This window comes from Camellia sinensis, chromosome 7, assembly GCF_055761805.1.
Source record: "Camellia sinensis isolate YWXY chromosome 7, ASM5576180v1, whole genome shotgun sequence".
NCBI lineage: Eukaryota > Viridiplantae > Streptophyta > Magnoliopsida > Ericales > Theaceae > Camellia > Camellia sinensis.
The window spans coordinates 195,854,198-195,923,291 of record NC_138967.1 but is presented as its reverse complement, the minus strand read 5'-3'; the positions used below and the strand labels follow the sequence as shown (position 1 = coordinate 195,923,291).

Genomic DNA, 69,094 nt, shown 5'->3' with positions numbered 1-69,094 from the left:
GATATAATTAACCAGTTTTACAGATATCTTAATACATACCCTATTCTTGTCAATTTAACCACATACCTAGTATACATACATACCCTATCTTTAAACCCCAAAGTCTGACTCTGCCTAAATCGAAGGACTTACAGAAGACTGGGAAGAAGTGGGTGACTTAAACTAGGTGGATAGAACAGACTGATCTTTCGGGTGATTAAGATGAACTGAAAACAGGATTAATTAAACAAACAAGGAAGACGATTGAACAGAAGTAGCTAAACAGTTAGAAACAGGATACAACATTACTTGACTCTGATACCAAAAGGTATATTATGAAGGAGATGGATTACGAAATCAAAACCAGACCAATATTATGAAGGAGATGGATTACGAAATCAAAAACAGGATACAATATTATGAAGGAGATGGATTACGAAATCAAAACCAGACCAAACAAACAACAGAAATATTGGAATAACACACATTAAAACATTTATTAAAACATTAAAATATAAATATTTGACTTGAAACATTTAAATTAAAACATTAACATAACTTACAATTGTATTAGTAGCAACTGCAAGGATCTTAAATAGGTACAACGGGGAAACTGGTAAGGCTCTCAAAACACTCTGGTTTTTCTTACAACAAGGATAGGGAAGAAAATTGAAGAATGCCTGAATGCTTACAATTGATTACAATATAAGGAAATAAAAAGTAAAACAGTAAACATGTGATTTCTGAAAGCAGCTGGCCGAGCATGTGAAAAGCAGATGCTGTCGGGTGCTTTCGGTGGATTCATTGAATATTTGAACAGCTTTCAACAAAAGTTGACTGGGTGAATAGTGACAGTGAACAGTAAAAGTGAACAGTAACTTTTACTATTCATCACTTTCGGTGAATTATGGAATCAATATAAATACAAATTGGCAGCTTTTCTCAAAAGAGTATTGATTGAAGCTAATTTGTATCTATATGGAATCCAAGGTTGATTAAACAAATGGATCCTGAGCATCTTGAAATTCGGGTCCTGAATACTGATTGGTTGATTCTTCAGAGGAATGGATCTGGGCTGAACCGTCTGAACTGTCTGAATCGGTGGATTGAGCTTTAGCTTGATTCAACAGTTGATGGGCTAACTGGATCATGTCTTCTTTGGATGATTGGGCTTTTCCTTTGGATTTGCCTTTGAGCTGAACAGGAGGTGGAATGGGCTTTGTTTTGACTTTGGATTTTGATTTGGGCTTTGGTTGAACTGGCTGAGCAGCAATGGCTTTGGGCTTTGATTTGGATGATTTGGGCTTGGAGCCACTAGATGAGGGGCTTCCAAGATTGACTGGAGGAAGACTGGGCTGACTTTCTTGAGTAAATGCAGCAGTTGGGTTCTGCTGGGCTTGAGCAAGAGCAGGATTTGGAGCACATTGATCAGGTGGAAATTCTTCTTGAACAATCTCAAGAATTCTGGGAACATTGAACTTAACCCACCATTTAACTGTGTGTTGGCGGATGATGATATTATCATCAATCCCATAATGCCATTTGAATATCCATGGAATCTTGTAATTGGCAATGAATATGAGTAATAAGGGAAATTGCTTCTGGTGAGTAGAAAATGGGTACACAGAGTTGAAATAATGAATTATATGTTTGAGATCATCAGGAAGGATAGCTGAAATGGCGCCATAGTGAGACCACCATCTCAGAAACCAAGTTGGTAACTCAGATTTGAATTTTTGATCAAATGAGATGAACCAGGAATGACTAAAAGTTTCATTTTGGTACAAGAAAATCTTGAACCAAGCATCAACGTAATCATGATAATTATATGGAATAGAATGGCCGGGTAGATCACAAAGCTGATTAGGATTACCCCATTCAGCCATGGAAACAATGTTGTGAATATAAAGTGAATGGTATAGGACCTTATAGGCATAGGTGCGGTCTTGAATGGGTTTAATCAAAATGGAATGGTGATTGATTAGAATATCTTTGTAGTAGGCTAAGGTTTTCTCTGGATGAGAAAGGGTGAAATGGCATCCAGAGCCAAAATGGAATTTAGCAATGTCATTGATGGTTTGATTCCTGGGGTGACTGGGTTCTTTATAGAACAGGTTGGTAACATGTGAATTGGTATATTCAGACCGAGATGATTTAACAGGGTTAACTGGGAATGGAGTAACTGAAACTGATTGGCTAGATACAAAAGGATCAGAGGCCAATGCAGATGAATAATCAGGGCGTTGAATAGTACCAAGGGTTTGGTAACGGTTAATGAGGTCAAGTGAATAAGAGGGGGTAACTAACTCCAAAGGAGGAGGGACAATGAGTTGATTTGGTTTAGCGGAAGAGGAGGCCAAAGCCTTGGAAGGAGGCCTTGGACGAGACATCTGTGAAATAATAAACAGTAATTAGCAACCAGAAAGGAGATCAAGATAATCTTGATGACGATGTAAACAATTGTAGTTGTGAGCAAGTAAATTGCGGCGAGCTAGAATTTGGTGGTAATTGATGTATTGGGCTCTTTTGGTAGTGGGTCTAGCTGATTTGAGGCGGTGAATGCGATGGGTAAGCTGTTTAATAAGGGTTTTGAAATAAGTAATGCGGGATTTATGGTAAGCAGTAAATGGTGTTGTCATCCCTTACCCCCCTGTAAAAATTCCCGGGTAAGAAAATCAGGCAGGGAATTTTGACAGCCAGGTATATAGGTAATATCAAAATCAAAAATACTTAAAATAGCTTGCCAACGGGCAAAAATTTGTTTACTAGCAAGATTTTGAACATCTTTTTCTAAAATAAATTTGGCAGATTTGCAATCAACACGAAGTAAGAATTTTTGATTTAAAACATCATCTTGAAATTTTTGAATACATAAAACAGTAGATAAAATTTCTTTTTTAATAGTACTATAATTAAATTGTGCTTTATTCCAGACACCAGAATGATAGCGAACAATTTGTTCAGATGATTGAGGAGTAAGTTGCTGAAGGAGAATGCCACCATAACCAATATCGGAGGCATCAGTTTGAATAATTTTGAAGGAATTTTCAGTGGGAATACCAAGACAAGGAAGAGACTTAACATATTGTTTGACCTGTTTAACAATAGAAGTATGAACAGAAGACCAAGGAGGAGGATTATCTTTTAACCTATCAAATAGAGGTTAACAAGTTTTCCTAAGGTCTTTATAAAACTCAGCAATGTAATTGAGGGAACCTAAGAACCTTTGTAATTGAGTTTTATCAAGGATTTCATCAGGAAATTTGGAAGCAAATTCAATAGATCGACTAATGGGTAGGATAGTATTATGATGAATATCATAGCCTAAAAAGCGAACTTTAGTTTGAAATAATTTAATTTTAGGAGCAGAAATAACAAGACCATGACTTTTAATGGTGTAAAAGAATGCAGCTAAATGTTTCCAATATTCACTAATTGATTTTGAAAAAATTAAAATGTCATCAATGTAAACAATTGAAAAATGACTAAATGGGTTAAATATGTCATTCATAATATGTTGAAATTCACTAGGAGCATTTTTCAAACCAAATGGCATGACATTCCATTCATATTGACCAAAGGGTGTATTAAATGCAGTTTTATACCTATCTTTTGGATGAATTTGAATTTGCCAAAAACCACCTTTTAAATCGAATTTACTGAAAATAACAGCTTGACTAAGTCGTTTAATTAAATCTTTTTTATTAGGAATAGGATATCTAATCCATTCTAACACAGAATTTAATGATTTGTAATTAATAACAAGTCGAGGGACACCTCGTTCTAATTCAGCATTTTTATTAACATAGAAAGCAGGACAAGACCAAGGCGATTTACTAGGGCTAATTATACGATTTCGTAATAATTCATTAATTTCTTTTTTGCATAGTTCAAGTAATTCATGATTCATTTGAATAGGTCGAGATTTAGTAGGAATTTGTGATTCATGAAAATTTTTAATATATGGTAGAGTAACAACATGTTTTTTCCTATGCCAGAAAGCAGTAGGTAAAGTAGAACAAACAGTTGATTCAAGTTTTAATTGAAAATCATGGATTTGGGAAATAAGAATTGGATCAGTCAATTGTTGGTCAATACGTTTATGATTTATTTCTTCTTTAAGAAATTTTAAATGTCGAGTCAGGCGACTGATTTGGTGAGAAATGGAACAGTCTTTTAATTGGTTTAAGTGTAATAGTTCAGGAGGAGATAAGAATTTGAACGTGACAGGTTGTCCTAAAACCTGTGTAGTTATTCCTGTACTAGATGTAGTAAAGGGATACAATAAATAGATAAATGGAGATCCTAAAATGATTTTATCAGTCATATTGGTAACTAAGACAAAAGAAGTTTTAAAACATACTTTGTCTTGGCAAACATGTACTTTTGGTAATTTATATTTGATATGCATTTTAGTACCATTAGCAGAAGTTAATTTTTCTTGACATTTTTCATAATATGTAGTAGGAAGTAATCCTTCTTGTATACAATTTAAATCAGCACCAGTATCAATTAAGGCAATTAATTCCAATTCAAAATCATTAACAATTATTTTGATTTTAGAATACCATTTTTGAATGTAAAGTTTGTTGATTAAACTTAATCGTTTTTCTTCAGGATTATTGGATTGAGAGTGGTGTGATCGGTTATCAAATATCAAATGATCAGGATTAGTAGGATCAGATTCATGTTCAGATTCTTGTGGGGACTCATGTGCATTAGTTTGAAAATTATCTAAACTTTTATCAAGTTTGAGGGCAATAATTTCATCCTCAAGGTTCTTATCTTTATGTTGTAATTCTTTGATTGTTTGCTTAATCTGATTGATCTCCTGTTGTAAATCTTGTAATGTAACTTCTTTTTGTTTATTTTTAAATCTTTCTAGAGTTTTTGATAGACTGATTATTGGTTTATCAAACTTTGGTTTGGAATCTGAATGGATTAATAAGGATTTTAATTTATCTGTATATTTTTGTTTTAACTTGGGATCGTCTAATTTACTAATGAGGTCGATTAGAGCAGATTCTTCTTGAGTAGTTTTGGTAAGAACGGTAATTTATTTTACTGGTTTACAACAAACATCATTACATCCTAAATTAATATTATCATCAGAATCATCACTCGGGGATTGGTAGTCAGATGAAGTATTAGGATGATCAGAAGAAGAAGTACTGCTGATAGTGTGATTTAATTGAAAGATTTCATATAATTGATTTTTGGAGGTATCATCAATTTGGAGTTGATTAACCTTGTCTTTTAATTTTTGTTTTTCTTTACATTTATTAGAATAATGACCTTTTTGACCACAGTTATAACAAGTAACATCTTTGGTAGATTTAGATTTTGGATGTGATTTAGATTTATAATATTTCTTTTTAGGTTTGGTATAAAATTTATCATTGGATTTGGAAGGTGAATAATTCTTCTTATATTTATATTTATTGGAATGTTTGTATGAGGATTTATGTTTGGAGTATTTGTGTGATTTCCTACGAGAGGGTGCAACAGGAGGTAAACCATATTGTTCACAGAAATTTCCTAATTCATACTTAGCTTTATGTTTATCTTTATTAGCTTTTTGAGTAAGTTTGAGGTCAATACACATTTTTAAACCTTCTTTTTGAATAGTGCTAATGATATCACCATACGTGAGATTATCATATTCAATAACACCAGTGGGTTGACTAAGAACATCTCTAATTTTATGGGCAAATAAGCTAGGTAATCCTTTAATAAATTTTTCTTTCCAAAATGATTTAGTACAATCTTCGTGTAACATGACACGAGAGGTAAATACATCTTTATACCATCTAAAATCACTTAAGGTTGGACAGTTAAGATTACTTAATTGATCATGGATTCGAGAATAAATATTTGTTGGGGTACCAATAAAATGTCGAACTATGGTATATATTAGTTGATTAATACCATCAGGGTGACAACATCCTATAGATTCATCAAAAAGAGGGAGACCATTTTCATCAGTTTGATTGGCATAAATAACAGAGTCACGGTCTGTTTCAGTGAGATATTTTTCCCACCAAGATTTGAGCATACCAGTAAAACCAGAAGTAAGTAAAGAAACAATTTCAGGTTGAGAGTATTGGGGATAATTACTGAGATAACTATTGGCGACCATAGATAAATGATTTAATTTTTGAAGGATTTGATCTTCACTGAGACCATCAATATTCCATTCGTATAATTTTTTAGCAGAAACAGAAAATTGATTACTAATATTTGTGTCTTCAAATTGGAGGTCGACAGGAGTTGGTTTGGAATACCAGTTTTTGGTATTGTGAGGATTAACTTTGGGATAGTGGATTTTGTTAAGAATAGAAGGTTGCAACTGCTGAACTAATTGATTTAATTCATTATCAGTAGTGTCAGTTTCAGATTGATCAGATACAGTATTAGTTAGAGGTTGTTGATTTAAAACAGTAAGACCTTTATCTTTAGATGTAGAAGTATCATTGGGAGTTAATTTAGTAAATAATTGTTCAATAGCTTTGACAGTAGATTGATCATTAGTAACTAGGCTAGTTCGTTTAGAACGATGACTAGGTAGATTAAGTAACGGTTGATCTAGAGATTTAGTTGATTTGGCAGATTGGTCATCTAAATTAGTTTCTAATTTATCTAATTGTTTACCAATTGTTTTTAGACATTGATTAGTATAATTATTTTGTTCAATAACTTTTTTGATCTCAGGGTCGGTGCCAGGTAATTTAAAAGGAGAGGCTGGGACTTCAGAACCTTGGTGATCAATAATTATATTTTCTAATGGAGGATGATTAGAACTGACAGAAGTATTTGGAAAAGTTTTCCATTTATGTTTTGTGATTGTATTAATCTTTTTGTAATATTGATCCATATAATCAAAGAAAGATAATTCAAAACCATATTGAACCATAAAATTATACCATTCTCTAGTTATTCGGGATTGTTGAACAGAATTATATTTAGCACTATAAGCATGTCGTTTAGTTTTATTTTCTTTGGATCGGAATTCAATAAGTAATTTATCTAAATCAGGAGTAAAATCTTTTTTGATTGTCATTAGCTGGGGATTCACAGGTTGTATAAATTCTTCGAAATCAGTTTGAGTTGGGGAATTATTTGAAGCAATGTCTTCTTCGGGTAACTGTGTTTGAGTAGTGTAAACAGGTTTACTAATTTGAGAAGTTGTAGAATTATCAATTCCTTATAATTTATTTTTAGAAGTTGGATTAGTTGGGCCAAGATGGATTTGACTATTTTTCCTAAATAGAGGAGTGTTAAATATTTCATCTTCAGTTGATATTTCGGAAGGGACACTAGATGTACTATGTCGAGAAGATTGACTTCGATTAAATTTAATATGAACTGATCCATCATTGTTTTGCTGGATATGTTGAATGTCTTGGATTGAAGATTGTTGTGGATTATGTTTGTAATTTTCATTGACAGTAACCCATTGATCAGGTAAATTAATATCTTTCCATTCAATCATGTGAGGAATATTAATGTTTGATTCATTAGTACTACTGCTTTGGATTAATAAGGTTTTATCTTTGGGACTTTTATGTAGAGCATGAACATTTAAATTAGTTTGCATACATTTATAATGAACACGATAAATTAAAGCAATATTATGAGAAGAATCTAACATTTCAGTATATTCACCATGTAATTGAATGTTCAGTGTTAATGCCTTGAGAATATATGGATCTCTTAAACTTAATGTAAAATCAGGAAAACAGTTAAAATGTACGGGACCTTTATTAAGACCAGTTTCCATCATGCCCATTAAACTAGCATTGTAATTAAGAAAACGAGCATCTCTTAAACAGAGTAAAACAGAAGTATTTTGTCCTATCATTGTTAATGGATTGACACCAATTTGTATTAAACCAATATGCATAAAATTGTAACCACGATCCAGATGTCGTTTGATTAATTTTTTATCAAATAACTGACAAGTTTCTCTTGGTTTTTCTAAAGCATAAACTTGTTCAATAGTTTTAACATGGAGAGTAACTTTAAAAACATCCTGTATAAACGAAGTTTTATAAATTTCTTCAATTTTCTTCCCTATCCTTGTTGTAAGAAAAACCAGAGTGTTTTGAGAGCCTTACCAGTTTCCCCGTTGTACCTATTTAAGATCCTTGCAGTTGCTACTAATACAATTGTAAGTTATGTTAATGTTTTAATTTAAATGTTTCAAGTCAAATATTTATATTTTAATGTTTTAATAAATGTTTTACTGTGTGTTATTCCAATATTTCTGTTGTTTGTTTGGTCTGGTTTTGATTTGACACTTTACACCCTACCCCTTACAAAAAAAAATAAAAGTGGCATTTTGCACTGTACATTACTAGTGTTCAGCCCGTGTTATACATAGCTTGTGTTTATAATTGTGTGTGTGTGTGTGTGAATTGTGATTTTTAATTTTTAATTTTTTTTTGAATACAGGAAAAAAATATAAAAAATGTAGCATATTTTCAATCAATTATTTTATGTTTGCTTTTACTCAAAATTTAAAAATAATGTATGGGTAAAATTTATAACTAAATTAAGGAAAATTTTATTCCTAACGACACTTTTTTATTTCTATATAAATACTTAAAAAAAATAAACCTGAAAATGGTTGTCAATATAAATATTATACATTAAGTAAAAAAATGTGGTTAGCAATTATGCTTACATAAATTTACTATAGTTTTAATTTCAAATTTTTATCCCAAAAAAAACTATTTTAAAAGCATTTTATTTAGTTAGTAACAAATAGAACTTTCTTAGCAAAAATGAAAGTTATAAAATTTTGTTGCAAATTTTCAAATGTCTGTTGTTAAGCAATCTATTTTACTTTTTTATTTATTTACTTGCTTGCTTCGAGAGTTTTAATCTTTGATCTTTGCTCCACATTCATCATATTGTTTTATTTATTTTTTTCTTCTTACTTAATTTTTGTATGATATTTCTTTCATAGTGCATCTTCAAGTGTATTAGTGAAAACATCATACACTTAGAATGTACAAAATTACAATATATAGAAAAAAAAAGAAAAGAAAAAGAAAGTAAGTAATTGCCCAAAACTAAAACTACTTTAAGAAAAAATAAAAAATAAAAACAAAAATGAATTTGTTTGAAATAGAAAATGATTCATTTATTTATTTATTAATTTTTAAAAATAAACTTTTAAAGAAAATAAAGAAAACTATATAAAAAAAGTACAGAAACTAAATATAAAATATTATACAAACAATAAATGAATTATATGATTTTCAAGAAGTGAGACTCACAAATAAATTTTGTAAAATTTTGTCTATTCATATATTTTTTGTGTATGTTTTTTGTACTTTTAATCCCGAGAATAACATTAAATAGTTTGAACTTATTGCATTAGGTCCATCTAATAACTTTAACAAACATAGATATAATACATTTTATAACACAAAACACAAACAATTGTGAGACAAAATATCTTAAAAAATAAAAGTAACGTTCAATGATGAAATAGAAGCACACCTGACATTTTAATTAGAGATATAACCAGATAAATCGACATAGAAGAGTAAAACAATATTTATTTTTCATCACAACGATCACATAACTCAATATATAATTTTAATGTCTCTCGCTCTTCTATATGTCCAATTCTCTGTCAATATTAGAATGAATGTATGAACAAAAAAAAAAATATTTGAGAAGATAAAGAGATGTGGTTTGAGACATTTCAATTGTTGAATTATATTAATTAATAATTATTAGGCTTCAATGGTCGGACTTCTAATATTTGATAGTCATTCAAACTGAGTTCTTTGGTTTCATCTATATTTACTTGATAATTTGAGAGTGGACATATGTCCAGTTTTAACATAAATACTTGGTATATTTTTTAGCATTATTAATGAAATGCACAGTATAATTTTTTTTTTTTTCGCAATTGCAACATGTTATTTTTTAATAAGGATTTATATTTGTTTTAAATATTTTTTTAATATACAAATTATTTTTTACAATATATATTTTTTTTTCCCGCAATTGTAACCTGTTATTTTTTAATAAGAATTTATATATTTTTTAGATATTTTTAATATAGAAATTATATTTTTTAGATTTTAATAAAATGCATAGTGTAATTTTTTTCTCTCTTTTTTTCATAATTATAACATGTTATTTTTTAATAAGAATTTGCATTTGTTTTAGATATTTTTTTAATATACAAATTATTATTATTTTTAGATTTTAATGAAATACACAGTGTAGTTTTTTAATAAAACTATTTAAATAAAAATTGAGATATTTTTTTAGCTATTTTTTAATAAAATTTATATTTGTTTTAGATATTTTTTAATATACAAATTATTTTTTACAGTGTATTTGTTTTCTTCCGTTTTTCGCAATTATAACTTATTATATTTATTGTAAATATTTTTTTAATATACAAATTAAAAAATAATTTAACAATCCCATCATTAACCATAGTGTATGAAAAAAGTTGAAAATGATGCGACAGTAGGTATGGAAGAAGTCAAAAAGGCTTGTGGGTTGAGAGAAGTCAATAAATACTGAGTTTTTTTTCTAAATCAAAAAATTAAAAAAATTAAGATTAAGATATTAGAGCTCCCATAAGCCTTATGGATTAAAAACCCTCTTTTCTTTATATAATATTAGTGGTAAACTTATGCTATGCACGAGACTGATTTAATAGTGTATAAATTTTTTAATAATGTATTAAGTTCTAAGTTTTGTCATAAAATTATAATCATAATGAATAAAGCTCATCTTCTCAAATTTCATAAGTAAAGACAATAATTCAAAAAGCAGATATTCACAAAATGTTATTATCATTCAACTGATCTATTTTTCTTGAAATAATAAACTTGATTTTTAACTAATGAAATAATACTAGGGGCACTTACCTATCAGTTCTATTAACTAGAGTTATTTACCTACAGGTCCTAACTGATAAATTTATCACAATAAAAATAAGAGACTAATAAATTTATTACTATAAATTTATTCTTAAAAACAAAAAAAAAATTGATAAATTTATCATTATAAATTCATTCATTATCACTTGACAAATTTATCAATAGGACTTAATGGATAATAAGTCTCAAAAGTAGGACCTATTGATTTTCTTATAATATAACTAACAATAAATAAGATGTTTCTCAATGTCCCTAATATCTAAAACATATATATGCTAAAGAGAATTAATAATAAACTGAATGTCATAAATCTAATCTATTTATATTTGCTATGGGTTTATATATATTTTTAATTTATATATATGGTTATAAATATGGGTAAATTACACTTTGCCCCCTAAAGTTTCACTAATTTCTCACTTTGGCCTTTTAAGTTTGATTTTTCTCACTTTGGCTCTTTATGTTTACAATCATTCCCACTTTAGTCCTTCATGTTTGCAATCCTTTCCACTTTGGCCCTTCATGTTTGTAATCATTCCCACTTTGGCCCTTCAAATTTGCAATTCTTCTCACTTTACTCCTAGACTCACTTCCATCCAAAAAAAATAACAAAATTTGTCACATCACTAACACATCAGCTCCATATGTGATGCAAAAAATAAAAAACAAAAAAATTAGAATTTTTTTTTTAGTCTTTAGTGATTTATTTTTTTTAATTTATTCATAAACATTATTACATTGGTGGTGTTTGGGAAGAGTTTTTTTTTTTGGTTAGTTTTTTGCTAAAAGACAAAATACGTTAAAAAACCAAAAAAAAAAAAATCCAAACAAAATATCACATCAAACCCATAATTATTTCACTTTTTCTCTCACAAACATCACATCCAACTACAAAAAAATCAACTATCTTCCCAAACACAAAAAAAACTTCCTCCAAAAATAATCAAAAACTAAAAAAACCTACTAAAATAACTTCCCAAACACCCACATTATTGATACATCTAGATTAGATGCAGCTAAAAAAATAAAAGCAAATTTAACTAAAAAAAAAAGTTCACTAAAAATGAAAAAAAAAACGATAATAAATTTTTCATTTCAGAATTGACAATACAGGTATTTGAGTCAATATATTTTCATTTTTTTCGTCTTTAATAAACTTTTTTTCTTTTTTTAATTAAATTTGTTTTTATTTTTTTAGCTGCATCTAATCTAGATGCATCTATAATGTAATAATGTTTATGAATAAATTTGAAAAAAAAAAGTTCACTAAAGACAAAAAAAAAAATCTAATTTTTTGGTTCTCTATTTTTTATTTTTTGCATCTTTAGTGAATTTTTTACATCACATATGGAGCTGATGTGTTAGTAATGTGGTAGATTCTGTTAGTTTTTTGGATAGAAGTTAGTCTAGGAATAAAGTGGGAAGGATTGCAAATATGAAGGGCCAAAGTGGGATAGATTGCAAACATGAAGGGCCAAAGTGGGAAGGATTACAAATATGAAGGGTCAAAATGAGAAAAATTAAACTTAAAGGGCTAAAGTGTGAAATGGGTGAAACTTTAGGGAAACAAAGTGTAATTTACCTTTATAAATATTTGTGGGTTTCTAATTTTTTTATCACTTTATGCCAAATATATTTTTTATTTTAAAAAATTTTAAAATTGAAAATTTCTATTTAATGTTTGAAGCTCTTGCAAAAAATAAAAATTCAAATAAAAAAATCAAAATTTCAAATTAGATTTGTTCAGATAGACTTTAAAAAGAATTAAAATTTAAAATTAAATATTGAGAGATAAAAGAAAGATTTTAACTGAATAGATATGATCAAATTTGTTAATTAAGAAAGATTTTAACAAAAGTGATATAGATCAAATTTGTTAACTTTATATGTTCGTATATCAGATTTTTTTTGGTTACGTTTATTTAAAAAAATTAGAAATTATGAAAATTAGTAAATGAGACTTGAGAAAATACCGGCAAGAAAGAAAGTAAATAAGAGTTTAGTATTAAAGGTTAGAAGGTTTTTCATGTTTCACACTACATTCTTATAATATATAAGATAAAAGAAAAGGGAGGGACTGAACATCTTATAAATATTTTATTTTTATTTTTTCATATGTACAAAAATCACACATGAATTTTGCCTTTCTTATTTGGTCTTTATTTATTTTTTTAATTATTATATTTTATTATCTAAGATTAATCTTCTAACCATGTATCTCACACGACTTCAAGCTAAAACTTTAGCAAGCAAGAAAAAAAAGTGGTGTGCTCATATTTATTGGACTAAGAAAAAATTGTGCCAAAAAAATTAAAGTACAATTAACAACAGTGAACACTCAAATGGAAAAGAGATAGGATAAAAGAGAGAGAGAACACATCGCCAGTACTCTCCATCTCATATACACCATTTTGTATTATCCAAGATTCTAGTTATACACACACAGGATAAAAGAGAAAGAGAACACATCGCCAGTACTCTCCATCTCATATACTCCATTTTGTATTATTCAAGATTCTAGTTATACACACACAAAAAAGGAAAGAAAGAAATGGGCAACAAAAACAAAAGTGTCCTCATTACATAGGAGTCTTTGATAAGTTTCTTGTTGACATATTGTTTTAAGACTTAAGTTGGCCACATTTGCTTCCAAACTAAAATTTCCTTCTCATGGTAAAACTTTCTAATTTCTCTATAAAAAGTCATATATTTGATCATACCAGTAATTCTTGATTATCCTTCTCATTTATTGTTGTTTGTTCTCCTTGTGACTTAGGAGTGTATTGTTTGCACTTCAACAATATTGCAACTTTTAAAATACAAATTTTCTCAAATATAAGAAAAATAAAAACATATACAAAAATACTTGACAAATTGCTTTATTGATATAGAATACAAACACACAAAAATTCTATGTAAAGCAATTGGTTTGTCTATAAAATAAGTGAAACATATATCTTAGAAACTTGGAAAGAGCTTAAAAAATAAATAAAAATAGAGCAATGACAACCTCTGTTGTATCATACATACCAATTTCTAACTTTCTTACAAAATGACCATCTAGGCAATACCAATCTCACTTTCTTATGAAATGACCATGGAGGCGATGGTGACAAAGTAAGTTTTTTGGGAGAGAGATACATTCGTATTTTTATTTTTTTGTGAGAAGCAGTGTGAGATTGAAACAAGAATGTAACTATATATAAGGAGGGAAGAGAGACATGTGAGAAAGGAAGTCATGTAAAAGAAGGGTACTTTAGTTGAGATAAGGGAAAGAGGTTGTGGGGATATATTTTCTGAGTACCAACACGTGGCCAAGGTGACGCCGACGTGTCAGCCGAGGTGCCACGTGTCCTGGTCATGACGCCGAGGTGATCTCGACTAGGCCGAGGTTATTTCCGAAGATATTGGAATTCGAGATAAGCGGATAAGGAACAAGAGTCCTAGAATGAGGAAGGACTTCAGCCTGGATAAGGATAAAGCTTTTAGGGAGTTTATCTTTATCTATTGAAGAGTCCAGGATAAGCACAGAGCTAAAGTCCATTGAAGCAAAGGCTTCTATTGGGACTAGGTTTGTGTTGGCTATAAAAGAGAGGCACTCCCATGGGTCTAAGGTATGTTTTTTATGTTTTGAACAGTGAGTTAAGCACTTGATTTATCTTTGAGAGATAACTGACTTGATCGTCGGAGTGCCCCCGGGTGGACGAACCACTGTCGGAATCTCTTCTTTCTGTTGTAGGTCGTTCGGGCTTAATCTATTCTGCCGGTGTTCTCCAGCTGAGTACTTAGTTGGCAGTGTGGTCGGAAATTGACACACAATTTGGCACTGTCTGTGGGAAGAAAGGAGAATAGATGGCCAGCGACGGACAGAAGGATAAGGTTGGAAATGAAACCCCTGCTAGGAACGATAAACACGTTGATCCTAATATGGAGGAAGATGGTTGCAACGAGGAGACTCAGAACTAGAATCACGGAAAGAAAGACGTCGGCCAGGATGATGACGTGCCAAAGAAACCAGATCGAAGTGGGTATTACAACGAGGACGACCTCCAGGTATGGAAGGATAGATGCCTACGAAGGGACGAAGAGGTGAAAGAGATGGCGAACAAATTAGCAGACCTGCAATCGGTCGTCAATTTTATGATGCAAGACAACGTCATGCAGCCACCGTTCCTGCTGCAGGACACGCCGATTCCAGCGGCCAATGCCCAGAAGGGAGGGCAGAAAACAATCCCTATAGCCCCTCAGCACACTAGGAGTGAAAGACACTCTCACCAGCCTTCAAGGAAGGACGGGCGAGGAGAGTCGAGAAGGGAAAAGTCTCGAAGGACACATCGCACCAAGGAGGCAGACCCCAAAGAACATCGGCATGTTTAAAGACAGGCGTTGTGCTTCGAGACAACTAATGGAGAAAGGTCGAAAAGGGCTCACAACGAAGCCGAAAGTAGTGCACCAAAAAGGTTGAAATCAGGAGATAGCCGAGCTCCTAGGTGGATAAAGGAGGACTTGAGAGATTACCTCAAGAGGAAGCAACAAGATGCCGAGGTAACCTCCCCTGTTAAGCCGAAAACACCATTCTCGGCGGAGTTGGACAAATATGAGGCCCCAAAAAGATTCAGTATGCCGAGGTTCCAGATATACGACGAAAAGTCGGACCCCAACTTTCACGTCGGATTATACCTGAACTCGATGGCACTATACATTGGGAACGAGCCGTTGCTCTGTAAGGTGTTCCCCTCATCCTTCGGGGAGATTGTATCAGATTGGTTTCACAAATTGCCAAAGGGAAGTGTGAAGACCTGGGAAAGCCTGGCCGAGATGTTTGTGGCCAGGTTCGTGACAAACAAACTACAGCCATTAAGGGTAGATGCTTTGATGGCTCTGAGAATCAGCAAGGATGAAGGCCTTAGGGCCTACGCAAAAAGGTACTATGAGGTGTTCAACCGAATACCCGAGTGCAACCAAGAGGTGGCGGTCGTATCTTTCAAGAACGGCCTAAAAGATGATTGTCCACTATGAAAGTCTTTGGCGAAGACATTTCCAAAAAGCATGGAAGAGCTCATGGCCAGAATTGAGAAGTATGCCAGAGCCGAGGAAGATACTTCAGGAACTAAGGAGACAAAGCAAGAGAAAGGAAACGGCTCGCCGAAGTGAGGTCGAGGTAACAACGGATCCAACAAGCAAGAGATAGGACTGAGGGCTGCACAGGCAGTCACAACTGTGTTCTGAATCCCAATTCACAAAGTCTTGGATAAAATTCGATCCCAGCCCTATTTCAGAGCGCCAGCTAGGGTGCCAGGAGAATTCATGGGAAGAAGTCTTGGTAAGCATTGTGCTTACCATAATGAGGATGGGCACCTGACTCAGGGTTGCAGAGCCCTGAAGACACACCTAGAAGACCTGGTGAGGCAAGGCCACTTGAGGGACCTTATAGATGAGGCCAGGACAAGGGAAGAGCAGGCAAGATTGCCTCAAGCACCAGCAACTCCACCCCCCCAGCACAACAATCGTAGACAGGAGGACCTCGGGTAATTAATGTAATTCACTCGAAAGTTAACGAAAACGAAATATGGTGGGAGACTCAGAAGGTAAAGCACTTGCAGCACATGTACCAGGTCAGGGAGAAACGACATCCGGCCGAGGAGTGCCAGGGACCAGTAGTGCCCTTTACTGAAGCTGACCTTGAGATGGTACAACATCTACACAATGATGCTTTGGTAGTATCCCTCCAAGTTGGGGAGTGCCAAGTGAAGCGCATCCTGATTGACCAAGGCAGCTTCTGTGACATCATGTATGTCAGATGTTACAAGGAGCTTGGCCTTTACCCAAACGATATGGAGCAATCTAATGGCCCAATGGCCTAGTTCAATGGAACTCCGACATGGCCACTGGGAGCAGCAAGCTTGGAGGTGCAGGCTGGCACCAGGAAGATAAAGACAGAGTTCACCATAATCGACACACCCTCCCCTTACAATGCTATCCGGGGAAGGCCATGGTTGCATACAATGAGGGTTGTTTCCTCAACATTACATCAACTATTGCGGTTCTCAACAGAGCATGGGATAGAGGAGGTCAGAGGAGATCAGCTGCAGGCAAAGAATTGCTCCATCGCAGCAATGAAATCTACCTGCAGCATACGAGAACCAAAGAGGGCAGAGATCGAAGACGAGGACGTGGAGGTCCTAGAGGACGTCGGCAAGGAGCTAGCCAAGAAGAGTGAAGAAGCACTGAAGAAAATCCTCATCCAGCAGAGAGATGAAGAACACTTCTTTCTTCTTGGCTCGGGCTTAGCCGAAGAAGAGAAAAAAGAGTTGGAGGCTTTCTTGAGAGCGAACATTGAGGTTTTTTCCTGGATGCCTTACGAAATGCCTGGCATTGACCCCGAGGTCACTTGCCACAAACTGAATGTAGACAAGTCGCCAAACCTGTAATCCAACGAGCAAGAAGACCGACATTGATGTACGTTGAAGTAGTGGAAGAGGAAGTAGGCAGGCTACTAGAAGCCAAAGCCATTCGAGAGGTAGATTACCCGACTTGGCTATCAAATACGGTGGTGGTAAAGAAAAAGAATGGTAAATGGAAGATCTGCGTGGACTTTACTAGCCTAAACAAGGCCTGTCCCAAAGACAGTTTTCTTTTACCCAAGATCGACCAACTGGTGGATGCCACTTCAGGGCACGGAAGAATAAGCTTCTTAGATGCCTATAGGGGATACCATCAGATAGGCATGTACTCCCCAGATGAGGAGAAGACTGCGTTTATTACCCCAAAAGGGCTGTATTGCTACAGAGTGATGCCTTTTGGGTTGAAAAACACATGAGTAACTTACCAGAGAATGGTAACCAAAATGTTCAGACACCTGATTGGCCGAACAGTGGAAGTTTACATCGATGACATGGTTGTGAAGACCAAGGAACCTGAAGGTCATTTGGCCAACCTAAAAGCAGTCTTTGACATCCTTAAAACATATCGGCTCTGACTCAATGCGTCAAAGTGTGCATTGGGAGTCGGATCTAGTAAGTTTGTGGGATACCTGGTTACCAGAAGGGGCATTAAGGCCAGCTCAGATCAGATCAAGGCCATCCTAGAGTTAAAGAGCCCAACGTCGGCAAAACAGGTGCAGATGCTGACAGGAAGGGCTGCAGCCCTGAATAGGTTCATAAGCAGAAGCTCAGACAAGTGCAAACCTTTCTTTAATTTAGTAAAGAAAGCCGCAGACTTCTTATAGACCGAAGAGTGCGAAGCCGCTTTGGCCGACTTGAAGAAGTATTTGACAACAGCTCCAGTTCTTTCAAATCCAGAACCTGGAGAGGAACTGTTCCTGTACTTGGCAGTTTCAGAACATGCGGTAAGCGCAGTGGTAATCTGAGAAGAAAAAGGGGAACAAAGGGCTGTTTACTATGTGAGCAAAACCCTGGCTAATACAGAAACCAGGTACTTACCCCTAGAGAAGCTGGCGTTGGCTTTAGTAATGGCTTCAAAGAATTTGAACCATTACTTTCAAGCCCATAAAATTGTGGTGTTAATTGAACACCCTTTGAAGTCCCTGTTACAGCAAGGAGATCTGACAGGCAGAATAGCCAGATGGGTAGTGGCCTTGGGCTAGTATGACCTGGAGTTCAGACCTAGAACATCAATCAAAGGCCAAGTTTTGGCCGACTTCGCGGCCGAGTTCACGCCAGAATCTATCGTACATCGGGCTCCGTTGAGCTGAGGTGAACGATGTCCAAACAAGCAAGGAGGAGCCCAGCCAAGGGCAACGGAACAAAGGAAAAAAAAAAACTAAGACCCTGTAGCATTTACATCGGTGACTCCTTTTAACTGTTTGTCGACAGGAGTTCGAACCGACAAGAGTAGGGACATGAGTAGTACTGGTATCTCCAGATGGACAGATATTAGAACAGTCCATTCATTTGGGGTTCAAGGCCTCAAACAATGAAGCAAAGTATGAAGCAATGACTGCAGGACTAAAACTGACAGTAGCAGTAGAAGCAGATGAGGTGATAGTCTTCTGTGACTCTCAGCTTATAGTCAACCGGACAACAAGCGAGTTCGAACCCGAGATCAACGTATGTCGGCATACGCAAAGGAAGTATTCCTGAAAGAAGGAAAACTGTCAGACGATCACAATGAGGCACACAACATCAGATTGAAGTCAGCAAGATTCAATCTAACAGCAGAGGGACATCTCTACAGAAGATCCTTCACTGGACCCCTTTTGAGGTGCGTACATCCTTCACAAGTCAAAGATTTTTTGTAGGAAATACACAAAGGAGTGTGTGGAAGCCACACTGGGGGCAAATCACTTGCTCATAGGGCCATCACCCAGGGGTACTGGTGGCCCTACATGCAAAAAGATGCAGAAACCTATGTCAAGAAGTGTGAAAAGTGCCAAAGGTTTGCACCACTGATACACCAACTAGCAGCAGACCTGAACCCAGTATCCAATCCTTGGCCGTTTGCCCAATGGGGCATGGATCTTGTTGGAAAATTGCCCCAAGCAACTGGGCAAAGGAAATACCTGCTGGTAGTAACAGATTACTTCACCAAATAGATAGAAGCTGAACCCCTTGCTGAGATCCGAGATGTGGACGTGAAGAACTTCACATGGAAAAACATCATCACCAGATTTGGGATTCTAAGAGCAATAGTTGCCGATAATGGAACACAATTTGACAGTAATCTAATCAAGAACTTCTGTGCAAAATTTAAGATCAAGAATTATTCAACCCCAAGCTTTCCTCAAAGCAATGGACAAGCAGAAGCATCCAACAAAGTTATTTTGGATGGGATAAAAAAGAGGCTGCAGGCAGCAAAAGGAAAGTGGGTAGACGAACCGCCAAGTGTACTCTGGGCATATCAGACTACGCCGAGAAGATCAACTGGGGAATTCCCATTTGCCAGGCTTATGACACAGAAGCAGTCATTCCTCTAGAAGTTGGCATCCTAGGAATCAGAACCCAGGGAGTAGAGAATGGGACTAATGATGTATTATTAGTCCGAGATCTGGATCTGATAGAAGAAAGAAGGGAGAAAGCTGCAATTCAGCTGGCGGCCTACCAGCAGCAACTTGCCAGGGCTTATAATAAGAAGGTCAACCCAAGGGAGTTTCAAGTCAGCGACCTCATCTTGAGAAAGGTTGTCGGCAACAAGAAGGATCCTAGAGAGGGCAAGCTTGGCCCAAATTGGGAGGGACCCTATAGAATCATCTCGGTGTTAGGCAATAGGGCATATCGGTTTGAAGACAACGAGGGCAAAGAGTTGCCAAGGCCCTGGAATACTTGCAATCTGAAATTTTTCTATCATTAGATTTTCTTGTTTTTATTATTTGCCGAAGTAATAAATAAAGTTTTAGCTTGATTTTTCTACATTTATGATTGATAAAGATACCTAACGAGGTTTCTAAAACACACACATAATGAGAACCCAAGTGCAACTTAAGTTCACATTAGGGGGCAAAGAGTTGAAAAATGGTTGCTGGAAAGATAGAATATACAAGTTAAAATTAGTTTAACACTTGTTGAAAGTTGTGAAAAATTTACAAGTTGAAGTTAGACCGAGATCATGTTTAACACTTGTTGAAATTTGTGAAAAATTTACAAGTTGAAGTTAAACTAAGGTTATGTCTAACACTTGTTGAAATTTGAGAAAAATTTATAAGTTGAAGTTAGATCGAGATCATGTTTAACACTTGTTGAAATTTGTGAAAAATTTACAAGTTGAAGTCAAACTAATGTTATGTCTAACATTTGTTGAAATTTGAAAAAAATTTACAAGTTGAAGTTAGACCGAGATCACGTTTAACACTTGTTGAAATTTTACAAGTTGAAGTTAAACTAAGGTTATGTCTAACACTTGTAATTTACAAGTTGAAGTTAGATCGAGATTATGTTTAACACTTGTTGAAATTTGAGAAAAATTTACAAGTTGAAGTTAGATCGAGATTATGTTTAACACTTGTTGAAATTTGAGAAAAATTTACAAGTTGAAGTTAAACCGAGATCATGTCAAACACTTGTTGAAGTTTATGAAAAATTTACAAGTCAAGGCCAAGGTTGTATTAAAGTGAGTACTTATGTACTTGCCGACGTAAACCGTTGGTATGTATAACCGAGGTATTTCACCCCGAGAAAGAATACACAGTTCAGGTGTACATTAAAGATATGCAGAAGCATTCTAAGTATAAGAGCATACTAGCATTGGAAAGAGAAAGTTGTATTTATATTTAAAAGAAGACACATCGGCCACATGAAGAACTTGTATTGTTCCAGAGAAAGAAAAAGTACAAGGTACAGGAAAAAGAAAGAAAAAAGAACATAAAATGAAGATTCTTCAGCACCACTAGCAGGTTGGGTCTGAAGCTCGGAAGACTACTGAGAAGACATGTCAGCCGCCTTTTCAGCTGCTAGCTCGACGTCTATTTCCTAGATGGTTTGGTCGAGGCTCTTATCGGCAATAGGCACATCCGACGTGGCCTTCTCAGGAGTAGCATCTTTGGGAACCTCCTCACCTTCCTCATCTTGAGTCAAGTCTAGGACTTGTTCATTTTGGGCAGGGGACTTGGTCCCAGCAGCTTCCTTTGACTTCGTCACCAAAGCCTCCTCCTCAGACTCAGAATTGTCTTCAGATTGGCTTGGAGTTTGGGGGAATGACAGAGGAAAGACGTCGATGTTCCTGAAGGGGGAGTCATCGGGGATTTCAAGCTTTTTCAGCAAAGTCATCCAACCAAGGGTGAAACCCTTGTTACTGCCTGCTTTATCTGTTTCTCATAATCCACCGTGACATCGGCCACCCCCTCATTGTATCCTTTCTGATTGGCGGCCTTGAGCTCAGCGTCCTTTGTGGCCAAGGCATCCTGCAGCTCTTTCTGGGCCTCGGCCGTCTTTTCCTCGGCCTCTTTTCTCTGGACCTCAAGAACCTTCTTTATGGCATCAGCAGCCTCTGCCTTCTCCTCGGCCACGTCTTTGGCTTTGATAGCAATCTTGGCCTGATCTGCCAGAGTCTTTATTTATTATTGCAAGTTTTTGTTGGTCTTCTGCAGACTAGTGACCTCCCTAGTCTTGTCGGCCAGCGCCTTCCTTGTCTCAAAAGATTGCATTGAGAAGGAGTGGGCGTGCTGGATTGCCTAAAAAAGATGAACAGAGCAGAAGTTATTAGAAAAATTTCTAAGTATAAAAAAGAGAAAGAAAGAAAAAATTATCGAATAAAAAGACTTACTTGAACAGAGCGCTGGAGCATCAGAGCAAAGTTTTCATACTCGCTCATCTCGGCGTTTCGGTCGAGATCGTCGAGAAGAAGCAGAACGGTACTAAGAGCGACGCCGACATTAACGTCATCGGCGTTATCCCCAGCTCTAACTGGCCTGTCCTCCAGTGTGATTTGGAGGGCCTAGGGGGAATCATGCTTTAGAGGCCTCGAGGTGATTGCAGAGGATGACCTTGGCCTCTTTGATCTAGTAGACTCGGATGGTTGGGCCTCGGCAGGCCTCTTCTAGGCGGCAGAATAGGACTTATCGCTCTCAGCCAATTTGGAGATTGGCAAGGTGTCCTCAGTATCAACCTGAGTCATCGTTGCCTTTGGTTGAGCCTTTTTTATCCTTTTTTGTTTTGGCTTTGGTTGGGTTGGTGCTGGTTGAACATCAACTGAGTCAGGAATATTAGCCAAAAGATTCTTAGGGACTGCTTTTCTAGCGGCCCATCTCAGCAGCAAAAGCAGTTCGGCGTCGTCGATGACGTTGAGTTGGAGGGATCAGATATGGAGCCGAGGTTGACGGCTGTTCTGCTGGATCAGAGGTCGATCCTTGATCTGGCCGACATGTGGATGCCGCTTGAGGAGTTGTGGCAGAAGGGGGAGATTGACTCTTCTTCTTCTTCTTTGGAATGTCGGGAAGTACTAATTTGTATGTTGGGATGAAGTTGAGTACCAAAGGGGCTCTCCGCTTGTGGGCTGACAAATCCAATAGTTTCTTCAAGTCTTTGCTGGGGAAGAAAGACTGGCGGAAGCCCTTTGGTAGCTGAGGAAGAGCTGGAAGAAAAACAGACATGAGAAACAAACGAAGTATTGAAGACTTTAAAGACGAAGCAAGTATGAACACAGGGCTCTTACCATTACCGTCTACAAAAACTGTTCGAGTAAGAGGGTAGAGGTGGAGGTCCTCATCTGGAGTGAACTCCCAGTGTCCCGAGGTAATGAAGTAATCATCCCCAGCTCCCTTGTTGGAGTTTGGGAGGTCGGCAACGATTTTGTACTCTGTAGACCTCGGTTTGAGGTAGTAAATATAGCATGTGTCTTTTTTGAGGCCACACATGGTGTAATAGTATTAGATGTCGGCTAAAGTAACCCTAGCGTTTTCTTGTTTGGCTAAGGCAATAATACCATTTATGACTCGGTAGGAATTGATGGCAAGCTGCATTGGGTTCAACTCATAGTAATGGATTATCTCACGGAAAATGATATTGAGTGGGAGCCGAAGTCCGTACTCGATAAAAGCTACAGCAGGGAAGGGTATAGAATCAGTTGTGGGCATGATAGAGTCATCCTTCCTAGCCAACCTCAGATGAACGTCGGTCGGGATGTCAAACTCTCACCTAAAGTGCTTTAACTTGGTCGGGGTGTCTACCCTATGCTTCCATATACCCATGATATCGGCTTAACTATAGCAGTTGGATTTCAGAAGGGAGTGTTTTAGAGGATTTTAGGGACCTCGGCTAAAGCCTAAAAATACACAGAATTTGTGGGGAATCGTTTCAGTTTTTTCTAAAAATTCGTGGGTTCTACAAACAAATCCCAAACCTAGATCTATGGAAACGAAGATTGAAGGCACGAATCTAGAAAAGTCACAAAAAACAGAAAAGCAAGAACGTGTTTCAGAATCAAGAATAGTGATGAACTATCAAGAAAACTGTGACAAAATGTGCACAAGGGCATGAGGCCAAAGACAGTGGCAAAAGTGAGCAAATTTTTGAACAGTGTGTGCGTATTCAAGACATAAATTGGGCAAAAAGAAAATCGTAAGGTAAATGTGCTCGAATACATGATTCATAAATCGAATACTTGAGCAAAACAACAATGGCAACAAATAATGAAGCGAAACTTCTTGAAGAGCAACGAGAAATTGAAATAAGAGGGAACTGTGACTTACCTAAGAAAAATGAAGCCGAAGTAAATTTTCGCCGGGATCAAGCGGTAGCCGGAAACAAGGAAATACGGCAGAAACCTCGCCGGAGGAGAGAGTCAGGCTGGTTATAGAAAGCTTCGTAAAAGCAGCAATGGAGGATTTAGAAGAAAAAGCTAGAGAGAGAAAAAGCTTCAGAAATTACGATGTCAAGTGAAAAGACGAAGAGAGAGGACACAGGTTTTGTCAAAAACGCGAAAAGGCGGCAAAATGGAATTGATGAGCCTAGAACGGCGAATTTGTCAGACGGCACACGCAGGCGTGAGATGACTTACGGGCGTGTATCAGGTACGACCCAGTGAGGGGAAGATGCGTGGCAGAAACGGTTGATTTATTTTGCATAACAGCTCACACACGTGATAAAACTCTTGGAGTTCTTGGTTTAATGAAGCAATGACATCGGCCGATAGGAAATTCTGAAACCTTGATGAGACAAGATTACAAGACCTGATTGTGTGAAGCAGATGTATTGTGACCTCGGTAAAAGGATAATACAGCGAGACGGCCAACATGCTATATGACATAACGATATAGGTTCCATCACCTCAGGATGCCGAGGTAATAGAACCTAGAGGACAGTTGTGGGGATATATTTTCTGAGTACCAACATGTGGCTAAGGTGACGCCGACATGTCAGCCGAGGTGCCACGTGTCCTGGTCATGACGCCGAGGTGATCTCGGCTAGGCCGAGGTTATTTCCGAAGATATCGGAATCTGGGATAAGCGGATAAGGGACAAGAGTCTTAGAATGAGGAAGGACTTCAGCCTGGATAAGATAAAGCTCTTAGGGAGTTTATCTTTATCTATTGAAGAGTCCAGGATAAGCACAGAGCTAAAGTCCATTACAGCAAAGGCTTCTATTGGGACTAGGTTTGTGTTGGCTATAAAAGAGAGGCACCCCCATAGGTCTAAAGTATGTTTTTTATGTTCTGAACAGTGAGTTAAGCACTTGATTTATCTTTGAGAGATAACTAACTTGATCGTCGGAGTACCCCCGGGTGGACGAACCACCGCCGGAATCTCTTCTTACTGTTGCAGGTAGGGGTGTGCACAATACCGCCGAAACCGCCGAAACCGCCAAAACCGCACCGAACCGCACCGCCAAGGCAAATTCGTTATTATTTGTCAATTGAACCGCCGGTTTTTGGTAAGAAAAATGGCAAATTCTAGTGACACTTTTATCAATCCGCCGGTTTCTATTTTTCTTCCAAACCGCACCGACCCGCACCGCTATTAAATCATGTTTTATAGGATTCTAAAAATTCTTTTTTACTTAAGTTTGCTTGTTGTTCTATACCTTAGAATATAGTATTACATTACTGTTCGAGGGGAATTTTATGTATTGTATTTGATCATTGTAGCTTCCATAGATGCTTGTAATGAACTGATGGTATAGTCGTTGATATTATCATGTTGTTGCTACACTTGCTGCATCAGAAGAAAGCTTCACAAGATGCTTAACATTACGATATCTCTCGTCTTTTTTTTACTCTTTGATTTAAGTTTTGTAATTTGAATTATATTTTTTATAAACCGCCAATCCGCCCGAACCGCCAAGGCAAATCCGCCATTATTTGCCAACCGAACCGCCGGTTTTCGATAAGGAAAATGGCAAATTCTAGTGACACTTTTATCAATCCGCCACCCGCCATACGGTTTCTATTTTTCTCTCAAACCGCACCGACCCGCACCGCGCACACCCCTAGTTGCAGGTCGTTCGGGCTTAATCTATTCTGCCGGTGTTCTCCAGCTGAGTACTTAGTTGGCAGTGTGGTCGGAAATTGACACACACAGAGGTGATAAGAGAGTTTTAAAATTTTTAATTTATCTAATGTGATAAATATATATTTTTTCTTATATATTTCATGTGGATTTTTTTTCTCTCCCCTATTTTGGCTAGAAAAAATGAGATGAGAGAGGAAGTAGTGCCACCTCATTTTTTTATCTCTCAAAATTATGAGAAATTAAGATTAAATAATTGAGAGTCTGTGAGCTCCCATTACATTTTCTTATATAGATAGTACTAGCGGTAACTCGTGCGATGCATGGGAAAATAAATTATGTATATTTTGTGTGATAAATAAATCATCTTAATCTTAAATTATGTCTATGCATAAAAAATTATTAATTATAAAAATTGTTGAGAATAATAGTATCGTAATCACTTGATAACATAAATAACTTGTATCAAACTAAACAAAACATTAAAAGAGAGAAATTTTATAAACTCATAAAATTTATCATAAATTTACTTGGACTTTTAAATCAATGGTGTATATTATTATTGTGTGATCAAATTATGAATAAATATCAACTTTTAATTATAATTTATAAGTAGTTTTTTTTTTAAATTTTAATCTAAGTTTGTTGCCTTGCATATAAAAAGAACTTCTCAAACAAATCATTAATTGATTATGTTAGCAACTCTCTATTTTCATTTCCTCTCTCAATGACACACGTATATCATATCAAAGTATAAATCATTCTTCATAGTTTGAATAATACTTGCATAGTTCCTACATCAATTTAAAAAAATTAATCAAGATAAGAATTTTGTATGATTATAAAAATTATATAAGAAAATAGTTTTAATTCATTTTATTTATAAAAAAAATGATGAAAAATTATTTGAATTGTACTTGAAGAAATATAACAAATGATAGCTTTAATCATTATATATCCAAAAAAAAATGATATAGGTTACTCAACAAAAAAATGATCGAATACAAATAAAGTCATGGGCATTGAATTAAATCATATGGGCTCTAAATTGATAGTATAATCTAGCAAATCAACTAATAATAATATAGAGATATTGACAAATATGTAGTACTTCCCTATCATCTTTATATTATATTCATTAATTTCATATATCATATAAAAGTTTTATTCGTTTTGATCCTTCAATAAAATAAGGACCAAGAAAACAAATTTGATAGGAATTTAACTCTAAACTTTATTATTGAAAAAAACAAAAATTTCAAAGAGAGAATTTAGTGATGGGATTGAAGAAATACTATAACGAATGACAGCTTTATAAAAAAAATAAAAAAAATCTAATGCAAACTATTTTTAATAACTATTAGAAAGAATATCAAATTATTACCTTGTATAAATATAGTGACAAAAATTAATTTTGTGAGATTTTTGTTCTGTCTTCTCCCATGCAGCCTTAATTATTTCATTATTAATACTCTTCTCATTCAGAGCCAACCAATTTTATTATTAATACTCTTCTCATTCAGAGCTAATAATTTATTTATTTTTAATCTTTATCACTTGGTAGATAATTTATTTATTTTTAATCTTTATCACTTGGTAGATAATAACGAATAATAAAAATTATCAAGAGAATGGTGAGAATTTATTGGGAGATAAGAAGTTATAGATAAGGACATTTCATTAGATAAAAAATTTAAAATAAAAAAAAGATAATGTGTGATAGAAGGAGAAAAAAATATATATGAGTAAATCAAAATAAAGATTTAGATATTTATGTTTTTGATAAATATATAGATTAACAACTCATATCTTTATCTAAAATTTATTATTTTAATTTTTTGTAAATCAATTATTTAATATTTATCTTTATTTGTAGGCCACAAAATTAATCTTTATAAATTATTTATCAATTTTTATATGTTTGTTTATCTATAAGTCATGAAATTAATTTTTTCAAATAATTTTTTTAAAATTTTTATCTTTATATAGTCATGAAATAAATTTTCATAAATTATTTATGAATTTTTATATGTTTATCTATAATGAAATTAATTAAAGTACAAAATGAAGGGGAAAGGAGTAATTTCATTTTTTTAAAATCAATTATTTAATCTTTATCTTTATTTGTAGGCCATGAAATTAATTTTTATAAGTTATTTATCAACTTTTATATGTTTATTTATGGAAAGAAATTTTAAATTATATATAAGTTATGAAATTATTTTTTTTTAAATTAATTGTTTAATTTTTATCTTTACCTGTAGATTATAAAATTAATTATCAGTTTTTATATGTTTATCTATATGGAGGATTCTCATTCAGAGCCAACTAATTTCATTATTAATACTCTTCTCATTCAGAGCCTATAATTTTTTTTAAATCTTTATCACTTGGTAGATAATAACGAATAATAAAAATTATCAAGAGAAGGTTAAGAATTTGATAGGAGATAAGAAGTTATAGATAAGGGCATTGCATAATATTAAAAAAAAAAAGAAAAAAAAGAAGATAATATGTGATAGAAAGAGAAAAAAATGCGAGTAAATCAAAATAAAGATTTAGATATATATGTTTTTGATAGATATATAAATGTGAAAGTTCCTTTAGAAATAAATGTTGCACTTTGCACTCTTAATTTTTAAGATAATTAGAAAATATAGTGAAAAATAGGTGCAAAGTGGTACTTGTACAAAACTGTAGGGCACAAACTACAAATTTGTATTTGACAGGATTATAAAGTGCAAAGTAAAACTTTTATTTTACAGGGGACAAAGTGTAACTTTTTTAAAATTATAGGGTCAAAGTGCAATTAAACTTTTTTTCTTTTACTTTTTCGGTGCTTTAATAAATGTACACTTGTATAATACTAGTGGGTGGCACATACGATGTGTGTGCAATTTAAATAAGTAGGAATAAAAAAAAATAATAATGAAATTAATATTATAATGTGTACTTAGCTTAAGTGGTATGAGTCCTTATATTTAAACCCATGATGTTTAACCTTTTTTTTTAAAAATAAAAAATATTGTCATATGGCATGAGGAGAGTAAAGTTTCAAAGAGGCGTTCACCTTATAATAATAATAATAGTATAGGTAGATATAATAGAGCCGTGATCCATACACCCACTGGGGGTCGCGCCCCCAGTGACGTGGCGCGCCCCCAATGGCTGAAAACTTAAAAAAAAAAAAAAAAAAACAATTTTTTTTTTGAACCAATCCGGGACCGACACCTCACTGGGGTCGACTGACCCGTAGTGGGGTATGAAGCTTTTCTGGATATAATAATAGTATAGATAGGTAGATATGTGCACCTGTAATTTCACCATCACCGCAGACAAATGTTTTGTAAACTGAGGCGGAAGGAGAAGAAAAAGAGTCGTGTTTGGCTGGGAGGAAAAAGGAAAAGAAAATGTCGAAGAGCGACGTGGAGGAGGAGCAGCATGAGGAACTGCGACGCCGAAAGCTTGAAGAAGCCCTTGAAGTCAAATCTCTTCGACGTATTATCAGCGCATACCTCAAGTATATATATATATATATACATATATTCACACTCTCAATTTATCTTAATCTTATTTGTGATCAATTACTTAGAAGCCTCACTTCAAAGAAGTATTGTATTCTACTAGTGATTTGTGAATGCTTTAATGTTTCAATTATTGATTGCACTTCTGTAATGACTTCAACTTGAGTTGTAGCTTGATTATGGGATTTGGGTATGTTTTTAGTATGTAATGTTTATTCTTTCATTAACCCTACTAGAAGGAGTTTATTTATTTTTTTATAGGGCAAATCCATTTTGTCCTCGTTGTTTAATTTCGGAGCTGTTTCCCTCGGCTTTTTTTAAAAAGGCCAAATACCTGTTTTGATCATTTTGTATTTCCAAATTATTGTTTGAAACACACCAAAATTGAGCGTTGACATGAAAAAAAATTCAATCAAAATTAAAATATAATATAAAAATTTAAATGACAATGTACCCTTATCTTCATCTTATTTCCAAAAACCCTAACCTATTATCTTCTCCCTAAAAACCAAACCCTAACCCTAGCCACCCTCCATCCTCCCCCACCTCTCATGCCACCGCCTCCCTCCTCCCTATTGATTTGCACCCACGGCCACTAATTGCCATCACATTCATGTCCACAGCATTAGCAAGACATGGCACTAGTTCAAAGCTTACCATTTGCACACCATTCATTTATATATATATATATGTATGTATCTTCATTTGGTTTGTTTTCTTGTAAATCTTTTTTTGATATGTTTATTGATGATACAATTGCACATTTTTTTTTTGTTCCTCATGAGATGATTTGGGATGCTATTAGGTCTCTTAAAGTTAAAAGTTTCTGCATGTTATTTGGCTCACAAGGAGCTCAATACCAATGTATGTGTTTGGTTTTAGTTTTTTGGATTAAGTTTTTGAAAACTGAGTTTTCTGTTTTTCGTTTTTCGTTTTTTTTTTTAGTAAATATTTTTAAAATTTTAAGCATTTTTTTCCCTACTTTTTTAGATGCACCTTACTTAGATGTATTTAAAAAGTAAAAAATTTGTAAAAAAATATTTTAAAAATTAATAAATACATAAAATATACTGAATTCTCTTCTCTTTTTTTTTTTGTATTTTTGGTATTTAGTGAATTTTTAAACGATTTTTTTTACAAAAATTATACTTTTTATGTGTAATTATGTTAGGTGTGTCTAAAAATTTTAAAAATTGCTTAAAATATTAAAAAAAATTCAGTAAAAACAAAAAAAAAAAACATGCAAAACAAGAAAGTAGAATTTTCTAAAAAGTGCTTTTGAAAAACCAAAAACAAGCAAAGTGAATAATATGCAATTTAGTTATTAATCTATTCCTTGAATTTGATGCCGGATTATGCTAGGCGTTACTACAATTGTTTTGTCACACTCATTTCAATTTTTGTTTTTGTTTTTGTTTTTGTTGTTGTTGTTGTTATGGGTGGGTGGGTGGGTGGGTGGGGGGGTGGGGGAATAGGGAAGTATGTTGTGTTATGTACACAAAAGAATGATTTACAAGAATTAACTGGGGTTCACACCTCCTTGTACAAGTCAAACAATACAAGCCTGAGCGAATCAGACATAAAAAAACAAACACCCCAAGGCCTTAACACCCAAGAGATCAAGAGGGGTAACCCCCCCGAACCTAATGCCAGAAGAGACCAAGACAGTATGACCACGTTTGTTTGGTGGATTAGGTTAGATGTGATTGTTAGTGAGGAGATGGTTAGTGAAGAGATTGTTAATGTGTGGGTTATTAGTGAGAAGATTAACTGAAAGTGTGTTTGTTTTGATAATATAGTGTGAGAAATGGTTAGTAATGAGATTGTTAAGTTATTTTTATAAAAAATCTAAAAAAAATAATTTATATATTAAAAAAAATATCTAAAATAAATATAAAATTTTCTTTTTTAAAATAACAGGTTGCAATAGCAAAAAAAAAAAAAAAAAAAAGCACTGTTCCGGACATCTGGACGGACGACCGGAAAGACTCAATCCGCTCACTGTTTTCCTAATCTCACACTTTACCCAGCCAAGCTAATCCCCCTACTGAGGAGGATTACTAAGCCACTCGCACTATCAAGCTGCCCTCCCAAATCATCACCAAACACGCTGTGGGGGGAACCCACAGCCATCCTAGTCCAATCCGACTGCTAAAGCGGCGAAACAAACGTGACCTAAAGTTAACAAGATCTCATGACGACTCGCACCCTAGAAAACCTACTTTTGAGACACAAGTCGATCCTGTCTAAATTAGATCATCCTCATTTGGACCATATGAATGGACATGATTCATCCGCAAGAGGCCCTAGCACTATGATAAAGCATAGCAACAACACTAATAGAGCCATGCTCGACATGAATATAGCAACCAATTGCTTCTGTGAATGTTGCACCAATATAACTCTCATAAGTCATAATAGACAGGAAACTGAAAAACGCAAAGTATCACTTGCCCCTCATTCATATTCACATTCTGAACTCTGGACAATTAAGATTCTTCTTAGAACCCTGCAAGGCTGCAAGTTTGGGGAAAAATGAAAAATTCTTCTTCTCAACTATAATTTTTATTAGTAAATTCTCATACTAATCCATTTTGCCATCTGATTTTTTGTATGTTTGGATTTTCCTTCAATGAATCTCAACTTTCTGAAGTTCATTTTTTTTTTCTTTCTATCCTCAATGAGCGAGATTATAAGGACAAAATAGTATTGCTGACCCTATCCCCTGATTTTTTGAAAACTTTTCTTACAGTTATCCAGATGCTGCAGAAGATGATGTAAAAAGATATGAAAGATCTTTTGCAAGGCTTCCACCTGCCCACAAGGTATCCTACTTCTCTACTTGTCTAAGAGAACTTCGTTACCATAAATTATAACCAAAATATTTCATATGAAATAAAATACAATTCTGCCTAACTATTATCAATATAGAGAGGGCTTAATTGGCTGGAATTAAATCTGGCTTCTTTGTAGTTGGCCAGATTTCTTTCGTCCGTATTGTTACCACTATACTCATTTCATGGCCTTTCAGCCTTTTTTAAGGTCTTATTTTGCAAAGTTTTTAAGGGTTTCCACTGTTAACTCTTACGTGGCATTCATCTGTTTCTCTCAATGTCATCAATATTGTTTTCTTTTTTCCTTCTTTTTTTTTTTCTTCTTTTCTTCCAATCCTCTTTTTCTCCAAGAGTTCTATCCTTGGTTTTTTTTCTTTTATTTATTTATTTTTTCCCACTCCACTGCTATACATTAAAGTTGCTATGCACTGTTTTTCTTCTTACCTATGTTTTCATGTGGTGTTGCATAATATTATTTCATCTCTCAAACTATGTATCTAATTCTGAATATTTAATGCAAAAAAAGAAGTGGCTATGGCAAACTACTGTTATATTCCAATTATCAGGCAGGCTTGTTGGCTAAAGAGAAGCTTCTTCTAAAGAATCTCATATAGGGAGTCATTTGCCTCCTTGATGGATAAGTGTGGGCCTATTGTTGTGGTTGGGTGTAGCACTTCTTTTGTCTTGTCTTTTGTTGTTCTTGACATGTATGAAGGCTGTCTTTTTCTTCAATGCTTTGTTGCCCCCTTTTGTTCTATATTATATTCATATATCTCATCTCCATCCCCACCCTTCCGCCTTAAAAACAACACCCAAATAGTACACATTAATGTGTGTTTGGGAGGGGAAAGATTGTCAATATTATATTTTTGGGAATAAGGATTTTTTCTTTTAATATATGTTTTGATATCATATGTAAAATCATGTTAGTGGCCATAATAGTGTTTCTAATGTGCTAAGTGTCTTGAAGAATCCTATACTTGGGTTTTCTTCCATTGGAAACTGATATATTTTACATGCTGTTTTTGCAGGGTCTGCTGTCCCACCTCCCAGTAAAATTTCAAAGACTGAGATGGTATATTTTCCTCAACTTATTTTCTGCTATGAACTGTAGAATATATTGCATACTACATTCACAATAACGCTATGCTAGCCTAATTGGGAGAGAGATTTTCTTCGAATGGTAATAATCATAGGCCATTACCTTAGTGAGATACACATAAATCTTGATAAAAAAAAAAAAAAAGTCTGTTTCCTAGTATTAAAGAAAAATCAGAGTGAATTGTATTTGCCACTAAACAAGCCAAAATAGAAGAAGATAGCCCAAAGTTGAATAGCATTGGATTATATGGGCCCCGTTTGGTGTAGCTGTTAAAACAGCTTATAGATTATAACTTAATAGATTATAGATTATGACTTTAATTAGAAGTTGTTAATCTGTTTGGTGTAACTATTAGATTATAGATTTAAGTTGCTGAGTAGTGTTTGTGCCTGTTTGGCAGAACTTAAAAGTAGCTTATTTCAGCTTTCAGCTTAATTTAAGCTATTTTGATGTGTTTGGTTTAGCTTATAGCTTATAGTGTATAATTTTTTGAAAGTCAGAAATCAACTTATTCTTTGAGTGGGGCAGGAGATGCTTAATTTATAAGTTAGAAATCAGCTTATGTTCATAGTTATAAGCTATAAGCTGTTTAGACATAAGCTATAAGCACTTTCCCACAGCTCTACCAAACAGGTAGCTTTTTCAATTAATTTTTATTTTTTGTTTGCCTATATTTCTCATAAAAAAAAATAATAATAATCTATAGTCCATTTGGGTATTTTTCTATTTTTAAAAAAATAAAAAATAAAAAAATTTATGAGTATAACTATAAATTAAAATGTCCACAGCAGAAGCTGATAATTAGAAGTAAGGGGTGAGCAGTTTCTCAGAATCAGCTTTTTTGAGTTAAAATAAGCTGTTAGAATCAGAAGCTATTTGAAATAAGTTTAACCAAACAGTCCAAAATAACTTTTTCAAAACTAAAAGCCATAAGTTAGTTTTGAAAAGCTGAAACAAACACCCCCATGATGACACGCTTATTATTTCATTGAACATAGAACTTGATCAACAGCATATTTATGTCTTCTTTCACAACCATTCTCATGTAGAACAAATAAGTTTAATTTAAGGGAAAAAATAAGCTACGAAATGCTAAAATTCAGGCAGAAGATGTCATTTCATTTGGGAAGGCAAAGAGACTGAACTAAGCATGGTGCCATATATACATATGTGGCTAACTTTTTAAGGTGCATGAAACATGGGCAATTCTTTTAAAAGAGCATGTCTTGGCAATGAGGCATCTACTTACCTTGCTGACTTAAATACCCTTTCTATTATGGGTTATTGACATGTATTTTATCGCTTTTTTCCGGCTTTCTCCCTTACCTTTTGGGGCTTCATTTCTGTACTCGTATCCGTTTGTATCATATGACATATGATCCCTTCTGCTAATGGTCGATACTATAAAGCTAAGGGGCCCTTATAAAAACATACATATCTTTTAGCGACTCTTGTTTTATATGTACATACATTTAGTATTTTTGGTTAGGATATGGAAAAAAAAAATGCGCAGCCAATTATATGCTAGGTATTAGAATGTAACTTTAGCACAATAACATCTTGGAAGATTCTAATCACATTGGTGTCCCTATGCTGCAGGTGTATTTCAAAAAATTCATTTTTCATATTTAACATGCTTCAGGTGATTTGCAGCTCTATTTTTTATTTCCTGCTTTTTTCCCCTTTCTGTTTATTTTTTATAGAGAATGTTTTCATACTCCTGTGGAAGAACTGTGCAGAGATTATTTGTTGCAAGTTGCATCTTAGATCTGTATAAATAATTCTAGGACTGTTGTTATTGGCAGGCATTTGATCCCCCAATTGATATGAGCCAGGAAATTGATATTTGTCAACACCAAAATCTGGAAAATTTCCCGGACTATAATATTCTTGCTGGTGAAAGAAATGCTTGCTCTTGCCAACCTGCCTCAACAAGTGGAAGAGTAGCTTTATTGAAATCTGATGAAGCTAGTTGTGGAGAAGGAAGCAATATAACATGCAGGTCACCTGATGGGTCGACCATCAATGAGGTTTGTGGTATTATCCATGCTGGTCGTATTTTGTGTTGGTTATGTACTTCTATGTTGAAAATTTGACTGCTGTTGTTAACAACAACAGGAGGTGACTGTTCTACACGTCAATGGCTCCGATACTGGGAGCTGTTCTGCACGCTTACAATGTGAACAAAACTTAGATGAAGCCGGTGGCAACAATATTAAGACTGCAAACGATCAGTCAGCAATGAGTTCTGTTGTTGATTCCAATGGAAATGTAAGATTTTATTTTATTCTCTTTAACCTATCTTTTTGTATAGCATGTCTTGTTGTGGATAGAATAGACGAATATTTTTTTTTATTGTATCAGCAACAAAACAAAATATTATTAATGAAAATCAAGACAAAGTACAAAAAGTACAAATGAGGACTAGAAGTCCTCTTTTAAAAAAGAAGAGGGGAAAAAAAAGAAGTAGAAATCACACACTGCTCTCCAATGACTATTGATTAAATATACAAAGGGAGCCCCTTAAATGGAGAGGAAACTGAGCCCAGAAGGAAGCCATAAAGTGAATCTTGTCTCAAATCCTATTGAAATCTGTTAAAATATATCATCACCTACCACCTCCACTCAACTCACCTACCACACACACTCACCTACTCCCCAATCCTCTCCTATAAAATATATCATCACCTACCACCTCCACTCAACTCACCTACCACACACACTCACCTACTCCCCAATCCTCTCCTATATAATGAGTACCTCACCATCTGTAATTAATACATCAACATCAATATATCAATCAATAATAATACATACAATTTATTCTCTCTCTTTCTCTATACATTATTTCTTACATGGTATCAGAGCTGGTTTAAAACCTAGTATTTTCGCTTCCCCGGCGGGCGGCAACCTCACCTTAGCCGCCCGCCGGACCTCAACCTATTCCGCTGATAAAATCAACAAAGATTTGTGCAACTGTAGTCATGTGTGAGGCTGATAGAGAAGAATTCTTCACCTCATATGACGAGACAGTCTGGAACTGGAAACACTGTAACACTCTGCTCTGGAATTCTGCAGCAGCTAGATTATAGCTTGGTTGAGTGCCAAGCTTTGGTTCTTCCACCCACTCTTGAACTTGCCCAGCAAAGTGTGAAGGTTCATGCTTGTGTTGGAGGGACTAGTGTGCGCGAAGATCAGCGCATTCTCTCCAGTGGGGTTCATGTTGTTGTTGGTACTCCTGGTCGTGTGTTTGACATGTTGCGGAGACAATCACTTCGCCCTGTTTACATCAAAATGTTTGTCTTGGATGAAGCTGATGAAATGCTGTCACGAGGTTTTTTAAAAATCAGATCTATGATATTTTCCAGTTGCTGCCACCCAAAATCCAGGTTGGAGTGTTCTCAGTTGCTGCCACCCAAAATCCAGGTTGGGGTGTTCTCTGCCACAATGCCACCAGAGGCTCTTGAAATCACCAGGAAATTCATGAATAAGCCTGGAAAGAGAAAAAGCTCATGCTAGGATTTGCGAAGTGATTCGCTGCAGGAATTTTGGCTTTGGATGAAACCCTTACCATACTCCACTCATTCTCTCCAACTGTTCTAACTTTTTATTTTTATTATTATTATTATTATATCAAATAATCAATGCACTCATGTTCCCCACTAACAGTGTCCACTTTTGACCCAAACCATTTTCAATCCATCATTTCTCCTTCACCTTTTGCACCCCACTCACCGACTCTCTCTCCACTTTATCACATGGGTTTGTCCCTCTCTCTCCTCCATTTGATTTCAAAAATCACTTATTTTTATTTATTTTTTCCAAGTCACTTTTCCTCTTTTTTAAATACCCCACTTTATTTTGAAACAATCGCACTGATGTTTTTCATATAATCCATCTATAAATATTTTTTATCTATTTTCTTTCTCCCTTGTTTTCTTTCATTTTATTTTTATTTTTTCAACAAAACACTCCCAAAACAAAAACAAAAAAAAAAAAAAAAAAAAAAAAAAAAACAACATTTTACGAACTTGTCATTTCTTCATGCCGGGGATCAACCCCGATCAGCATTTTACACCATAAAAAAAATAAAAATAAAAAAAATAAAAAAACACAAAACACAAAACAAAACAAAACACAACTAACACAAATCGGAACAGTGGGATTTTTCTTCTCGCCTATTCCGCCGGTCTTTTCTTCTTGCCACCGTCTTGGGCGGCCCTTGCCGGTGTTGCCTCCGTGTTTCCCACTCCACTGGGCATGATCACTACTCCCTGCTCCTCCACTGCAGCATATGGCGGCCCTCCAAATCGGAACATAAAACTGGCCTTCCGTTTCAGCTCCTTGTTTTCCGCCTTTAGCACACTTATCTCTGCTCGCGCATCCTTATACATGCGTTGGAGCAGAGCCAGTTGGGCATTTAAATGCTGCACCTCATTTGTCCTACTCTGCAGCCGGTTTGACAAGTTTGTGACCGCCGTCATGCTTTCCACACATGCCTTCAAAGTATACTGATTGGCCTCCACATCCGACTGCACTGCCATTCTTTGCTCCACAGACCGCATCGGAAAGTTCAACGGAGTAAACTCCGGGGCGCTTGGTTGAGATTCCAGTGCCACCGCACCAGTTCTCTCTCTTGTTGACTCGTTGAGGTCTGGAAAGAGCGTGAGCAGACCACGGGAAGAGGAGGCCATGTTCTGGGTAGCTGGACGGGAAGAAGAGGCCATGTTGCTGAGTGTTTCAGAGACGGGTTGGTTACAGAGTATTACAGAGTTTCTTTCTCAGCAAAGGAAGAGTTGTTTTCAGAGGATTTTCAGAAGTTTTTTTGTCTGCCTCAGCCTCAGCATCAACCTTGGTTAAATAGCGAGGCAGCCACGCGTATCGCGCGCCACTTGACGCCAGACGACAAACGGGTGCGCCAGTCAAGGCACTCACGTGCCTTGCCATCATGTCCGGCACATCTTTTTATGACTTGGGCTCGCCTTTTGATGGCACGTCTTTTTATGGATTGGGCACGCCTTTTGATGGCACGCCTTTTGAAAGATTGGGCACACCTTTTGAGGGTGCGACTTTTTAGGGGTCCGACAAGACTCTGTAAACTGTCCCGACATTTGATTCCGGTTAGCTTTTCCAAGGGTCCGACAAGACTCTGTAAACTGTCCCGACATTGATTCCGGTTAGCTCCTTTATGGGTCCGACAAGACTCTGTAAACTGTCCCGACATTGATTCCGGTTAGCTCCTTCATGGGTCCGACAAGACTCTGTAAACTGTCCCGACATTGATTCCGGTTAGCTCCTTTATGGGTCCGACAAGACTCTGTAAACTGTCCCGACATAGATTCCGATTAGTTTCTACAACGGTCCGACATGACCCCATAAACTGTCTTCTACAACGGTCTGACATGACCCTATAAACTGTCTTCTACAACGGTCCGACATGACCCCATAAACTGTCTTCTACAACGGTCCGACATGACCCCATAAACTGTCTTCTACATCGGTCTGACACCGCCATCCAGTGTCCTCTACACCGTTATGACACCACCATACAGTGTCCTCTACAACGTTATGACACCACCATCCAGTGTCTTCACCAACGGTCTGACACGACCATACAGTGTCTCCTATCCTCTTTTATTTTTATGTATTTTCTTGTTTTGTAACTCTCTTCAAACTCAAGTTGGTTAGTTTCTATCCTCCTTGAGTTTGCGGGGGGCTGTTAAAATATATCATCACCTACCACCTCCACTCAACTCACCTACCACACACACTCACCTACTCCCCAATCCTCTCCTATAAAATATATCATCACCTACCACCTCCACTCAACTCACCTACCACACACACTCACCTACTCCCCAATCCTCTCCTATATAATGAGTACCTCACCATCTGTAATTAATACATCAACATCAATATATCAATCAATAATAATACATACAATTTATTCTCTCTCTTTCTCTATACATTATTTCTTACAAAATCCTTAACCTCATCCTCGAACACCCTTGCAATTCTTTCTAACTATACCATAAACTACACACTTCCAAAGAATGTGAGCCTTCTTGCTTGAACTAAAGCCCCTATAATTAACATTAAGCATTTAAACACAAGAATGTGGAGGCATCCAAACCACCTGAATATGATGAAAGAGCCTCTGCCATAATGCAAAGAAACAGGGCAGTGTAAGAAAAGATGGTTTATGCTCCTTGCATATGAAAATATTCAAAATTTTCATACAATCTCCTTTTTCAAGTAGTATGTTTATAAGTCTTCAACAAGTTCTGCATTGTTTTCATTTGTTATTGGGAAACATGCATTTGGGGCATTGCTTGGTGGGGGAAAGGGGGTTGATGGGAGGAGAACAAAATGAAAGTGATGTTGTGCTACTATCTTCAACTGTGAGGGTATTTGTCACCTTCTATTGTTGGAGCTTATTTTCTTTACCCCACTCATGCCTCTCAGTACTGCATATTACTGCAAAAAGAGAGTGGGTGATGACCTTTTCTTTTCTTTCTGAACCTTGAAGATGCAAACGGGTTGGTTGTACAAACATTTTTAAGGCATTTCTCTTTATTCTTTTCTGATCCCATTAGCAATATATTTTGTGTTATTTTATTCAACCATGATTACGGATTCCTAACTGATGTTTCAATATGTGTGGTTAGAGGATGATTCTTTCGATCGCTCATTTCCCCGTTTGTACAAACTTTCTTGCTCTCATAATGTTTCTATTTCTCTTGCGGGTCTTTTTTTATCTCATTAGGTTTGTTGTCTTGTGAGTCTTACTTTGATGAGATTATTGATGATCCTAATGCTTCTTTTTTCCCTCCTCACTAGTTGATTTGGAAAGCATTTGTGCCCTTTAAAGTTCAAATCTTTGTATGGTCTTTGGCTCACATGAATTTCAGTACCAATGACATTTTTTCAAAATAGGGGACGTAATTGCATAATGTGTAGGAGAATTTCAAGTATGTTGATCATTTATTTCTACATTGTCCCGTGGCCATGGCTTTATGATATCATATATTTCAATTGGAGGAGGTTGATTGTGTAGTTCTGACTTCTTGTGTCCAAATGCTCATTATTGATTATAGAGGTTTTGTTTCAACTAAAAGAGACTGATTCCTTTGGAATACTGTGATTTGTGTCATGGTTTTTTGGGTTATTAGATGGAAAGAAATGCGAGAATTTTTTTTGTGATAAATGAGAAGAAACTTAAGAACCATGAGAAAAGATTTCTTACTTGTGATTTCTAGAGATTGGAAGGTTGTTTGTCACTTGTAATTTTGTCATTTTTTTTCCCTTTTCTTTTCTTTTTGATGGACTTCTTGTGGTGTACTTAGTACTTTCTTTATCTTCTTATTTAATTTTTTTTCTATTGCTGATAAAAAAGTAAGTTGTGGACCATTTAAAAGATTGACAGTTTCCTTCCAATTTTTGGTTTCTGCTTTTTGCTTTGGTCCACACATGCAATTGCTTATGTAACTTTGGCATTTATTTTTGTACTTCGTTTCTGTTATATATTGTTAATTTTTATTTGTACTCTTCTAATTTCAGGTATCCTCATCACCTCCTGATTGGTTAGATCCATCATTTCAGTTACATGTCCCCTTAGTTGATGTGGATAAGGTATATTTGTTCCCTTATGGCTGAAAATCAACTTTAGATTGTTTTAAGTTTGCTAAAACAGAAGAGAATCAATGTGAAATTTATGCAGACACTCCTTCAACAATTAAAATTTTTAATTCATAATATGAGACACTATACAAACACTTCGACGACATTTATTACACTCTCCAAATACGACCAATATGATAAATGTCTTCATAGCAACAATGATTTTCATTCTTCATAATGCAACTCGTGCACTTCAAATATATTTTGAAATAGTTATAAGATGAATACATCATGTATATTTCAATGTTCTACAATTGTTTTATGCAATTGTTGCTTGAATGATATCTTGCAGAATGTATGATTTCCAAAGTTTAATTAGTTTTATGTTAATCTCTCTACTTTTTTTTCCCATTACCTTTGAATAAATTATTAATATATTAGACATATAATATATTTGTAAAAATATAAAATTTATCTTGTCCCAAGCTTATCGTGTCTTGCATTTTTGAAAATGGCCGCATCAACGTGTCTGTGTCATGCCACCTGTCTGTGTCCATGTTACTTGGGGTATAACGGTATAAAAATACATTCTAATTCATTTTACTGTTAATAAAAGCATAAGTGAAACACCTTGCTGGAAGAAGTACTTTATCTCTGATTCCATAAATTCTGTTCTCAAGTAAAAGCATGATGTGTTGAAGATCTTAAGGGGTACTTTTCTTTTCCTCACACTGCTTTTCAGAAGAAAGGATGTTGGTATATATTACATAGACACTTCTAAGGCCAAGTTTGGCATATTGCAAAAAAGCCAAAAAGTCAAAAAGTTACTCAAAAAGTTAAAAAGTTAACACTATTCACCAAAAGTCAACAATTACGGTTGCACAACTCTCAATCCTAATTTTTTCCTACAAATCAATTTTTACAATTTTTTATTACACATTTTTCCATAAAAAGTCAAAAAGTTAACCTAAGCATCCATATTTTCTTCATCAATTTTTTAGTCCAAAAAGACAAAAAGTACACTTATTTAGGACACCCCAAACAACCCCTAAATTTGTTAAGTTCCTTTGTCAGATGCTTGACACTTGGGTTAGGCCATGAGATGTGTCTGTTATGTATAGTTGGGCATGCACCCAACAAAAATGTTTTAGTAGAGTTTACTATGGAGCTATGAACTCATTCTATGCATAAAAAGCTCTATGTTAGTTATAAACACCATTTTACTCTAAATAAATGAAAGAAAATTTAGTTGTCATGGATGGTATCCTCGGGCACGAGAATTAAATGAATCTAATACTTAGACACATTCCTGCACCTAACACCTGTACCTGAACCCATGTAACATAGATGTTGGTCAATGGCTTTTATTTTCATGTCTTGTAAAAAATGTGTTAAGTACCATTTTATGGTAATAATGTAGCTATTGAAGGTGGTGTCCATTTTTATTCTTTTTTTATTGGCAATTTCTATTTTTACTCTGTGGTCAGGTTCGCTGCATTATCAGGAACATTGTAAGAGATTGGGCAGCTGAGGTACTCTCTAATTTACCATAAATTTGACTTTCTATTTTTAAATTTCTACTAAGAGAAACTTGAACTTGAGGTTCAATGTTCACTATTATCATTGATTTATAAACAAATGTTCCTTTTATTGCTTATTTTCATACAGGGGCAGAGAGAACGTGATCAGTGCTACAAGCCCATTCTTGAAGAACTTGAAATTCAATTCTCTGTTCGCCAGAAGGATTGGTATCTTAATTCTGTCATTGTTTTTATTATTCCAGTATAGACTATGCTTACTATGCATGTCATAATCACTTTATTGGGAGACCTTTCTTTTCGATTTTTTCTAATTCTTATTGCTTTGGACTTATGCACCATCTTGATGATGGACTAATACCATACTTTTTTAATAGCCCTCCTGCCTGTTTAGTTCCTGGTGCTGGACTTGGTAGGTTGGCTTTGGAAATTTCATGTCTAGGTATGTTTAAGTTGTTTTTTTTGCAATCTATATTGAAATGTGTCTTTCTCAAAGTTGTTGACATTTCTTTTTCATGTCCCAGGTTTTGTAAGCCAGGGGAATGAATTTTCATACTATATGATGATTTGTTCAAGTTTTATTCTTAACCAGTAAGGATATCATGACAATCTCATTCTAATGTGCTTTTCTTTATCCTTTTTCCTGATAAAGAGAAGAGATTATCATTCTTATGATAAGCTTTTTTGTTGTATTATTAGGACTCAGACTGTTGGGGAGTGGACAATATATCCTTGGATTCATAGCAATTGCAATTCACTTTCTGACAGTGATCAGCTTCGTCCAGTTTCAATTCCAGATATTTTTCCAGCTAGGTATTTAGTTGTCCATTTATGTGTGTGTTTTTGTTTTTTGGCATCTTTGTTTGATTCTTTGATTTTGTTATTTCTTTCAGTTTTCTTTTTTTTTCTTTTTTTTTTTTTTCAAAAGAAAAAATTTAAGGGAATCTTTTAAGAAACTGCTTTGTTACTTATCTTATTGGATTTCCATTTTACCCGATGAGGACCTTTCAAGGCCAAGTGTAGTGTGCATCTAAACTTGATCAGGTTTCTGATTGTTTCCCTGAAAGGAATTGGGATCCGGTTGACCTTTATATTTGATAATTTTTTTTCTTATGTATTATGTTTGGGATGTGTGCTTTAGTAGTTCCACATTTTCTGTGAACCCTTTGCATCTTGTTTATTGTGAACCAAAACTTCACTAGGTGATTAATTTTCCAAATTAAGTACATATCAGTGAATTACAGCTGTTACATGGATTCTGTTTGCTGCATACTGTTTTTCTACATAAAAAGTTGAATACCTTCTATTTTGCTAATCATTTGTCTTATGAAGAATTTTGCTCATTACATTGATGGTAACATATAGATGCGCACTCATAGGATAATGTTGGTTTTTTTTTTGAATTGTTCCTGGTGGTGTGGTTGGGTTGGGGTTTCAATTTGTGTTCCATATCAAAAATATTTAGGTATTATTGTACAAGTTCACATCCGCAATTGTAGAACTGCCAAGTAATCAGTCGGGCAGTGGTAAAAATTTTATGAAATTCTGTATGGGCCATATATGTTTTTTTTAGGCATTTGCACCATCTACCCGCAGTCATGCATACCCGCAGTCATGCACAACTGCACCTGCAATGTTTAACTATCAAGATTATTATTGACTTCCCTTGGAAACAGTGCAGGGATTACTGATGGCTTTTCTATGTGTGGAGGTGACTTTGTTGAAGTGTACAGTGATCCAAGCCAAGTAGGTAGGCGTGTTAGTATGACTTGTTTCTTTGTTATTAGTATTTTATTATTGAGCATAAAATGGGGCATCAATGACTGAAAGTATAGAATGCTTGTGAATTCGTATATATTCTTCTTCTTCAGTCAATTTTTTTTTATGTCCTTCCAAATTCGTGGAAGCTAGTATCTCATTTAATTGCTCAAAGCTTCCACATGCTATCTATGTATGATATTTTCGTAAGGATTGAATTATGCAGACCTTATGTTGCAGGAGTTTGGGATGCAGTTGTGACATGCTTCTTTATTGATACAGCACACAACATCGTAGAATATATTGAAATCATTTCAAGAATCCTCAAAGATGGGGGAGTAAGTTGTTTGAATTAGCTTCTTGTTAATTTGTTTACTTCATTTTGAATGCATACTTAATTTGATTGGTTTATAGGTATGGATAAACTTGGGTCCTCTCCTTTATCACTTTGCAGACGTGTATGGTCAGGAAGATGTAAGATTCTATTCCTTCTAGCCTATGTTACATGGACTCTTCAAAATAAATCAAATACCCATGTTGGATACCCAACACTTGGACAAGGGCATTGGATATGTGTCCAATACTTTCTATCAAACAGATTTTATATATTTGTATTTAACACTGTCATTATGTGTATATATTGGTGTACATAATTGCTATAAAGAGTAAAATGCCTTTTGACGCCGAACGTTACATATAATGCCAATTTATCTCACATGATAAATTAAAATAATAAAAATATGGCCCTTTTTTATGGAGTCTGCATATCCTTAAATTTGAGGTTTGATGACCGTACCTAAGTCCATGTAACGTAGATTCTAGCTGATATTTACACGGTCATGCTCTGTGGGGTTGATTAATGGGCTGATATGCTTGTTTTTTGTTGTGAGTTTTCTTCACTTCTTTGTAGGAGATGTCCATTGAACTAAGTTTAGAAGATGTAAGAAGGGTTGCTTTCCATTATGGTTTTCAGTTGGAGGTAATGTTATGTTGTCTTTGCATTATCTTGTGACAAAATTCTTATTGCATTCTAAATTATTAAATTTTTGACTACAGAAAGAGAAGACCATTGAGACAACCTATACTACAAACCCTAGGTCAATGATGCAAGTAAGTTTCGCTCACTGTGCATGGATTGTATATCCTTATATTCATTTACTTTTCTATCTTCAAAATTAATTAATTTAATGGGAAGTTATCTCATGACTCACATTCACATACACTCTCCAAATACACAATTGACCTGTCAGAAAATTGAAGATAAAATTCTCTTGTTTGTCTATTTGATGGGAGATAATTGTAAATTACATGATTCAAACACATTACGGGTGTGTTTGGTTTGGTTTTGGAAGATAAATTTTCCAAAAGAAATTTGGGGAATGAGTTCAAATTTTTTTTTGATTTGTGTGGTTGTATATTTTGGAAATAGTTTTGGAGTATGGGAGTTTGTAATGATTTGATATTTTATTGTAGTTGAGTAGATGTGAGAGAAAAAGTAATTGAGAAGGAGAGAGGAGAGAGAAAAAGTGATTGATTGATGTGTAGGAGAGAGAAAGTGATTTTGGAAAAAAAAATTTCACAATCACTAAACCAAACAAAATTTTAGAAATTTTTTTCCAAAATTTGATTCTCAAAAACAAACCAAACAGGGCCTACATCTCTCATATCCACACTCCACCAAATCCAATATTGATACTTTTTTCATTATGTACATTGTTACATGGCGTGAGAGAAATAACTCTGTTGAACATATTGTGTTTGCATGGTCCGTATTGCACTTGGGTATAAAAGAAAAAAAGCACTGAATCGGTTTCAGCCTTGATACTTTTTGGTGGATTTAGAGATAAGATGAATTCGATATCCTACATGCCTGCCCTCGTAATACACATCTTCATGTTCATGTTATATTTGGTTGAAAGATACGCCGATTTGTATTATAGACTATTATTCAGCTTAAAATATGCCATTAAACATATGCATACGACTGATCTGTTTGTGAGTTTGAAACACTTATTTATTTAAAAAGAAAAAAAAAAAAAGTTGGTAAAGATGTTTTGAGGGATGGCTCTTTATTTCTGTCAATGTGTAATAAGCGATAAGGTCTTAGTTCTGAAATATAATTAGATGAGAGTATGGAACCTTTTTGAACTTCTTAGATTTATCCATTGGTAGCTGAGAGTAGCAAATTTTCTACTTAAATTTTTAAATAAAATTTTCAGTTAGTGTAGGTATATGATGATAAATGAGTGATAGCTTGCCTTTGGAAATATAAATAGAGTAAATATTTAGTGAAGGATTTTGATTGAAGATTTGAAGGACAATAATTAGTTTGGGAGGTGGGATTTTTATCATCTTACTGCTGAGTTTATAGGTATATTTGTGGTTGTGTATTAGAATATTTTATCCTTTTTAAGTTTCTTTTTCAAATTGCAGAATCGATATTACACTGCATTTTGGACAATGAGAAAGAAAACAGTGGCAACTGAGCAGCAGCAGCAACAGATTACATGAATTCTTTGCCTCCGCCTTGTATTTTATCATCTTACTGCTGAGTTTATAGGTATATTTGTGGTTGTGTGTTAGAATATTTTATCCTTCTAAGTTTCTTTTTCAAATTGCAGAATCGATATTACACTGCATTTTGGACAATGAGAAAGAAAACAGTGGCAACTGAGCAGCAGCAGCAACAGATTACATGAATTCTTTGCCTCCGCCTTGTATTTTATTGCACGATGGAACTGTAGCTTTTTCCCAAAAGAAATGAAAATTGCCTTAAAAATGCACTTGTTATTATTACTGTCATTATTATTATTATTATTTCTCGTCTCACCATATAATCTTGTTTTAGTATGTCTTAAAGGGGAGCAGCAGGTATAACTTTCCAAGTTTTACATCTTATGATATTGCGAGAGAGAGAGAGAGAGAGGGGTTGCTGCACCTTTTATCTTTATTTATTATTGTTACTTGATAAATTGTGCATTAAATTGTTTAGATTATTTTGCTATGAAGCTATACTTCTGCTGTGTTTGGTTGGGGGATTTGAAGAGGAATTTAGAAAGGAAAAGGGAAAAAGTGTGTGAAACTACATGAAATGTACGTATATTTTATTTACATTTTATCTAATTTTTATCTTTTTCTTTTCAAATCCTTCTTCAAATTCTCCAACCAAATACAGCGTTCATGAATTAAGTAAAATCCCATCTTATTAGGAAAATGAAAGGGTGTATGCGTGGGTGCGGATACCCACTAGAGATGTTACAGCTGCATTTGTTTTTACATATAAAATGTTTTCAGAATTTCATGAGGATTATAGGTGAAACTAGAAAAAATAGAAGATGTCGGGCCTAAGGATTTTAGGCAGGAAACAGATTTAGTTACGAGAAGCAAATAGTGGTTATGCTCTCCAACTCTCATGGTAGAAGTTAATAGGTTGGAGCCCCATATGGGCCGTTATGATTTCTTTTCGTTTTTTACCTTAGACAGATCAGAAGAGTTAGAGGAGGGCGAGATCAAACAAGTGAAAAAAATAAAAACAAAAAAACTGCCAACTATTACAAATTCTTATATTCATGCTCTATACATTCTTTTGCACTTTAATTTATATGTATTGAGTTGTAACCTAAAATGCATCTTTACAATTGAACTAGTGTTGCCCATGTGAGACAAAATAGTTGACCAAAAGGCAACTACCATAAATGACATATGAGAGGATAGTGTATGACTATATTACAAAGCACTTTATTGAATCGATCTATCCTCAAAAAAAAAAAAAAAAAAAGAAATTGATCAAGTGACAGATTCTAGGAATTAAACTCGAGGAAAAACAACTAAATATCAATCAAAAGTTTTTAACAGTCCCATTCACCAAGACACTTTCAAATGCAACACCATTTTTTTTTTTTGAAAAAATGACTAACCGTTGCCACATCGAATGTTTAACACCAAAATGTTCTCCATCGTAGGCCCAGTTAAAAGCTTTCATTAACGAGTTTATATTGAATCCCCATAGCAGGATTTCATATCGGTTCAGCTGAATTATGACAAATACAGTAATTATGTCGTCTTCTTTTTTTCCCCCTAAAAAACGAAATACCTCAAATAATAATACTGTGGAGGAGCAAAATCTCCAGGGTGGTAAATTAGCCACTATGTGCCCCATAGTTATGTTGGGGGTATGAATTATATCACGTGACAACCATCATAATTAACAAAAAAAAAAAAAAAAGTTCATTTCACAAAAATCCCAAGGATGGCAAGAAAAGCAGGCCTCCTGAAAAATGGGCTAAGTCTAAAATATTAAAACCGTCACTCAAAAGTCGAAATTGCTGCCACTCCCCTACCCCTATTGTACCCATCCTGCCCGTCTGTCTACCTGAAGAATGGGCTTTACCCTCTATCAATTTTTTCTATATATCACTCACTTCAATCACAATTCATCGTGTGCTTCAGGTGCTTCTGAGTCTACTTTGTCATTGGTTGAGCCATTATCTGTTTGGTCATTTTCAGATGTTGCCTCCTGAGAAGATGAGTCGGAGGAGGTAGTATTCGCATCAGCCTCGCTGCTGCTCTCTGTTTCATTCTTTACAGGCTTCTCAACTTTCGGTTTTGGTTTGGGAATTCTATTGATGCTAGCAACCTGCACATCAATCAAAATTTATCAACAAAATAGTGGGGGTGCGAAAAACTCTAAAATGTTATAATCAGTTTTTTACTCAAGGAAAGGACTGCCGTTAGTACCTTGTCTTGAAGATCGAATACCTTCTCATATACTTCCTCAGATGTAAATGCAGCAGTGCTGAATGGCGAAGTCCTGTCAAAGAAATCCAGTCATTTAACATGTTCTACGAATGACTATAGCACTATATATACTACATAGCTCCCAAAAATGATAGCACAAACAAGGCTGGCTATAAGATGGAGGACTTAAGTAGGTGAGTTACTAGTGAAATTGGGTCTTCGACTTAACAACCCTAGTAACAAAAGCTTCACTGACAGGCCATGAACTATAATGTACATTGAGGTAACTCAAAAGTGCATGCACTCTTCTCAACTCGATAACGTCTTCTAGAAAAAGAAAAAAAAAAAAAACTTTCAAAAAAATTTAAAAAACTGGGAGCATTGCATGAAAGAGCATCTATCCAAAAAATGAGTATAAAATGTGCATATATTTGACGATGTTAATATCCAAACATTAAGCAAAGCATGTTCTTAAAATAAATAGGGTGAATGCCAATGGTATTTCTCACCGAAAAGGATGGATCCAATTCAGCTAAACCAAAACAACTTGAAACACATCCTTAAATTATTTGATAGGTGTAATCTATGTTACCAGAAAACGCTAATATCCTAACGAATTACCAATTGGTACACACGTTCCAAAACATGGAACCCTTTTATTCCAAAATGATAAATTTAGTGATTCACAGCAATCCCAAAAGTTTTTTCAACATATGTCTTTAAATGTTACCTTATGAGGAAAAAAATTTCAAATATAATAAACTAAAATTTAAGGTGAGTCAAGTTTTGACAAGAAAAAAAATCAAAAAACGGGTCATAATGTTCATAGAAAATATTACATTTTATTGGATATCTAATAGTTAAAAAAAAATTACTCTAGCAGTACCTTAAATTCTTCAATATAATATATACAAGTCTACCCTTATCGTACCACATTTTAGAGCATGTGTTCCCGTTCCACATTCCAGATAACATAGGGTGTAATTTAAGGAGACTCCACCTTGAGCCTCTTTATTGGGGAATGCAACTTAAGCTGCTTGGATGACCCCTAGGGGACCCTTCATTAACACTAACTTGAAACACATTCCACTAAACTTGGTCTGAGCACTAAAAGTTATAGAAATGATTGGCCACTGTAGAAATTCAAGAAGAAACCAACTTCAAATTATATCAGAACTTCTAGTTTGTGTTTAGATCTTGAATCTGTGGAGGAAAAAAAAAAGGGAAGGTAAAAGTTTAAAAGTCGAGAAATTTGTGAAGGAAAAAGAAATGAAAAGGGAAAAGTGAATGAAATAGAAGCTTCTTTGTTTTTTTTAAACCTTACCCTTCCCATTTCTTTTCCGTCCAGAAATCCAAAATCCAAACACAGCATTAATATAAATATGCTAGTGATGTGTCCTAGTTAAAATTTTCAAAAAAAATAACAATATAATATGTTTAGAAATGCCAGAGTGCACAACCGTGCACACAAGAAGAGAACTTACTTCTTCTGCTCAGCCTCTTTCTCAGCCAACCATTTCTTAAAATTTTCAGCATCCTTCAGAACCTGAATATCCAGGCATTGTAGGTAAGAGATTTGAGTTTTGCCATTGCAAACAGGAAGAAACAGAATTTTTTTTACAAGAATAAACAGACAGTTCAAACATGATCAAAGCACCTTGTCCATTCTCTCTTTCGGAAGCCATGATTTAGCCTCCCATCCATGTACAATCTGCAGATGCTCAATAGCAAATTAAAAGAAAAGAAAAGGTCAATGCTCTATAAACTGTCCCAAAACTAATGCAAAGCATATAGCACATCAACAATAACAGAACATGCAGTTTTCTTCCCAAAAACAACAAAGCTTTTGCATGTAGGATCCCATGAAATCAATACACTTTAACATGCCAAGAAAATAAAAATAGTTTAGTGTGCAAGAAATGCGGGTGAAATTTCCAAGTGACAAATATCTTTGACCAGCAAAAAGACAGTACATGTTTTTGCAGAAAAATTCGCAGAGCTCCCTAGGTCACATGGGTTTCATCTCTTCCAAAATATAAAAACAGTAAGAAATCATTTACGACATTTAAAATATTGAAAAAAGAAGTATGAACAAAAAGCCGTAATATCTATTTTGAAAAATTCTATTCATAAATAAATTGACGGTCTTTAGAATTCTAGCAAGTAAAAAGTCTAAAGGTGTTGGGATTGATATATATATATATTCACATTATTTTTATTTTATCATAGTATCCCAAGTTATTTTCTTCAAAAAAACATTCGATACGTGTTAGATTCTAATTTATTTTTAAATAATAATAATAATAACAAGACACGTTGGATGTATGTCCAACAGGTGCCGGACAGTGTCCAACACAGACACAACACACCTTAAATTTGTTTGTGCCTCTTAGAGATCAATAATTAAATTAAGCTCCGAAGAATCTATTAACACCAAAATCTTGGATAGACAACCATTTAGTTTCTTCACATCATTGGTTTTAATAATCAAATTTCTACTTTATTCATACAAAGGCAACCCACTTGATAGGTTTTAATTCTTTATTGATTTATCTTCTCATTTTGGAACCACTTTCATTTCCATCACACATCCAACATAAATCATCAAAGCTAAACAGAGGTTCAACTACCAAACATCAAAAGGTGTTAAGTTCATTCACAACTATCAACCATCTTATTTACCTGTTGCAGTTCACCAAGGTATTTCTGAGCAAGTTCACATGCTGCTGGTCGTGCAGTAAGCTCATTAAATCTGCATCAACTTTCTGTAATAAGCTATCCAACTTCAAGACTAAAACCTTTCTACAATACAAGAATTGGACATCGGGACAGACCTGAAAAAAATGGGGTCGCCATTAGATTTTAATGAATCTAAACGTTCTTCAAACTTAGTGGCAGAAGCATCTTCACCATCAGTGTACAACCATTCCTGCACCTGAAACAGTGCAAGATTTCCAATTCAAAAACCTAAGTAGGAACAATATGACAAAGCCTTGCTGGATAAAATGAAACAAAAGATAAGAAGAGGGGTGGGGGGGTTGGGGAAGAAAGAGAGCCAACAGAAAAAACCTCATCAAGTTTTTCAATGAATGATTGGCGTTCCTGGCTGGAAGAAATTTTTTCATATTCCTCTGATTCAAGCTGATAAAAAAAATAAAAATAAATAGTAATTCACATTACATTGAAAATTAACACAAGCAAGCAATAAGCAATTATAAAATGGGGAAAACAACAGCAAAAGAAAAGGAGGGAAACACAAGAAAGAAATAACGCTTGATAAACATATTTTCACTGTTATCATAGAGACAAAAGCAATAACACCAGACGGCACAGTAAACCAATTCACAAACCAACTTCAAAGCAAAAGCCAAAAAAAAAATAGTAAAAACAGATCCTGCAGAACCCCACACACACACACACAAAGGACAAAACAATGCAATGGACAGTGCCATATATAACAAATAAGAGGTCCTGAGAGGAAATTAAGATAATAAATGGAAACCTCTTAAAGGCTTGAACATTGGATTGAACTACATATGCAGAAAAATGTTCATACAAAAAAGAAAGAAAAGTACTAAAATGTTAGCAGGACTACTCCAGTATAATAGTCACTAAATATTCCAAATACTCAAAAATAAGTAGGTGAAAACAGAAACAATGATTTGGTAAAATTCATGTTAGCAAATACTAGGTCAGATTATCCAATGCACTTCATACCTTTTCTCTAGTGGCATATATGTATCCTTCGAGATTATTTTTTAACTCTGCAGTTCTTTTTCGCTCTGCATCCTTTATATTCAGTGCTTCCAGCTTTTCTTTAGCTTCGAGAAACGCTTCTTTGGAAAGAGACATTCCAGGTCCCACCACCTTCTCAATAATCTAGAAACAAGTGCGAAATGAATGATTAGGATCGAAAACTGTTTTAAGTAAATCCAATAAAACCTTGAAGTTAGATAGGTTTTGAAGTTATTTAATTAGTTCGCACCTTGAGTGGAACTCTAAAAGTCCTCTTCTTCAGTTTTTTCTCTGTACCAAGATCAGTAGTGCTTTGATCATTTTCACTGGAGTTGGATGCATTATTAGTTCCACCGTCTGTCTTCAAGCTGTCACCGCTGTCTTCTGAAGTGTTCCCGGGACCACCTTCAACTGATATGTTGGGTGAAGCAGAAGTTGAGTTCTCCACGGTAAGATTCTTTTTGGGAACTTCTATCCATTCGGATATTTCAACAACAGCATCTGCTCTATCCAAAGAAAATATCCCACTACTACTGAGAGAGAAATGTAGATTGGCCTTGATGGGTGAAGAAAGATTACGTGATGCATACCTAGAAAACAAAACAAGATAAGAAAAATCAAATGAAACAGGAAGAATAGTCCATGACTTTATCAAAGTATAACACCACAACCGAAATCAACATATGTTTCAGAAATTAGTTACTAGGCCTCACTTTTCACTAGCATCAGTCAGACCAGACACGGCATACTGAGCAAATATGGGCGAAGGAGCACCAGGTGGTAATAGGTCTTCACTCTCATAGGCAAGTGAAACTTCAAAGTCTTTATTGTGTATGATGGATCTAAACATCTGTCAGCCAAGTAAACATGTGATCAGTGAAAAGTAGACCACACAAAATTTCTTAAAATTTTGATTCTATGCTTAATCATCTCCAGTGGAATAGATTTTGATTTCTATGTGATTTACCTTACTGGGTAGTTTTTTCATTCTTTGCACAAGCACCTGTCTAGTGCTTTCATCTTTTAGAAGATCAGGACCATTAAGCTCGATGACAAATCCATATGAAGAACCATCAACCATCCCTAGCTTACGATTCAATTTGATTCCATCACTTAAATTCGCTGCACGTAATGCAGCACCAAGAACAATAGCTTCGTCAGCATCCAAGTGTTTGTCCAGATCTTTCCTCCCAATGAATTCTTGGATCTTAGCCTATAAAACAGAGGAAGTAAAAATTAATTTCATAACCATCAATCATCAGTTGGGGCTTTAAGAGACAAAAGTGCTGATATATTGATAACGTTCGTATGGCCACATTCGTAAAGCCAATTGAGGCAGTGATAAAGCAACCTAATATAATGGTATCAGTCACGGTTGCACATAATCAATAACATGCAATCATCCATGGTTAATTGAAAATGCTCTTGTGAAGTCTTGGGTACTAATCTTGGAGTCTATAGTAGAAACTACAAAACTAACACTCACTAAATCAGGATATTACCAAGCACTTCTAATATTTGCTTCCACACTACAAAATGCAATAATGCAGCTTCTAGATCATGTTAGTTGCAACTTGCAAGGGAAAGAAGGTAGACCTGTAGTTTTGGCACTCGAGTGGCACCTCCAATCAACTCCACCGCGTATATCTCATCAATCTTCAAACCAGAATTTTTAAGCACTTCTTTAAGAGGAAAAAGAGATTTCTCCCAAAGATCATTGCAGAGCTCCTCAAACTTCTCACGAGTAATCGTACTCCTGGTAAGAAACAGTAAGAGAGAAATATCAGATAAGCTGGTTATGTTCATTTAAACAATCAAATGCACACTACAATACTCAAAATACATTATAGAAATATTGCAAGACTTTGTTTGGATCTTGAAATGTGAGTGGAAATAAAAATTAAGTACAGGCTAAATTTTTTCTTGTTTTTGGTTGGATTAGGAAAATGGAGGAAAATATACATATATATATATATATATGTATGCTTGTCAAAAAACCTATTTTTTTTCATTAGTCACCTATCAAAAATAGTATGTTCAAGTAATTCCATTTTCATTTCCCTTTCCCTCAAATGCAGAATCCAAACACAGCAAGCAACCAAGCCCTGACCTATATCTGTCAGCAACAGAAACAGCGCATCTCTCACACATGATAATTGATTGAAAGGTCTAGTTTCCTAAATAAAAGCCTCTCTCTCTCTCTCTCTCTATATATATATATATATATATATATTTGACATCCTAAAACCTTAACCATCTTAGTTCAATCACCACAAAGCCACTCCTGCACAGACCATCTAACTAAAGCACATTGTAGCAATTGGAAGACCCTGGATATTTCATGGTTCTCACCATCAAATCGTTGCTATTTGTTAGAATAAACAGCTTTTGAGATACAACATGATGTTAATAAAGATAAATAAACGAAATTTAAAAATAGGGTATTCAGGTGTTCCAAAATGTGAAGTCACACAAATAATAAACGCTCCTAGTTCTTCATAGATTTCAAAACTCAAACATATAAATTGAAAGGGTTAAGTATTGTCTCAAACATTTGATGGTAAAGAATCTAGATACAAAAATGCAGTGCAACTGTGCAACTACTCATTTGGAGCTTTCACCTTTCTATCACTGCATGATGTACAAAAATCTAGCTTTTCTCATACTGCATCAAAGTTGTAGCTTTTCTCTTAAGGGAGTTCCATTTTTTTGTTAGCTAGCGACTGGGTGGCAGTGTGTGCTATGTAGTCTTTTGCCCGTGTTTAGCTTGTTACGGGTTATTTTTGTGTTTGCATTCTCATTGTCCTATTGTAATAGGATGCCTTATGCTCTTTTCTTTTTTGTTTTATCAATAAAGCTTTTGTTGTTGATCAAAAAAAAAAAAAAAAATGCTGCATCAAAGTTGTGGACTTCCTGTAGGAACCTAAACCTACACCTGCCAAAACCACCCATCCCAAATACAGAGTTAAGGCACATTGGGTCAATGGCATAGCACGCATTCTCCTATTCCCACAAGAAGTTTCTAAGAGGCAGATATAAACAGATACACCATTCTTCCATATGTACCATGGATTCTTCTAATTTCTAAATTAAGGCTACAACATAAACTAAATGCATGATGAAACAGTGTACTTTATACTCTAAATTCAGTCCACTTTGTTCCCTAATTCACCTTCTTTTAACTTTTTCTATCCACGTTAATTTCAAATTTATTGGGTGTCTCTAAGGACACATTTTTTTATTTCAAGGAGACAGAAAGGAATGAAGTTACTTTTAGAAGAAGCTTCACTCCAGCACTGCAGCCTGGAAATTTCTGAAAATTCACATCAAAGGCAGTAAAGAATGAAGAATGCCCATTTAATTAAACATACCTAAAGTCACGATCATCATAAAGAGATTCAACTGAAATTGGAGCCATTGTGTTTGCACTTAGAATATCTTTTGTGCGTTTAACTTGTTTCTTCAACTTTGCCATCGCCTTAGGGGATGTCCTCACATCTACCCCGTTTCCAAGTTGTTTATTGAACTCATCCGCAAAGTACTCCACCAACCTTAATTCCATATCCTGACCCCCAAGTTGTGGGTCCCATCTAACATCCTTGACCTGCAACAATTTCAAAGGTTAACTAACTAGCTGGCATGTACAGAATTGCAAGCTTAGTCAACTGCCATCAAGCATTTTTACAACTCTGTAGCTTAAACAGAAATGCATAGTCTTTTGTATAAAAATGACATGTGGTATGAGGATCCTACTAATCCAAAATTCTTGCTATGAAATGAAACTAATTAAAAATACACTGCAACATAAACAAATAGTAACTGATTTAGCCAATACCAAAAGATATAAACCAGTGCAAAGTACCCATTCTAAACTTATACTGAAAAGCATCAATTAACAGATTAAATTTACAACCACCATGCATTACTTACAAATATGAACAATATAGATTTTGTACAACTTACCGAGAATATCAAAAATAAACACAGGTTCGCATTGACATTGGCCAATCAATAAAAAAGCACAACCAATTTAGTCCCATTGGCGAGTCTTCCAGGAACGCCATGTGCCTATCCAATAATATTTTGCAATTTCTCCACCATGTTCTTTGTTTTTCAGGTCATGTAACCATTCAGCCTGCTATTGGGCAGCACACAACCAACATAGAATTCTAGGAAAACAAGATAATTACTCCATTGGATGGGTTTGGTGGGTGTAATTTGGGTAAGACTTAACTTTTGGCATTACTTCAACTGCCCTCAGGTTCAAACCCAAAAGCTAAAGGTTAATTGCTTGAGTTTTACACAATTTTTTTTTTTTTTTTTTTGTCAATAGATAGGAGAGTAATTACAAATATAATAAATAATTACATTATCAAACAGACTACTAGCCCACAATAGCTAGAAAGTCAACAAACCTAACACAACTAATAAACCAAGCCCACCAAGCTAAGCCCAACAACTACCATAATGGGCGAAAAAAATAAACCATCACAAAGGGTACAAACTCCTCTCCATAGAAGTTGAACCCAAGACCTCATTTGTGTGTTATACAACCACTAAGCCAAATGCCCTGATTCGAGTTTTAAACACTAAACCATTTGTAAATTGGCCAATCAATAGTAAAGAATTATAGCTAGCACACCCAATTTTCAGTCAGATAAGCTAAACAACTTATAATTTCCCGAAATTCATATGTGCATCATGTGTATAATTAACTAAATTAGCAGTAACACATTCTCAGAATTACCTGAAATTGGTTGACAGAGACAGTCTTCCCATACTCCTTCGCATTATACGCAGAGAAATACACAAGAGCAGCATAAGTACTACTCGAACCCATATCATAGAATATAACATGCCTTGACTCATTCGAGAAATCCTTATCAATCCCATACTGCAACGCCGCACCCGAGTGCTCATTGATCAGCGAAAGCACATTAATCCCAGCCAACTGAGCCGCCTGAAGCAAACCCTTCCTCTCTACCTGCCCGAAGTATGGTGGCACTGTAATCACGGCGTCCTTAATCGGAACCTTGGAATGAAACTCTGCCAAATGCAAAGCATAACCCAATACCATCGCCACCAATTCCCCCGGCGAATAAATTGCACCACCATCAACCCTAATCCCAGCACCGCCTCTCGGATCTTCCACAACATCAAATGGCAAATACATTGAATCGAGAAATTTCTTCACATAATCATAGGGCTTTCCTATCAAATCTCGAAGATTTGAATATACTTTATCGGGATACCTCGCCACGAGTCCGGCAGCTTCTTCGCCGATCAAGCGGTTGCCGCCTTGAAATGCGACCAATGCCGGCGATTTTCGCTTCGACATTTCGTTAATCGCGACCGAGATTGGACTTTGTCCTGGTTTCAGATTCACCGCGGCGACTTTCAACCATTCTGAGCCTAGATCTACACTGAAAACCGCTGATTCGGACGGTTTCGCAACAAAGAAGAGGATCGAGAGTAGTAACCCTAACCTGAAGAAGATCGATGACATTTTTTCTGGATCGGAATCAAATGAATCCAAACCCTACCACCTACTTTTCAGAGCTTCGTCTGAAGAGCATCAATGAAGCCCCTGTGTAATCACGAATTATCGCTGACATGCATTGATCTCTACTTTCCGGGAAAATTCGCTGAGAAAGCAGGGGTTCTGTCAACAGGTGGGAAAATTTGTGTCTGAGAAATGAAAGTCAGGAGAGAGGTTGGGTTTTATAAAGTGCGGTTGTGGGAGATCTACGTGGACTGAGCTGACGAATAAATTGAAGCCACGTATGCAGAATGTACACGTGGCGATTAGTGTAAGGCCTTGTGTGTTGTGTTGTGTGTTGTCGTAGATCTTTATAGAAGCCTCAACTTTGAAGGTTCCAGGTGAACATCCCCCAGTCAACACGTCAAGCTCCTCTCGCAGTTGGCTATCCCAATCGGAGTGTGCCGTTGGATTTCCGTTCTCTCACCACGGTCGTTCAATATACAAAAAGTTCATCAATTATTTTATTTTTGTAACAAATTATATTAGTTACATTTATGTCAATAATTTATTTTAAAAATTAAAATTATTATTGGCATAAATATAATATAATCAAGTAATTATTAATATTTGATAAACGTAATTTTTATAAGAATAAAATACTTGATGAGTTTTATACATTAAATAGTTTAGATTATCAATATGAATTCTATGATTAACTCACAGAGAGCCCACAGTACCATCTAATCTAATTGAATAATGTTATATGTATCCATTAGTGTATCAAGTAGTGTAATAATTGATGATGTGACATAATTTAAGAAGTTTTTAGTATTTGTAATTTGTATAATGAGTGGGATTAATAATAATGTCATAACTAGTGTTGATATACTAATTAGAGCATGTTGCACCGTCGAATCCAATTTAAACAGGAGAAAATCGTGACCTCAAAATAAATAAATAAATAGATTGGATTAATTTAAATCGCATGATTTAAGGCCTCATTTGTTTTCAGAGGTAGAATGAAGAAGATTCATAATGAAAGGATTAATAGTGAGGGCATTGATAGTGAAGGGAATAAGTAAAATTGTATTTGTTTTGATGATAGTTGTTCGTGTAAGGATTGCTAAATTATTTTTATATAAAATAAATATAAAATAATAAAACAAATAAAAAAATACAAAAATATTAAACATTAATGTTAAAAAAAAATGTCCAACATGTAAAAAATAAAAATAAAAAAAATTCCAAAAAAAATAAAACAAATAAAATAATGATTTTTACTTACCAAAAAATACAAAAAATTAAAAATTAATGTTTAAAAGAAAATGCCTAACATGTAAAAAATTAAAAATTAAAAAAAATTAAAAAAAAATAGTCTTCCGGACTAAAATTCTAATACCATCTTCACTTCCTTTATCTCAATCCCCCTTTCAAGGCCTATCATAATACCAAGAGATTAGAAATCTTCTCTCCATCTCTCAAAACAAACATGACATATAGTCGATCTCACCTCACTATTAATCTCAATCCCCTCTCTATAACCCCAAACAACCGGAGCTAAGCCTTATTTAGAAACAACTAAATAAGTATTTTTTTAACTCAAAATTAAATAAGATTATTTGGAATGACTTTTCTATATGTATATATATATATATATATATATATATAATTTTTTTAAGTAATAAATTTGAAATAAAGTAATTTTATATAGAGCTCGTTTGGGAAGAAAAAGTCTTAGGCTTTTTGGCTAAAATAGTCACAAAAAAACAAAATAGGCTTTTTAGCACAATAAGACAAAATATCACATCCAACCTATAATTATTACATTTTTTCTCTCATAAAAGTCAAAAAAATCAAAAAACTCATCTTAAACGAGGCTTTTTAACCTTACGCTAAAATAACTAAAAAGTCAAAAATCCAACACACATTCCAAACAAACCCATATAAATAATTTTTTTAAGTAATAAATTTGCAAGAAAGTAATTTTACCATTGAAGTTGTTCAAATTTCACCGTGTATAACAACATTGTAACGGTAATCTGTTTAAAAAATTATTTAATTCTCGTTTTAAGAAATCGATAACCATTGATTGTAGCAAATCAATAATAGTTCATTATAATTCAAACAAAATTACTTCGTAGCTCAAAGGGGTGGCTCGAAATAGCCTGAAAATCACTTTTTTCTCTCTCTTCCCTATCTCTTTACTCTGTTGTCCTTTCCTCTCCTTTCTTCTATTGTCTATAAGCAATACAAAAAATACTCTCTCTGTTCCCTTATCGCTCTCATTCCCCACATCTGTATTCCTTCATCCCTCTCATTCCCTAGATCTCTCTTATCCTTCTCATCTCTATCAAACCTTCTGATCGGTCGCTGATTGCGGGAATGACGACGAAGCATAACGAACCACAACAAATGAGGACGAATGATGGCCTGAGACAACGAACGACGGACAACGATTTACAGATTTCAACAACTCCTCACCTACCGCCGCCAGAAAATCCTCATTATTTATGAAAAGAAAAGGAATTTGAGGTAAACCTAAAATCGCAAAACTAGGGAATGAGAGGTTGGGGTTCAATTTTTGTAGAAATTAGTTGATTGTGACTGTTTGGGTTTGGATTTTGCTTTCAATTTGTGTTAGGGTTTGGGATTTGCATTCAATTTGTGATGTGTTTGCTGGTGAATATATATCCTCTGTGTTAGGGTTTGGGATTTGCCTTCAATTTTGCTTTCACTTTATTCTTTTCTTTTTTTCCTTTTTTTTTTTTTAATTTTTAGTGTCTTAATGTGAACGAAATTCAACATAAAACAATTATATTATGAATTACACCACCTTTATTTTCCTGAATTTGCTACTTTTGAACTACTATTTGACTACCAAAATCCTTCACCAAATTTGAACATGCTCACATATCTTTTGATGAAATGCTCCAAATAGATTTGTGGATAAATTTCTTTTATTATTGCATTCAATTGAAACTTTGTAACTTTCTTTTCAATTTGTTTATTAGATGAAATGTCAAGGATGTTGGGGCTTGTATATGCTTACTAATGTTTCTCTTGTCATCTTCAAAGTATGCATGAAATTGGTAGTTTTCAAACAAATTTTCCACTTCTATACCATAAACTTTTCTATGGTTTGGACTCCTAAAATCCCATGAAAAAGGACATTATGGATTGGAATTGTTAGCTTGTTGGGTTCATTATTTTTAAAAGCTTGATTCTAGAAAAATTATTGATGTAACATGCTATAAGAACTCAAAGAGGGTATATATGAATCCCTTTCCAAATCCTTACAAACATTTTGTGTACTTCAGAGAAGGTGCACTTCAGCCGTTTGAAATTTGTGTTGACATTTAGATTTTTGGATTTTTAGTTCATACATCTGTAAAATTATAAATCTGTGTTGAAATCTTGAAATCTAATATAGGCTTATGCATTTTATGGCTTAGAAAGCGTAACAATTTAGATGAAATTATGGTTTTGAAATGGCTTTAGTATTATGTATGCAGATTAGAGAACTATGGATTCTTCTTCTACTAATAATAGCAACAGAAGATTAAAACCAAAATTAAGTGATTGTGGGAGAACTGCGGCATGAATGAGAATGGAAACCAAGGACGTTTGTTCTTTGTTTGCCCATCGAAATAGGTAAGTATTTATTATACAATTAGGTCTTTTATAGCTATTTCAGTGATTTGATTAACTAATTCTTGTGCATTGTAGAATCATAAGGAACACTGTAATATTTCAAATTCACAGATGAGGATGATGACGACACTAGCTTGACAATCTGTTCCAATGTTGGACCTCGAAAAGCTAAAAGAACAGAAGAATTAAACGATCTAAGGACAAGGCTTTGTGAGATGGACAACGAAATTCATGAGCATAGATAAAACACTGATGACCTCCACCAACATTCTTATCACACAACAACCAACATATAAGGAAGCAAACAAAAACAATACAAATTGTTCAAAACAACAAGAACAACACAAAGAAACTCAATTTAAGTTTAACAGTTTTTCTATAATTCTTCATCCCTTTACAAGTTTATTTTTACACTTCTATTTCAAAACTTAAAAATAAAAAAAAAATAAAGTGTTTCTAAGCACCATATTATCAAATAGCCACAATTAATGGCCTGGAACCCTCCACCAACAGTGGATTTTATAAGATACATGGGACAGTGTTCTCCTTGTTTTCAATTTATAAAAGACATCAAATGGAAAACCTATAAGATCCTATGTCACACCTCTGCTTCAATAATAAACATCATATGTTTTAAAGAAAACTATTATTTCAATTATTCCTGCAACAAATAAACACCTCTAAAAGCATGGTAAAACCTTCGATGAAGAATTCCCTCCCTCTTCATACCTCCATTGTCTAAAAAGTGCCCATATTGTTCTTTAGAAACTAAAAAATAAAATATTATAAAACATAAACAGTGCATAACCAAAAAGGAATAGGTTCCCTTCAATTAAAAGGTAAACATCTTTAAACAAGCAAAATTAGCACTATAGCAACAAAAAATTATCATAATCAGCATTTTTGCAACAAGAAGTTCAGTATACTTAGCACTATAGCAATAGATGACACAGGCAACTGAACCAATTAAAGTGTCGAAACATAGATGAACAATCAAAATTAGATCTGATTAACCAAAAATAAATATATATAAATAATAAAAAAAAAAACAAGCAGATGCATGAAAAGAGATGCAAAAGAAGATAGAGAAAGAGTTCATTTTTTTTTTCCTGTGCAAACAGAAAGAGTTAATCAAATCAAAACACTAATTCTTAATCACCCTATGCGAAACCCTAAATTAAAAACAAAACCAACTAATTTCAAATCATACAGAGCTTGTTAACTAAAAATCAATCCATTACTTGCAATCACACCCACCTGTAAGAGTAGTAACAGCACCTCTCGGCAAACACAGCAGCAGCGGCAGCACCTTTTGACACACATAGCAACAGCAACAGCACCTGTCGGCACACATAGAAGCAGCAGCAGCCTCGTCAGCGGCACACAGGTCGGCTCTTCTCTCTACTCTCTAAACAATTCAATCGGCGCTAATGGGTCTCCTCTCTCTCTCTCTACTCTGTTCTTTTATTTCTTTTCTTTTTTTTTATATTTGAAATGAAATGTATAGGTGAAAATATAGATAGGATGTACAAAGAAATGGGGGTGTACAAAGAACTCGGGCCATTCGAGCCTCATTATTTTGAGCTACCAATCGCTACTGTAATTCAGATAATATAAAGGGATCAAATGAAATTGAATCACACCATTCTCAAAATGGGTAATGGATTAGCTTAATAATTTGGTTTTTTTTTTTTTTTTAAATGGTGTGGTGAATACTTGCACATATGCTGTTTTTATCTATATTAATATATAATGTGTGTGTCGATTTCTGACCACACTGCCAAACAGGTATTCAGCTGGAGAACACCGGCAGAATAGATTAAACTCGAACGACCTGCCACAGAAAGATAAGATTCTGGCGGTGGTTCGTTCACCAGGGACACTCCGACGATTCAGTCAGTTATCTCTCAAAGATAGCAAAAGTGCTTAACTCACTATTCAGAATACAAAAAGCGTACCTTAGACCCATGAGGGTGCCTCTCTTTTATAGCCAACATTGACTTGATCCCAATAGAAGCCTAGCTTCAATGGACTCTGGCTCAATGCTAATCCTGGACTCCTAGTTAGATTGGAATAAACTCTCTAAGAGTCTTATGTTTACCCAAACTGAAGTCCTCTCTCATTCTAGGACTCTTGTCCCTTATCCGCTTATCCCGGATTTCGGTATCTTCGCAGATAACCTCGACCTAGTCGAGATTATCTCGGCGTCATGACCAGGACATGTGGCACCTCGGCTGGCACTTCGGTGCCACCTTGGCCACGTATTGTCATTCAAAAATTATGTCCCCACAACTGCCCCCTAGGTTTTATTACCTCGGCATCTTGATTTGATGGAACCTATATCGTTTTTTCCATTTAGCACATCGGCTAAGCTTGCGTTGTCTTTCATTACCGAGGTCATCATTCGTTGGCTCAATACGACCAAGACTTAGTCTGTTTTCATCAATGCTTCAGAACCAATAACCAAGTTCATTCAAGTTTCTCAGCCGAGATCGTCCCCCTAGCTGAGGTCTTGCTCCATTAAATCAAGAACTCCAAGAGTTTCAACACGCGTATGAACTGTCACGCACAGTATTTCAACCGTTTTTGCCACGCGTTTTTCTCCTACTGAGCCGTACCTGACACGCGCCATTAAGTCACATCACATTTGCGTGTGCTGTCTAACAAGCACGTTGTCCTAGGCACACTAATTGCCATTTTTGCTACCATTCTGCGTGTTTGATCAAAATCATCCCTCTCTCTCCGTCTTTTCACTTTTTAACCACCGTTTTTGTGCAAGTTCTTTCTCTCTACTCCCAAATCCTCCATTGTTTCAAGCTCTGCTACTAATCCGTTCACCTCCTCCGACGAAGCTTTTGATGCTCTTCTCTGATTGCTGCCATCGTCTGACTCTTGTGAACTTCACACTGGCTTCATTTTCTTCTGTGAGTTACTATTTTCCCCCTCTTTAGTTCCATACTCTGTTGCCTCTTCTTATTTGCCATGATGAATACATTCGTATACTCCTGTTTCTGTCTGTGTTTCAAGCTTTATCATTTGCATGTTTTGAGCATGTCTTGTTTTGCAATTTTTTGTGCTTGTCTTGTTCTTGATTCTTGACCTTTACGTATAAATTACACACACACTCGCTTTAACTTTGCCACTGTTCTTGGCCTTACACACCTACAAAAACTTATTCGTTGTTCTTTGATTTCTTGTTTGTCTTCTTGAGTCTGAATCATATCCTTGTCTTTGTTTTCTGTTGTGTTCTCCAGATTCTTGTCTTCAATCCTTGTTTCTGTAGCCTTAGGTTTGGGACTTGTTCTAGAACTTACAAACTTTAGGAAAAATTGAAACAAATTCCCTTTAGATCCTCAAAAACCCTTGCCCCAGCATTCGTTTAGGTTTTGCCAAGGTCCTTTAAACCCTAGCAAAACACTTCCTTTTGCAATCTAACACTTTACCCTCAAGCCGACGTCATGGGTATGTGGAGGTGGAATGTAGACACCCCAATTAAGCTAGAATATTTCAGGCAGGAGTTCGTAATCCCTGCCGATGTTCACCTCAGGTTGGCTGGGGAAGAGGACTTCATCATGCCCAAGGACGACTCTATGCCTTTTCCAGTTGTAGCCTTCGTAAAGTGTGGACTTAGGCTCCATCTCGATATCCTTTTCTGAGAATTCCTTCACTATTATAAACTCAATCCAATGCAATTAGCCATTAATTCTTACAGAGTCATCAACGGTATTATCGCCTTAGCTAGCCGAGAAAATGCTAGGGTGACTCTAGCCGACATCCAGCACTGCTACACCATGTGTGGACTTAAGTCAGAAAAATGCTACATTTGCTACCTTAAGCCGAGGTCGATAGCATACAAACTCATCGCCAACCTCCCTAATTCCAACAAGGGCACCGGGAACGATTACTTCATCGTCTTGGGCAATTGGGAGTTCCTTCCAGATGATGACCTTCACCTCTACCCTCTAAGTCGTACATTGTTTAGAGAGGGGGATGGTAAGAGCCAAGTGTTACCTTTACTTGCTTTCAAATCTTTCTTACTTTGATATTCTTGTATATTCTAACGTATGTATGTTTTATTTTGAAGTTCTTCCTCAACCTCCAAAGGACTTCCGCAAAAACTTCTATCACAGTAAGGATTTTAAGAAGTTGTTGGGTCTGCCAGTTGAGCAACAAAAAGCTCCTTTGCTGCTCAACTACACCCCAACTTACAAATCGGCACTACCCGACATCCCGAGAAAAAGCAAGTCTCCTCATTCAGCAACAACTCCTGCTACAACTTCATCACCTCGGCCAGATCAGGGATCAACCTCTGATCCAGCAAAACAGCCATCAACCTCGGCTCCACAACTAATCCCACCTTCTCAGCGCAAACGCTAATGTTATATTGTAGCTGCTGTCGAGATGGGTCGTAAGAAGGCTGTAGCAGACGACCTTCTAGCCGACATCCCCGACACTGTCACCGTACAACCTTCACCGTCCCAGTCTCAGCCAAAGCCAAAGCCAAAGCCAAAAAGACTAAAGAAAGCCCAACCTAAGGCAACGGTAACTCAGATCGACTCTGAGGACACCTTGCCAATCTCCAAAATAGCTGAGGCGGAAAAAAGTACCCCCGCCGCCGAGAAGAGGACCACCGAGGTTGCTCTCTCTGAATCAACCCGGTCAAAGAAGCCAAGGTCAGAGTCTGCGACAACCTCGGCGTCCATGAAATTTGATGTCCCCTGGGCCCCTCTAATCACCATTGAGGACAAGCCAGTCAGAGTTGGCGATAGCGCGACTGACATTGAAGTCAGCATTGCCCTCTTTACTGCCTTGCTCTTTCCAAAAGACCTCGAGCGCAACGCCAAGGTCAGCGAATACCAAAATTTTGCTCTGCAGTTGTAACACTCCGTACAAGTAAGCCCCTAAGACTTGGCATTTTTTATTTCTTCCATACTTAGAGTTTTACTAACTTTGTTTTTTCCCTTTCTTCTAGGCAATCCAGCAAGCCCACTCCTTCGCAATGCAGGCCTTTGAAATTAAGAAGGAGTTGGCTCGCAAGACGAAGGAGGCTGCTGGCTTGCTCAAGACCATAAATAAGGTCGAGGCTAAGATGAAGACTTTAGCAGATCAGGCCAAGGTAGCAAAACAAGCCCAAGACGAGGCCGAGGAGAGAGCAGGCACTACTGAGGCCATTGTTAAGGTCCTTGAAGCTGAAAAAAAAGAGGCCGAAGCGAAGACTGCCAAGGCCTAAGCCAAGCTCATTGTTGCCTTGGCCACAAAGGACGCCGAGATCAAAATGGTAGATGAGAAGGCGTATGCTGAGGAGGCAGCAGACGTCAAAGAAGACTATAAGAAACAAGTAAAGTAGGCATGCAACAAGGGTTTCACCCTTGGTTGGATGGCTGCTTTGAAGGAGTTGGCTATCCCCGAGAACTCTCATCTCAAGAATTCCAGCAACCTCGTCCTACCATTTCCTCTCTCTCCAAGCCAGTCCGAGGAGAGGCTGAGTCCGAGAAGGAAGCTAAGGCCGAAAAATCCGAGAAGGTTGTGGATGTTGGGGCCAAGTCCCCAACTCTAAATGAGCAAGTCTTGGGCTTGACTCAGGATGAGGCGGGCGAGGTCTCAAAAGATGCCACCCTTGAGAAGACATCATTTGACGCGCCTATTGCCGAGAAGAGCATCGACCAAACTCTCCAAGAGATCGATGCTGAGCTCATGGCTGAGAAGGCTGCCGAAAAGAGTTCTCAGATGTCTTCCAAGCCCCAAACCGATCCAGCTGATGATGCCGAATAGTCTAATCTTGAAGCTTTTCCGCTGTACTTAGTACTTTTTTCTTTTTGAACAATGTTTAGCTCTTTATTTGGCCGATGTGCCTTTTTGTAATCTCAACAATTGTTCTTCAATGTCAAGTCGAAGTGTCTTATTTCCTTATCTGAATGCATTCTCTAATTTCTTCTTTCAATGTGATTGTATGTTTGTATGCTTTACTGTTTTCATACTTAGAATATTTTGCATGTCTTTAGTTTATGCCTTTCTTGTATAGTCTCCTAGGATTAACATACCTCGGACAAAACTTCCAATCTTCCTTATCTCGGCCTTGGCTTAATCACTTGAAAACATTGTAAAAAATATTTTCACAAATGCTATATAAAACCTGCCACTTTACTTTTATTTAACAAGACTTCTATCTACAAATATCTTCCAGGTCTTGGCAATATGGTAATCTCGACAAGTACGTAGATACTTCTTTCAACATAATCTTGGCTTAACTTCAACTTGTAAATTTTTTCTTAAAATTTCAACAAGTGTTAAACCATCATTCCTTTAGCATGACCTCGACTTAACTTTAACTTGTAAATTTTTTTTAAAATTTCAACAAGTGTTAAACCAGTCTTTAGCTTGTAAATTCCAACTCCCAAGCATCATTCTTCCAGCCCTCTGCCCTCTAATGTGAACTTAAATTCCACTTGGGTTCTCATTAAGCATGTGGCTTTCACCTCGTCGCCGAGGTGAGATTCAAACAAAGACTGGCCGTGGTTACTAACCTTGGTCTCTCTGTTTAATCTATATACTTAGTTTTAATCTGTGTTTGACTCTGCTGATATGGCAAGTCCAAGTTAATTCAACTAAGTTCAACTCTATTATATGCAAGTAGAAAAACTCTGTCATATAATAAGTCTAAGTTATTCGTCATGTTTCAATCAAAAACATCGCCAACTTAGTTCAACTCTATTATATGCAAGTATAATTCAACTCTGTCATATAATAAGTCTAAGTTACTCGTCATGTTTCAATCAGAAATATCGCCAACTTAGTTCAACTCTATTATATGCAAGTATAATTCAACTCTGCCATATAATAAGTCTAAGTTATTCGTCAAGTTTTAATCAGAAACATCGCCAACTTAGTTCTACTCTATTATATGCAAGTATAATTCAACTCTACCATATAATAAATCTAAGTTATTCGTCATGTTTCAATCAGAAATATCGCCAAATGACTGGTCAGTCATACTACACAAGTTTAAAAATCAAGCTAAGACTTTATTATTACTTCGGCTAATAACAAGAAACTTAAAAAACAAAAAATCTAATGATAGAAAAACTTTAGATTGCAAGTATTCCAAGGTCTTGGCAACTCTTTGCCTTCACTGTCTTCAAGTCGATATGCACCATTGCCCAGGACTAAGATGATTCTATAAGGTCCCTCTCAATTTAGGCCAAGCTTGCCCTCTCTGGGATCTTTCTTGTTGCCGACGACCTTTCTCAAGACGAGGTCCCCAACTTGGAACTCTCTTGGGTTGACCTTCTCATTATAAGCCTTAGCAAGCTGCTACTGGT

At 35.3% G+C, this 69,094-nt stretch overlaps 2 protein-coding genes and 2 long non-coding RNA genes across 6 annotated transcripts; 2 read left to right on the top strand and 2 right to left on the bottom strand.

Annotated features, from left to right (window-relative positions):
- Positions 1-29,081: 29,081 nt before the first annotated feature.
- On the top strand, positions 29,082-47,002 carry LOC114284311 (uncharacterized). Of its 2 annotated transcripts, none has more exons than XM_082880314.1 (19): positions 29,082-29,314; positions 32,071-32,143; positions 33,184-33,227; positions 34,854-34,896; positions 35,060-35,284; positions 35,373-35,525; positions 40,815-40,886; positions 42,362-42,406; positions 42,543-42,622; positions 42,790-42,854; positions 42,937-43,003; positions 43,112-43,225; positions 44,089-44,162; positions 44,411-44,508; positions 44,585-44,644; positions 45,081-45,149; positions 45,227-45,280; positions 46,604-46,699; positions 46,792-47,002. In XM_082880314.1, the coding sequence occupies exons 1-18, from the start codon at positions 29,205-29,207 to the stop codon at positions 46,679-46,681; spliced, it is 1,524 nt and encodes a 507-aa protein (XP_082736440.1). In that variant the 5' UTR covers positions 29,082-29,204; the 3' UTR covers positions 46,682-46,699; positions 46,792-47,002. The 2 variants fall into 2 exon arrangements, with proteins under 2 accessions (XP_082736440.1, XP_082736441.1); XM_082880315.1 differs by having other exon boundaries at positions 29,084-29,292.
- LOC145795551 (uncharacterized) lies at positions 38,887-39,164 on the bottom strand. Its single transcript, XR_014336666.1, has 2 exons — positions 39,106-39,164; positions 38,887-39,029 (listed from the first exon to the last, which is right to left on the bottom strand). It is a non-coding gene; the product is annotated as an uncharacterized LOC145795551 (long non-coding RNA).
- Positions 47,003-48,282: 1,280 nt separating the features above from the next.
- On the bottom strand, positions 48,283-58,624 carry LOC114284310 (heat shock protein 70 (Hsp 70) family protein). Its single transcript, XM_028227209.2, has 14 exons — positions 57,390-58,624; positions 56,014-56,246; positions 54,239-54,398; positions 53,610-53,855; positions 53,356-53,492; positions 52,893-53,232; positions 52,625-52,786; positions 51,977-52,048; positions 51,742-51,842; positions 51,590-51,659; positions 50,565-50,618; positions 50,392-50,453; positions 48,908-48,980; positions 48,283-48,806 (listed from the first exon to the last, which is right to left on the bottom strand). The coding sequence occupies exons 1-14, from the start codon at positions 58,146-58,148 to the stop codon at positions 48,597-48,599; spliced, it is 2,679 nt and encodes an 892-aa protein (XP_028083010.2). The 5' UTR covers positions 58,149-58,624; the 3' UTR covers positions 48,283-48,596.
- Positions 58,625-60,267: 1,643 nt separating this feature from the next.
- LOC114284313 (uncharacterized) lies at positions 60,268-67,685 on the top strand. 2 transcript variants are annotated; one of them, XR_014336665.1, is made up of 4 exons: positions 60,268-60,656; positions 61,637-61,775; positions 61,851-66,668; positions 66,748-67,685. It is a non-coding gene; the product is annotated as an uncharacterized LOC114284313 (long non-coding RNA). The 2 variants fall into 2 exon arrangements; XR_003636849.2 differs by having other exon boundaries at positions 60,277-60,656; positions 61,851-63,162.
- Positions 67,686-69,094: the final 1,409 nt, after the last annotated feature.

Coding starts and splice junctions, on each gene's coding strand:
- LOC114284311 (XM_082880314.1), top strand. CDS start 29,205: ATGTCGAAGAGCGACGTGGAGGAGGAGCAGCATGAGGAACTGCGACGC. Junction 35,285..35,372: donor ATGGGTCGACCATCAATGAG/GTTTGTGGTATT, acceptor TAACAACAACAG/GAGGTGACTGTTCTACACGT. Junction 43,004..43,111: donor TCAAGTTTTATTCTTAACCA/GTAAGGATATCA, acceptor TTGTATTATTAG/GACTCAGACTGTTGGGGAGT.
- LOC114284310 (XM_028227209.2), bottom strand. CDS start 58,148: ATGTCATCGATCTTCTTCAGGTTAGGGTTACTACTCTCGATCCTCTTC. Junction 56,247..57,389: donor TCTCTGTCAACCAATTTCAG/GTAATTCTGAGA, acceptor AAATTGTTGCAG/GTCAAGGATGTTAGATGGGA. Junction 54,399..56,013: donor TATGATGATCGTGACTTTAG/GTATGTTTAATT, acceptor GTTTCTTACCAG/GAGTACGATTACTCGTGAGA.